At 45.0% G+C, this 72,089-nt stretch overlaps 1 protein-coding gene and 1 non-coding gene across 2 annotated transcripts; both read right to left on the bottom strand.

Annotated features, from left to right (window-relative positions):
- Nucleotides 1–22,237: 22,237 nt before the first annotated feature.
- Nucleotides 22,238–67,039, bottom strand: LOC128643241 (uncharacterized). The gene is made up of 2 exons (XM_053696227.1): nucleotides 66,888–67,039; nucleotides 22,238–25,814 (listed from the first exon to the last, which is right to left on the bottom strand). Exon 2 carries the CDS (start codon nucleotides 24,097–24,099, stop codon nucleotides 22,801–22,803), a length of 1,299 nt encoding a protein of 432 aa, XP_053552202.1. The 5' UTR covers nucleotides 24,100–25,814; nucleotides 66,888–67,039; the 3' UTR covers nucleotides 22,238–22,800.
- On the bottom strand, nucleotides 27,387–27,468 carry TRNAI-UAU (transfer RNA isoleucine (anticodon UAU)). The gene has a single exon. It is a non-coding gene; the product is annotated as a tRNA-Ile (tRNA).
- Nucleotides 67,040–72,089: the final 5,050 nt, after the last annotated feature.

The following is a 72,089-nucleotide window of genomic DNA, read 5'->3' as shown; positions in this document are numbered from 1 at the left end:
CCCCTCTAGTTTCTTTCACCTGCTGGGTCCCCTTTTGGTCACTGTATCACCTGCAGGGTCCCCTCTAGTCTGTGTATCATCTGCAGGGTCCTCTCTACTCTTTGTATCATCTGCAGGGTCCTCTCTACTCTTTGTATCATCTGCAGGGTCCTCTCTACTCTTTGTATCAACTGCAGGGTCCTCTCTAGTCTGTGTATCATCTGCATGGTCCCCTCTAGTCTGTGTATCACCTGCAGGGTCCTCTCTAGTCTGTGTATCACCTGCAGGGTCCTCTCTAGTCTGTGTATCATCTGCAGGGTCCTCTCTAGTCTGTGTATCATCTGCATGGTCCCCTCTAGTCTGTGTATCACCTGCAGGGTCCTCTCTAGTCTGTGTATCACCTGCAGGGTCCTCTCTATTCTGTGTATCACCTGCAGGTTCCCCTCTAGTTTCTTTCACCTGCTGGGTCCCCTTTTGGTCACTGTATCACCTGCAGGGTCCTCTCTAGTCTGTGTATCACCTGCAGGGTCCCCTCTAGTCTGTGTATCACCTGCAGGGTCCTCTCTAGTCTGTGTATCACCTGCAGGGTCCCCTCTAGTCTGTGTTTCACCTGCAGGGTCCTCTCTAGTCTGTGCATCACCTGCAGGGTCCCCTCTAGTCTGTGTATCACCTGCAGGGTCCCCTCTAGTCTTTGTATCACCTGCAGGGTCCCCTCTAGTCTGTGTATCACCTGCAGGGTCCTCTCTAGTCTTTGTATCATCTGCAGGGTCCTCTCTAGTCTTTGTATCACCTGCAGGGTCCCCTCTAGTCTGTGTATCATCTGCAGGGTCCCCTCTAGTCTGTGTATCACCTGCAGGGTCCCCTCTAGTCATGCGCATGTCGAGATTTGCTACCTCGACATGCGCATGCTCACAATTACGTAAAGAGAGGGGGGAGAGAGAGAAAGAGAGAGGGAGAGAGCAAAAGAGGGGAAAGAGAGCAAAAGAGAGGGGGAGAGAAAGCAAAAGAGAGGGGGAGAGAGAGCAAAAGAGAGGGGGGAGAGAGAAAAAGAGAGGGGAGAGAGAGAGCACAAAAGAGAGGGGGAGCGAGAGAGAGCAAAAGAGAGGGGGAGAGAGAGAGAGCAAAAGAGAGGGGAGAGAGAGCAAAAGAAAGGGGGAGAGAGCAAAAGAGAGGGGTAGAGAGAAAAAGAGAGGGGGAGAGAGAAAAAGAGAGGGGGAGAGAGAAAAAGAGAGGGGGAAGAGAGAAAAAGAGAGGGGGAGAGAGAGAGCGCAAAAGAAAAGGGGGAGAGAGAGCAAAAGAGAGGGGGGAGAGAGAGCAAAAGAGAGGGGGGAGAGAGCACAAAAGAGAGGGGGAGAGAGAGGGCGGGAGAGAGAGGAAAAGAGAGGGGGAGAGAGAGCAAAAGAGAGGGGGAGAGAGAGCAAAATAGAGGGGGAGATATATGGCAAAAGAGGGGGGGGGGAGAGAGAGCAAAAGAGGGGGAGGGAGAGAGCAAAAGAGAGGGGAGAGAGAGCGAAAGAGAGGGGGGAGAGAGAGCAAAAGGGGGGAGAGAGCGCAAAAGAGAGAGGGGGAGAGAGGGAGCGCAAAAGAGAGGGGGAGAGAGAGCACAAAATAGAGGGGGGAAAGAGCTTAAAAGAGAGGGGGAGAGAGAGAGAGCAAAAGAGAGGGGGAGTTATAAAAAGAGAGGGGGAGAGAGAAAAAGAGAGGGGGGAGAGAGAGCAAAAGAGAGAGGGGAGAGAGAGCGCAAAAGAGAGGGGGGAGAGAGAGCAAAATAGAGGGGGGAAAGAACACAAAAGAGAGAGAGGGGGGAGAGAGCGCAAAAGAGAGAGAGGGGGAGAGAGAGCAAAAGAGAGGGGGAGAGAGAGCAAAAGAGAGGGGGGAGAGAGAGAGCAAAAGAGAGGGGGAGAGAGAGCAAAAGAGAGGGGGAGAGAGAGAGAGCAAAAGAGAGGGGGAGAGAGAGAGCAAAAGAGAGAGCAAAAAAGAGGGGGAGAGGGGGAGAGAGAGAGCAAAAGAGAGGGCGGAGAGAGAGAGAGCAAAAGAGAGGGGGGAGAGAGAGAGAGCAAAAGAGGGGGGGAGAGAGCGCAAAAGAGAGAGGGAGAGAGAGAGCGCAAAAGAGAGGGGGAGAGAGCACAAGAGAGAGGGGGGATAGAGCTCAAAAGAGAGGGGGAGAGAGAGCAAAAGAGAGGTGGAGCGAGAGAGAGCGCAAAAGAGAGGGGAGAGAGAGCAAACAAGAGGGGGAGAGAGAGAGCTATGAGCTTACGATTATATTGAATCAAACATCAATTAGAATTTTAAAATCATTGTCTAAAATATTACACTGTGTGTCCTAATGTCAGCATCAATGTTTATATTTAATACTAATTTCACATATACATACTTTCAAAGTATAATACACAATGTAACAAATGACACTTACAAGTTCTGATGAGTGATCAATGACACAAGTATCGAGCAATTTTATTAGTTAGTGATAGTTTAAAATGTATATTTGAATAAGATTGGCTGATGTCATAAAACATGTGATTATGCATTTTCCAATCAAAAGTGGTTGAAAAATTCACTAGTGAGTGGGTTGTTTAGGGGTTTGCGTCATAATTGGTGCGAAAAGTGTTGCGTCAAATTTGGTGCGAAGTGGAGAGTGGGACTTGCATTACATGGCTTAAACATGTTGCAAATAGATTTTTCAAAAAAAATAAAAAGTAAGTTAGCTATATTATGTTGTGTTTTAATTAAATTTTTATCTTTATATCTATTAGTGCAACAAGTTTGGGGCAAAACTTTGCAACAAATTTGGAGAAATAATATTGTCCCCTTGCTTTGTAATGAGAGACAAAGTTGTAACATAATCCATAAGTAGTAATGTAGTTTTCCCTTGCATTCCTATATCTACTAGTGCACCAAATGTGGAGCAATAATATTGTTTGATTTAGAAAGCGTATACAATTTTAATAAAGTTTCTAATTTACTTTTATTATGTAATATACTTCATTCTCTTGCATCGAACATAAGCGTTCAGCGTTTTCAGACTCCCATTGATTTCCATGGCATCTGTGGCCTCAAGGGTGGCGGATTGAAAACTAGGTACGCTGCGTTGAAATAGACACGAGCGTACCTGTTAAATGTTTGATAAATTGGGAAAAGGGTCAAATAGAATTCTAATGGATTGAAGTTTGTGTGTTTCTGCTCTAGCACCTGGAATTGGAAGAGCTTGCATCACATACAAAGCTTTTGGCAGTAGTGTCATTTTGGAGGCTGCTATTCTCCCTAACCAAGAAATGTTCTTAGGAAGCCATGAAGACGTTAAAGCAATAAACTCATCTTGTAAACCTCCATAATTCATTTTACGTACATTAGAAGTTAAAAATATCCCTAAATATTTTAAAGCTTGCTTCTGAATTTTGAAGGGGAACTGTTGCTTGAGTATAGTGAGATCATTATCCGTTAAGTTCATGGGGTATAGCTTAGATTTTGAGGTGTTAATCAGAAAATTGGATACAGCGCTGTATGTGTCCAATTTAGATTGGACTGCTGTGAGGGAGTTTAATGGGGATGTCAGTAACATGAGAATATCGTCTGCGAACATTGCCAATTTATAAACCTGGTCTTGAATATTTATTCCTGTAATTTTTGGATTCATGCGCAATGTTATTGCTAGTGGTTCTAAAGACAATACAAATAAAAGAGGGGACAATGGACATCCCTGGCGTGTACCATTTCGGATTTCAAAATTTTCGGAGTGTATACCATTAACACTAACTTGTGCAGATGGGTTAGAGTACAGTGCTAGGATTTGGTGAATACATTTTATGGGGAAACCAAATTTTAAGAGGGTAGCTTGTAGAAAGGTCCAATCTAATCTATCAAATGCTTTTTCAGCATCAGTTGACAGATAGATTGAGGGAATTTCGGACTTTTTTACGTATTCTAGAAGATTTAGTACTTTACAAATGTTATCCTTGGCTTCTCTCTGTGGTACGAAACCAACTTGATCATGATAAATTAAATTTGGTAAACATTGGTTTATTCTGTTTGCTAAGATTCGTGCGTATAATTTCAAATCAACATTTAATAGATATATAGGTCTAAAATTTGCCGGGACTTCTGGAGGTTTGCCAGGTTTGGGCAGCACTGAAATATGTGCTTGTAGCATGGTATCAGGGAAAATATTTGTATCCGAAATGTGGTTTAACAGTGTTAGGAGGTGTGCGGTAAGTTGGGTAGCAAAGGTTTTGTATTATCGGTTAGAAAAGCTATCTGGGCCTGGTGCTTTGTCTGGTTTTATCTCTGTAATGGCTTCTAAAATGTATTTGCTTGTAATGAGGGATTCCACTATCTTAATATCATTTGGATTTAATTTGGGTAGGGACATGTTGTCCAAATATGTTTCACAGTACGTTCTATGTAAATCTATCGATCTATTTGGGAAGAGGTTGTACAGTTTGTGATAGAATGATTTGAAGGACTTGCCAATATTCTTTGTGACCTCTACTTTGGTTCCCTGACTTGTGTTAAGAGAATGGATATAACATCTTTTTTTAAGGCTCTAGCTAACATTTTGCCTGTTTTGTTTCCTTCCCCATAATATCTTGTTTTAAGAATAATAACAAATGCATATAATAAATGCATATTTGTGTAGCTGATAGAACCCTTATGACTCAAAGGATTTTTATAATATTTAGTCTCATGCCAGCCAACTGCCCTTCACCCATTACATCAAAGCATTTGATCGCATATACATGTGAGCACAGGGGGAAAAAAAGCTTATTCCCTTGTCCAGACTCCGGACAGCTAGCCCTGTACATGTGTAACTCTTTGAAACCTTCCAGGACAGATGGAGGGGGAGGGGGGTAAGGTGTCCCTGAGAGAGTTGCTAATTAGACAGTTGGAGGCCGAATTATCAAAGGTTTTGCAGACCTGATCCAACAGTGCGGATCAGGTCCGCAAGACCTCGCTGAATGCGGAGAGAAATACGCTCTCAGTATTCAGCATTGCACCAGCAGCTCACAAGAGCTGCTGGTGCAACGCCGCCCCCTGCAGACTCGCGGCCAATTGGCCGCCAGCAGGGGGTATCAATCAACCCGATCGTACTCAATCATCATCATAGCAGACGGACAGGGTTATTGAGCAGCGGTCTTTAGACCGCTGCTTCATAACTGCTGTTTCTGGCGATGCACCAGAAACACAGGCCCACAAGCTCCATACGGAGCTTGATAAATGGGCCTCTTGGTCTAAAGCAGGTCACAATTAAGTTATGCAGGGAGAGAAGAATTTCCACTATAATATGATTTGTAGTTGTTGTAGAACTGTTTAACCTATTAGTGACACTAATAGGTTAAAACAGTTCTACAACTACAAATCTTATTGTAGCGGAAATTCTTCTCTCCCTGCATAACTTCATTTATGTACGATCATGTGACATCTGCTGCAGAGGGAAGGGTGCGGGAGAGAAGGGTAAGCCGGCTTCTGTGTGTTTTTTTTCCCATCCTGTCAGCCAGTAAAATATGCTTTTTCCAGCGACTCTGGACTTTGCACTTATAGTGTCATGAGATCAGATTTACACACATTTAGCTGTACATGACAATGTAATAAAGAGGGTGCACGTTAAGTTCCAGCATATAGTTGGTCAAACAATAAATCTACTTTAACTTCTCTGATAACTCTTGCCCACTGTCAGAGATGTGGATCTAACACTGTAGTAATTTACTTATTGTGCCATAACCTGCATAGTAATAAAAAAAAAAATCTCTGTGTATTGTTTGAAACTTATGCAGTTACGTTTTGTTTGTTTTTTACTTTCAATGTAATTTTTATTTTACAATATATGAAACTGAGGATTATAAGAAGCTATATGTCAGGAGCTGGCCTTCTGTTAAAATAAAACAACAAGTATTGGCGCACATCCAAACACTTAATTGTTGTTTTGTTATTTTGGTCACTTTGGCAGCACTCCCACAATATGTGTGCTAATATATAAAAGGTCTTTCTTTCATGTAATTGGCAAGAGTCCATGAGCTAGTGACGTATGGGATATACATTCCTACCAGGAGGGGCAAAGTTTCCCAAACCTCAAAATGCCCACAAATACACCCCTCACCACACCCACAATTCATTTCTTTTAGAATTCCTAGAATTTTAAAGTTTCTTCAGGATAGTTTGGATAAGGGTTTGTCTGCAAGTTCCTTGAAAGGACAAATCTCTGCTCTTTCTGTTCTGTTTCACAGAAAAATTGCTAATCTTCCTGATATTCATTGTTTTGTACAGGCTTTGGTTCGTATCAAGCCTGTCATTAAGTCAATCTCTCCTCCTTGGAGTCTTAATTTGGTTTTGAGGGCTTTGCAGGCTCCTCCGTTTGAGCCTATGCATTCTCTGGACATTAAATTACTTTCTTGGAAAGTCTTGTTCCTTTTGGCCATCTCTTCTACTAGAAGAGTTTCTGAGTTATCTGCTCTTTCTTGTGAGTCTCCTTTTCTGATTTTTCATCAGGATAAGGCGGTTTTGCGGACTTCATTTACATTTTTACCTAAAGTTGTGAATTCTAACATCATTAGTAGAGAAATTGTTGTCCCTTCGTTGTGTCCTAATCCTAAGAATTCTCTGGAGAGATCTTTACATTCTTTGGATGTAGTAAGAGCTTTGAAATATTATGTTGAAGCTACTAAAGATTTAAGAAAGACTTCTAGTCTATTTGTTATCTTTTCTGGTTCTAGGAAAGGTCAGAAGGCTTCTGCCATTTCTTTGGCGTCTTGGTTAAAGCTTTTGATTCATCATGCTTATGTGGAGTCGGGTAAATCCCCTTCTCAAAGGATTACGGCTCATTCTACTAGGTCAGTTTCTACTTCCTGGGCTTTTAAGAATGAAGCTTCTGTTGATCAGATTTGCAAAGCAGCAACTTGGTTTTCTTTGCATACTTTTACTAAATTCTACCATTTTGATGTTTTTTTCTTCCTCAGAAGCAGTTTTTGGTAGAAATGTACTTCAGGCAGCTGTTTCAGTTTGATTCTTCTGCTTATAATTTCAGTTTTTTCATTATAAAGATTAAAACTTTTTGATTTGGGTTGTGGATTGTTTTTTCAGCGGAATTGGCTGTCTTTATTTTATCCCTCCCTCTCTAGTGACTCTTGCGTGGAAGTTCCACATCTTGGATATCTGCTATCCCATACGTCACTAGCTCATGGACTCTTGCCAATTACATGAAAGAAAACATAATTCATGTAAGAACTTACCTGATAAATTAATTTCTTTCATATTGGCAAGAGTCCATGAGGCCCACCCTTTTTTGTGGTGGTTATGATTTTTTTGTATAAAGCACAATTATTCCAATTCCTTGTTTGATGCTTTCGCTCCTTTCTTATCACCCCACTTCTTGGCTATTCATTAAACTGAATTGTGGGTGTGGTGAGGGGTGTATTTGTGGGCATTTTGAGGTTTGGGAAACTCTGCCCCTCCTGGTAGGAATGTATATCCCATACGTCACTAGCTCATGGACTCTTGCCAATATGAAAGAAATGAATTTATCAGGTAAGGTTTTTTTTTATCAGGTGTGCTTAACCAAACCCCTCCTCTGTTGTTGTATTTCTTAAATAGGGAGCTGACCAAATCCCTTTGGTTAAAGCACACCACCCAGCCCAGGTGTGTTCCAGATAATGTGATTGTGGTATATATGTATAAAGCTAGGGATTTTCATTCTTTGCAGACATGGTTTGAGACATAGTACTGCAATGTTGGAATTCTGTATTTGAATATTAGAATTGAATGACTCAGCCCAGCAAAGCTAAACTGATTAGTGTTAGGACCAGTCTATTTTTTGACACCTTGTAAGTGGTGACTGGCTTAGCAGAATATGGCCATATTGTGTGACTAAGATCCCATTTTTATTTAAAAGCATATTTAACAGGCAAAACTTTTTGCAGCATAAATATATGTTAATAATATTGTGAGACAATGATCCCAATTTTATTTTAACAATTTAAAGAATATTTAGCAGAAAAATATATATTTTTTAAGTATATCTAAATATGTTATAAATATGTGGACTTAAGTGTTTGGATGTGCGCCAATACTTGTTGTTGTGTTGTTTTGTTATTTTGGTCACTTTGGCAGCACTCCCACAATATGTGTGCTAATATATATATTTGCAAGGGTTAAACACGTAGAGGTACAGGTCACTAGTCTTAATACTGCATGCTGTACAGAAAAACAGTATGTAGTTTTTCAACTATAATGTCCCTTTAATTTCTAAATACGGTGATTGAGAAATATATATATATATATGTATATATATATATATATATATATATATATATATATATATATATGTGTGTGTGTCTGTTTCTTGGGGGTATCACAGACAGTGCCTCACCAGCATCTGAGCTCACCGCACGTCACTGCTTGGCAAAGCTACCCTGTCGCATATGCCAATGTAATTTCACTATATTGCGCAATGAACATCACTAACAATGTTTTAGCATCGCTCTCTCTATGATTTTGATTCTGTTTTTTCTTGCATAAGGGTCACTCTTTCTCTTTCACTTTTTTCCGTGTATCTTCAATGATCTCATTGTTATAGCCAAGGTCAATTAATTTGCTTTTTAGGATTAATGATTAAGGTTTCATAATCCTCATCAGAATTATAATTCTTCCTCATTCTTAAAAACTGGCCCTTAGGAATATTTCCAATTGAAATGGTGGCAACTTGTATTATGAATACAAAACATTGCTCATCCTATTAAAGGTATAGTTCCTTAACCCTGTGCCACCTTTGGTTCAACTTGTATTATGATTGTAATTATTTGTGTCAACTGGTTTAAAGTATATCGTAGTCCTAAATATATTGTTTAGAATACTAATGTCTAAATCTAGAACATTAATTTTCTGTTCACTTGCTTCAAATGTGAATTTCAGATTTCAGTTTTTTTAATTAATTTCCTTAAAAAAATCTTCCGCACTATTATGAGAGCTATCCCAGATTATAAGAATGTCATCTATATAATGTTTATCGGTAACCAGGTTCCATAGTCACCCTGTGAGAGAACATTATTCTCCCAATAACCCATAAACTGGTCAGCATAACTTGTAGCAAAACTGGTCCCCATAGTCGTTCCACAAAGCTAATGGAAAAATTCACCCAGAAAGTGGAAATAATTGTGGGTCAGATAAGCCTCAGGGATTCACCCTTGCCTTTCCTGTTTCTGTATCTTTCTTTCACTTTTCAGATCTTTTACTTCGCCCCTCCTCAGTGGAAACCTTGGACTCTCATCACAGCCATAAAATCAGGAGAGCACCTTAAGTCCTCAAACCCAGACATAATGAGAGAGATTTACTACATACTACAAATTACTATACAGTAGACAGCAGATTAGTGAATAAGACAAGCATTTATTATTTATTAGCGCAACAGCCTAAATGACACAATACATACACAAGAAGTCCTTAGAGCCATCCAAACCTCCAAACTAGGTAAATCAGCAGGTCCAGACTCTCTACTTAAAGAGTACAACAAGATTCTCTGCACAGTAATCGCACCAGTCCTAGCTAACACTTACACTAATTACCTGACAGGGCAATCAACCCCAGATGCAAAATTCACAGATGCACTCATCTGCATTATCCCAATTCTGATAGAGACCCCACTTTAACCTCATCATACAGACCCATTTCACTCCTTAATAGTGGCTATAAAATATTAGCTAAAATATTAGCAGACAGATTGGCAAGGGTCCTTACCAGATCTGATACATCCTGATCAGACCGGTTTCATTAAACAATGCTCCTCAGTGGTCAGTTTTTGTAAACCACTAGTGGTCATCTCACACTATAACTACTTACACCAACATAAACTCCCTAACAGACGCATGCCTACTCTCAATAGACGACAAGAAAGCTTTCGATCACTTAGAATGGGATCACCTCTACACCTCCATGGCCAATTTTGGCATATCCGGGGCACTTCCTAACAATAATACAACAACTATACCAATCACCAGCAGCCACCCTAATCATTAACGGACATATTTCCTCCCCATTCCCCCTCGAAAGAGGCACCAGACAGGGATGTCCCCTGTTCCCCCTATTATTCATATTGGCAATAGAACCTCTGGCTTCCCTCATCAGACAACACAGCGAAGGTTTACAGATAAAAAACCATCATATTCACCTCTCCCTATACGTGAAAGGCCTCCTACTATACGTCTCCAATCCCACTACTAACATCCCTAAGCTACTAGACTTTATGAATCAATTCAATATTATCTCTGGCAATAAAATAAACACGGACAAATCCGAACTGACATGGCTGCACAACGCTAAAAAATTCTCTACCTCGAATCACAGACCTAAAAACCACTATGAAGACCTTTAAATACCTAGGAATTCACATACATACTGACACAGACCAACTATACCACTTAAATATCAGCAAATCCATTAGCACAATTTTAAGTATTATGCAGGGATGGAGAAACCTGCCCTTACAGGAAAAATTCAACTAATAAAAATAATTGCTCTCCCAAAACTCCTGTACCCATTGCAAATGCTACCCCTAATTCTAACAAAGAGAGACCTAAACAACCTTTCTACCTTATTTGACACATTCATCTGGCAACAGAAAAAAACGAGAATTAGCAAATTATGCCTGGCAATGTCAATCAAATCATGGTACAACTGGGCCTCTCTCACAAAACTAGTAATAGGCTGGCTAACACAATCGGAATATTTCTGTCCCCCCATAGAACGCAAACTGCTAAACCCAATACACCCTGCATTCTTACTTCATGCAACACTTTCCTCCCTCCCACCTCAGGTCAGACAAAACTTCCTATTTAAAGACCCACTGAGAGCCTGGACAAAAGTATGTAGACTATGAAAGACACAATTCACACTAAGCAAATACCTCTCCATCCAGGGCAACCCCAATTTCATACCAGATTACACCACCAACACCTTCAAACAATGGAAACATAGGGGACTCTCTTCGGTAGCCCAAACACTTAAAGGTACAGTCTAGGCCAAAATAAACTTTCATGATTCAGATAGAGAATGTAATTTTAAACAATTTTCCAATTTACTTTTATCACCAATTTTGCTTTGTTCTCTTGGTATTCTTAGTTGAAAGCTAAACCTAGGAGGTTCATATGCTAATTTCTAAGCCCTTAAAGGATCTCTCTTCTCTCAAGGCATTTTGACAGTTTTTCACCACTAGAAGGTCTTAGTTCATGTGTGTTATATAGATAACACTGTGCTCACGCACGTGGAGGTCAGGTGAGCCAGCTCTGATTGGCTAAAATGGATGTCTGTCAAAAGAACTAAAATAAGGGGGCAGTTTGCAGTGGCTTAGATACAAGGTAATCACAGAGGTAAAAAGTGTATTTATATAACTGTGTTGGTTGTGCAAAACTAGGGAATGGGTAATAAAGGGATTATCTATCTTTTTAAACAATAACAAGTCTGGTGTAGACAGTTCCTTTAATCCCATATCCCAACAAATACTTTCTTTCTCAGACCTTCAAACACATTACATGCTCCAAAATACCTATAGATTCTATTACTTCCAATACAGCCATTATGTACAATCCCTCCTATCAACTGGTCTTATGTTGCAGAATAGCGCAAACATAAACACACTGCAACCTAGCTAAACAAGGCTCTCACTCAATCTCGCACATATATAAATTGATAGCAGCACAATATGAGCCACAAGCTTTACAACACATGTTGTCGAAATGGCAGGGTCTAAGACTCACAAACATAACGCAAGACCACATCACACAAAGCATTACAGCAGCTAAGAATGCAACTCTCTCAGCTAACCTGCGTGAATCCCACATGAAATTCCTGCATCACATATACATCACACCCAAAATACCATAAGCCCAAAATATCTGTCCCAAATGCTCAATCACTGCACCAGACTTGGTTCACCTAGTGTGTGACTGTCCCAAACTAGAGAGATTTTGGAGCAGATTGATGTTCTGGCTCTCAAAGAAACTCAAAATCCAAATAAAACTGACAGCAACCTACATCTTCTTCCTACTTGACGATAATGACAAACCCAGACACCACAGATTCCTTAATATGATAATGCCCTCCCCCCTTTTATTTAAAACCATACTTAGTCGTATAAAGTGTTATTTAATTGGTTGGTTAGAAAACAGGTCCAACTACAGCTTGAGCTTTATACATTATCTACAATCATAACCATGGACTTATAAGAATCTGACCAATGGACGAACATGTGTAGCATAACATTTTACTGCATAGATTGTACCCATGAATGTAACTGTCAACTACAAATTCAAGCAATGAAACTCGAGCACCTCTTTTTTATGTTTAGTTGATGTTAAGTTATGTTAAATTGGAAAAGACCAAAAAGTTGGGAGCTTGAACCTCACAATTCTGCTACAACCACAACTGTGAACATACAAGACGCTGACAAAAATTCCAACCACTTGTAATAATTCTTTTCCTGCATTGATTGTATTCATGACTGCATTATTCAGCACCTTTTTGTGATGTAATTCAAGCACATTTCAAAAATAAAGTTTAAACCCCCCCAAAAAAACCAATAACAATAACAGAATAACTCTCAGCCGTATTATTGGGACTTTAACCATTTTTAAGAGATTTGTTATGGACTTTTATGCGTATATGAATTGTATATGTGATTGTTTTTTTACTTTTGTTACTTGTTTAGTATTCTATGAAATTAAACATTGTGTATAACAAGAGATTCTTCATATTCAGTCAGATACTATACAAATTAAGCTGCCGTATTTGCCTCACAACTGTCGTGATTTTTTTCTTTATTGAATTGAATTTATTTTTTACAGAAGCTATTTGTATGCAGAGAGGACCTACTATTTACAGTTGTTTTGTGTATTTTTAGTGTAAGATCCTTTGCTCTTGTTTAGTCCCTGTATCACCTGCAGGATCCGCTGTAGTCCTTGTGCCATGTGTAGGATCCCCTGTGCCACATGCAGGATGCCCTCTAGTCCCTGTGCCACATGCAGGATGCCCTCTAGTCCCTGTGCCATGTGTAGGATCCCCTGTATCACCTGCAGGATCCCCTCTAGACCCTGTGCCACATGCAGGATCCCCTCTAGTCCCTGTGCCATGTGTAGGATCCCCTGTATCACCTGCAGGATCCCCTCTAGTCCCTGTGCCATGTGTAGGATCCCCTGTAGTCCCTGTATCACCTGCAGGATCCCCTCTAGTCCCTGTGCCACATGCAGGATCCTCTCTAGTCCCTGTGCCATGTGTAGGATCCCCTGTAGTCCCTGTATCACTTGCAGAATCCCCTATAGTCCCTGTGCCATGTGTAGGATCCCCTGTATCACCTGCAGGATCCCCTCTAGTCCCTGTGCCATGTGTAGGATCCCCTGTAGTCCCTGTATCACCTGCAGGATCCCCTGTAGTCCCTGTGCCACATGCAGGATCCCCTCTAGTCCCTGTGCCATGTGTAGGATCCCCTGTAGTCCCTGTATCACCTGCAGGATCCCCTCTAGTCCCTGTGCCACATGCAGGATCCCCTCTAGTCCCTGTGCCATGTGTAGGATCCTTTGTAGTCTCTGTATCACCTGCAGGATCCCCTCTAGTCCCTGTGCCATGTGTAGGATCCCTTGTAGTCTCTGTATCACCTGCAGGATCCCCTCTAGTCCCTGTGCCACATGCAGGATCCCCTCTAGTCCCTGTGCCACATGCAGGATGCCCTCTAGTCCTTGTTCCATGTTAAGAATTCCCTGTATCACCTGCAGGGTCCCCTCTAGTCCCTGTGCCATGTGTAGGATCCCTTGTAGTCTCTGTATCACCTGCAGGATCCCCTCTAATCCCTGTGCCACATGCAGGATGCCCTCTAGTCCTTGTTCCATGTGAAGAATTCCCTGTATCACCCGCAGGGTCCCCTCTAGTCCCTGTGCCATGTGTAGGATCCCATGTAACACCTGCAGGGTCACATCTAGCCCCTGTGCCATGTGTAGGATCCCATGTAACACCTGCAGGGTCACATTTAGCCCCTGTGCCATGTGTAGGATCCCATGTAACACCTGCAGGGTCACATCTAGTCCCTGTGCCATGTGTAGGATCCCATGTAACACCTGCAGGGTCACATCTAGTCCCTGTGTCATGTGTAGGATCTCCTGTAGTCCCTGTATCACCTGCAGCATCCCCTCTAGTCCCTGTGCCATATGCAGGATCCTCTGTAGTCCCTGTGCCATGTGTAGGATCCCCTAGTCCCTGTATCACCTGCAGAATCCCCTCTAGTCCCTGTGCCACATGCAGGATCCCCTCTAGTCCCTGTGCCATGTGTAGGATCCCCTGTAGTCCCTGTATCACCTGCAGGGTCCCCTCTAGTCCCTGTGCCACATGCAGGATCCCCTCTAGTCCCTGTAACATGTGTAGGATCCCCTGTAGTCCCTGTATCACCTGCAGGATCCCTTCTAGTCCCTGTGCCATGTGTAGGATCCCAGATCGTCCCTGTATAAGATGCAGCATCCCCTCTTATCTCTGTGCCACATGCAGGATCCCCTCTAGTCCCTGTGCCATGTGTAGGATCCCCTGTAGTCCCTGTATCACCTGCAGGATCCCCTCTAGTCCCTGTGCCACATGCAGGATCCCCTCTAGTCCCTGTGCCATGTGTAGGATCCCTTGTAGTCTCTGTATCACCTGCAGGATCCCCTCTAGTCCCTGTGCCATGTGTAGGATCCCTTGTAGTCTCTGTATCACCTGCAGGATCCCCTCTAGTCCCTGTGCCACATGCAGGATCCCCTCTAGTCCCTGTGCCACATGCAGGATGCCCTCTAGTCCTTGTTCCATGTTAAGAATTCCCTGTATCACCTGCAGGGTCCCCTCTAGTCCCTGTGCCATGTGTAGGATCCCTTGTAGTCTCTGTATCACCTGCAGGATCCCCTCTAATCCCTGTGCCACATGCAGGATGCCCTCTAGTCCTTGTTCCATGTGAAGAATTCCCTGTATCACCCGCAGGGTCCCCTCTAGTCCCTGTGTCATGTGTAGGATCCCATGTAACACCTGCACGGTCACATCTAGCCCCTGTGCCATGTGTAGGATCCCATGTAACACCTGCAGGGTCACATTTAGCCCCTGTGCCATGTGTAGGATCCCATGTAACACCTGCAGGGTCACATCTAGTCCCTGTGCCATGTGTAGGATCCCATGTAACACCTGCAGGGTCACATCTAGTCCCTGTGTCATGTGTAGGATCTCCTGTAGTCCCTGTATCACCTGCAGCATCCCCTCTAGTCCCTGTGCCATATGCAGGATCCTCTGTAGTCCCTGTGCCATGTGTAGGATCCCCTAGTCCCTGTATCACCTGCAGAATCCCCTCTAGTCCCTGTGCCACATGCAGGATCCCCTCTAGTCCCTGTGCCATGTGTAGGATCCCCTGTAGTCCCTGTATCACCTGCAGGGTCCCCTCTAGTCCCTGTGCCACATGCAGGATCCCCTCTAGTCCCTGTAACATGTGTAGGATCCCCTGTAGTCCCTGTATCACCTGCAGGATCCCTTCTAGTCCCTGTGCCATGTGTAGGATCCCAGATCGTCCCTGTATAAGATGCAGCATCCCCTCTTATCTCTGTGCCACATGTAGGATCCCCTCTAGTCCTTGTATCACCTTCAGGACCCTCTCTAATACCTGTATCACCTGCAGGATCCTCTCTAGTCCCTGTATCACCTTCAGGTCTTATCTAGTAACTTTATCACCATCATGGTCTCTTTCAGTCACAATATAACCTTCCGAATATCCTCTAGTCCAGTGGTTCTCAACCAAAGTGACCTCAAGGCCCGGTAAATTTTAGCTAGACATGTCCGGGGCCCAGTAGTTTATTTATATATAGTGAGCAGCAGGGGCGGGACGATCAGCCAGGCAAATAGGACCTAGGCCGAGGGACCAGCAAGTAGGGGGGCCCACAAATGGTATCTCCACGGATCTTGGTGCATTCCTTAAGCTGGAGTTTTCAGTTGCCCTATCAGTAACTAAGCAAATAAGTGTGGGTTTAGGGGGGCCCTGGCAGGGGTCTGTCGCTTTGAGGGCCATGGAGTGTGGGGTCTGGCCCTGGAGGTTGGGTGCCCTTTCTATGGCCCTTAATGTTGGGGATCCTGGCTCTGGAGGATGAGGGGCCTGTTGGGGGCAGGGCAGGAAGGCTACCATGTTCATTTGCATACAATTTAATACATTTTGGTCAGTGTGAGACAGTGTTCCTGGGGCCTTGATTGGTCTCAGTCTGCACCTGGTTTGCAGTGGGGTAAGAGTGAGCAGTGGGGGCATGACAGGTCAGGGCCCACCAGCAGGGCTATCACAGCCCGGTACTGGGCCACGGCCCGGCTGTTGAGAAACCAGGCTCTAGTCCATGTGTCACCTGCAGAGTTTCCTCTAATCCTCTAGTTTTATGCAGGATCTCCCCAGTCTCTAGGTTACCTGCAGGGTCCCATCTATTGCCTGTATCACCTGCAGGGTCATCTCTAGTCCATGTATCACCTACATAATCCCCTCTAGCCCCTGGATCACCTGCAGAGTCCCTTGTAGTCTCTGTATCACTTATAGGGTTCCCTCTATGTAATCCATGTATCACCTGCAGGGTCCCTTGTAGTCTCTGTATCACTTATATGGTTCCCTCTATCTAATCCATGTATCACCTGCAGGGTCCCTTGTAGTCTCTGTATCACTTATATGGTTCCCTCTATCTAATCCATGTATCACCTGCAGAATCCCTTGTAGTCTCTGTATCACTTATAGGGTTCCCTCTATCTAATCCATGTATCACCTGCAGGGTCAGTTGTAGTCTCAGTATCACTTATAAGGTTCCCTCTATCTAATCCATGTATCACCTGCAGGGTCCCTTGTAGTCTCTGTATCACGTATAGGGTTCCCTCTATCTAATCCATGTATCACCTGCAGGGTCCCTTGTAGTCTCTGTATCACTTATAGGGTTCCCTCTATCTAATACATGTATCACCTGCAGGGTCACTTGTAGTCTCTTTATCACTTATAGGGTTCCCTCTATCTAATCCATGTATCACCTGCAGGGTCCCTTGTAGTCTCTGCATCACTTATAGGGTTCCCTCTATCTAATCCATGTATCACCTGCAGGGTCCCTTGTAGTCTCTGTATCACGTATAGGGTTCCCTCTATCTAATCCATGTATCACCTGCAGGGTCCCTTGTAGTCTCTGCATCACTTATAGGGTTCCCTCTATCTAATCCATGTATCACCTGCAGGGTCCCTTGTAGTCTCTGTATCACGTATAGGGTTCCCTCTATCTAATCCATTTATCACCTGCAGGGTCCCTTGTAGTCTCTGTATCACTTATAGGGTTCCCTCTATCTAATCCATGTATCACCTGCAGGGTCCCTTGTAGTCTTCTGTATCACTTATAGGGTTCCCTCTATCTAATCCATGTATCACCTGCAGGGTCCCTTGTAGTCTCTGTATCACGTATAGGGTTCCCTCTATCTAATCCATATATCACCTACAGGGTCCCTTGTAGTCTCTGTATCACGTATAGGGTTCCCTCTATCTAATCCATGTATCACCTGCAGGGTCCCTTGTAGTCTCTGTATCACTTATAGGGTTCCCTCTATCTAATCCATGTATCACCTGCAGTGTCCCCTGTAGTCTTCTGTATCACTTATAGGGTTCCCTCTATCTAATCCATGTATCACCTGCAGGGTCCCTTGTAGTCTCTGTATCACTTATAAGGTTCCCTCTATCTAATCCATGTATCACCTGCAGGGTCCCTTGTAGTCTTCTGTATCACTTATAGGGTTCCCTCTATCTAATCCATGTATCACCTACAGGGTCCCTTGTAGTCTCTGTATCACTTATAGGGTTCCCTCTATCTAATCCATGTATCACCTGCAGGGTCCCTTGTAGTCTTCTGTATCACTTATAGGGTTCCCTCTATCTAATCCATGTATCACCTGCAGGGTCCCTTATAGTCTCTGTATCATGTATAGGGTTCCCTCTATCTAATCCATGTATCACCTACAGGGTCCCTTATAGTCTCTGTATCACATATAGGATTCCCTCTATCTAATCCATGTATCACCTACAGGGTCCCTTATAGTCTCTGTATCATGTATAGGGTTCCCTCTATCTAATCCATGTATCACCTACAGGGTCCCTTATAGTCTCTGTATCATGTATAGGGTTCCCTCTATCTAATCCATGTATCACCTACAGGGTCCCTTATAGTCTCTGTATCACGTATAGGGTTCCCTCTATCTAATTCTTGTATCACCTGCAGGGTCCCCTCCGTTCCTTGTACCATCTCTAGGATCCCCTCTAGTTCCTGTGGTCCCCGTATATGTGACATGTAAACTAAATCTTTACAAATACACTGCCTTGGCAACTCACTCCTGTTTTATTTATAATCATAAAGTAGTGACTGTTGCTATGTGTTGCACCCACACCGTACAGCTCTTTTATGAGCACACAAACAGCTCAGCATAATAAGGGAAAATTATCCAGAATTATAAATTAACCAAAATGTTTATGAGGGAACCAAAGTACATTTGGGTTGGTGGAATAACAAGTTTCTGGCATGTGACTTGTGAGTGTTGAAGGACAGGTGTGAGGCTGGGTGGTTCCCTTTTTATGACAAAAGGGAATGACATTTGTGTATTATTCCTTTAGTGAATCTTATGGTCTCCCAGAAGGACAGTGACAGATTTGGAGCCCATCTGTGTTTGGTATATGCCTACCCCAACCAGATTCAATCATATACACAACAAATTCTAATCGTCATACACCCTGTACCTGCACTAAACAAATGTTACAAAGGCACAATACACATAATGATACGCACACAAGTAAACTAGTGGCCCCTGCCCCATGCTGCCATCTACAGTGGCCCGCACCTTTACACAGTTCTACCACTAACATCCCTACACAAGTGTTAGTGGACACAAAGATGAGGAAGCAGAGGAGTAAACACAGAGAAAATTGTCCAGTTGCAGCCTTAGAAATGGCCCATAAAGTGTCTCCAGTCTGGGAGAAACCAAGAGACGTCTTATGCCAGCAACTATGCATAGGCAACCTAAAGCCATTTGCTAGCGTACCGCCTGCTCTTTGCATATTTACGAGCCGTTCTGTACAGTGTATTAATGTCTCAATAAGTCAGGCTCTATCTGGGTTGCAGTTCATTACATACAAACACAACTGTATTATTGTTAGAGATGGTGGAATATTAGGCACCAGATGAAAACATGTCTTGTGTTTGATCCTGTATTTGACCCATGCGCCATCAGTAAACATGTCTTGTTTTAGCTGTTATATAAAGTCCTTGCGCCATCAGTAAACATGTCTTGTTTTAGCTCCTATATAAAGTCCTTGCGCCATCAGTAAACATGTCTTGTTTTAGCTCCTATATAAAGTCCATGTGCCATATGCAAGCATGTTTTTGGCTCTCAAATAAAGTATATGTGCCATATGTAAACATATCTTGTTTTAGCTGCTATATAAAGTCCAGGTGCCATATGCAAGCTTGTCTTGTTATGGCTCTCAAATAAAGTATATATGCCATTTGTAAACATGACTTGTTTTAGCTCATATATAACATATATGTGCCATATGTAATCATGTCTTGTTTTGACTTCTGTATAAAGTCAATGTGCCATATGTAAACAAGTCTTGCTTTGACTTCTGTATAAAGTCAATGTGCCATATGTAAACAAGTCTTGCTTTGACATCTGTATAAAGTCCATGTGCCATATGTAAACAAGTCTTGCTTTGACTTCTGTATAAAGTCCATGTGCCATATGTAAACAAGTATTGCTTTGACTCCTGTATAAAGTCCATGTGCCATATGAAAACAAAGTCTTGTTTTGACTCCTTTATAAAGTCCATGTGCCATATGTAAATAAGTCTTGCTTTGACTCCTGTATAAAGTCCATGTGCCATATGTAAATAAGTCTTGCTTTGACTCCTGTATAAAGTCCATGTGCTATATGTAATCATGTCTTGCTTTGACTCCTGTATAAAGTCCATGTGCTTAAGGGATAAACCTCCTATTACGTCTTCCTTGTACCCACATGACTTAAAAGGAATACCATACTTAACAATAAGTTAGATGAAATAAAAACACTTGACAACCAGTTAAATGGGCAAAAGACCGGTCACGGTCACATTTATTAACACATAAGCCTTTAAAACTAGGCCTATGTAAATATGCCAACTAGGCAACTAAAGACTTCGAATAGGAGAACTGTAACAGTTCTTCGCTGGTGGCGGCAATGAACTAGCTAAAATGAACCCCTACTAGCAGACGGTCAGAGCCCTACACGGTGTGTGCAGTGTGGCACGATAGCCACACCCAATTGGCAAGGAGAGAGAGCTGTAAGCTGAGAGAGGTATTTGCCTAAGATTCGTAGGGGGGAGGAACCCCTAGGTCGGCACCTAGTGAGTGTCACCTCCCCCATCCCATGACATCACTCATCTCTCTCCCCGCCCGCTCTCTGGGCCCTGACCGACCGCCAGCTAGGGCACATACGACTAGCCCAGTAAGGCGACCCCCCAGGTACGAGTCGTAAAACACGCTCCCGGAGGGTGGAAGACTAACTTACCCCCTGGTCTTACTGAGCTAGTTCAATTAAACCTACCCACGCCAGGGTGAGCCCTCAACAACCCTAAGCCGCCACGTCTTCATCCAGGGTCGGGTGGGCGGGAAAAATTCTTCCTTGAAGTCTGGAACCAGGAACAAAAGAGGGCTGGATTCACTGCAGTCAGGACCTATAAAGGTAAGCAGAAACACCCGCCCCCCCTCTTGCAACAATGTAACATCTAGTACCTTCCAGACTTCAACTCAGTTATCCCTTAATTTTGTTACATGCCCATTAGAGGGCCCTCCACTTCCAATATGTAATCATGTCTTGCTTTGACTCCTGTATAAAGTCCATGTGACATATGTAATCATGTCTTGCTTTGACTCCTTTATAAAGTCCATGTGACATATGTAATCATGTCTTGCTTTGACTCCTGTATAAAGTCCATGTGACATATGTAATCATGTCTTACTTTGACTCCTGTATAAAGTCCATGTGACATATGTAATCATGTCTTGCTTTGACTCCTGTATAAAGTCCATGTGCTATATGTAATCATGTCTTGCTTTGACTCCTGTATAAAGTCCATGTGACATATGTAATCATGTCTTGCTTTGACTCCTGTATAAAGTCCATGTGACATATGTAATCATGTCCTGCTTTGACTCCTGTATGAAGTCCATGTGCCATATGTAAACAAGTCTTGTTTTGACTTCTGTATAAAGTACATGTGCCATATGTAAATAAGTATTGCTTTGACTCCTGTATAAAGTCCATGTGCTATATGTAATCATGTCTTGCTTTGACTCCTGTATAAAGTCCATGTGCCATATGTAATCATGTCTTGCTTTGACTCCTGTATAAAGTCCATGTGCCATATGTAATCATGTCTTGCTTTGACTCCTGTATAAAGTCCATGTGCCATATGTAGTCATGTCTTGCTTTGACTCCTGTATAAAGTCCATGTGCCATATGTAATCATGTCTTGCTTTGACTCCTGTATAAAGTCCATGTGCCATATGTAATCATGTCTTGCTTTGACTCCTGTATAAAGTCCATGTGCCATATGTAAACAAGTCTTGCTTTGACTCCTGTATAAAGTCCATGTGCCATATGTAATCATGTCTTGCTTTGACTCCTGTATAAAGTCCATGTGCCATATGTAAACATACAGTCCCAAAAAGAAAAAGGAGAGCGTTAGCAAAAATAAATAAATAAAACATAGCTTTTATTAGGCTTCCGTCATAAAAACAGGTGGTCAAATGACTAAGAGAGGCAAGGACACCTCTGGGCTGGCAGGCTTACGCGTTTCGGCTTAACGCCGTAATCATAGCATAGGGGAGCCAGTACAGGTGTTCAATATATACACAATTGTAGTAACATCATTGGCTAAAACCAAAGGAACTTTAAAATAAAGTCACGCCCAAAAGAGTTAACCCTTACACTACTGAAGTGAAACAGATCCAAGCATGTAAGAACATAAGTTAGAAACCAGCACTAATCATTTCATAAAGATACAGAGGTACAAATACATAATGGTCAAATATGCATATGTGGATTATAGAAGATATATACACATATACAGAAAGATAATAAAAGAGTGTATGAATACAAAAACACCCTATACTTATAACTATACATAAATATAATATACATGCATACATATACATTATACATCTAGTTAAATTTAAGTCTAAAGATAGATCTGGAATCTTAGCAAATAATAAACGGGTAATATGTATTTAAGCCCACATAAAAAGACCAGGATGAAATAATTTGCACTAAGTGAAGAAAGGGCACAATAGAAGTAACAATTATATAGAACTAAATTCTAATCATCCAGTTAAAGGTGCAAAAGATACATCATAAAGGATGCAAAAGAATTTATTCTATTATGATGTATTATATTATATTTAGGGAATGTATATATGTATCTCCCAAGTTTGCAAAGGACCAACAATAGTCATCAAAACAGGTAAGACTGCATATTTAAAAAAATATATCAAATAAACCATATAGATCTAATAGAGGTGTTCTACAATATCAGTGCTTAGAGTTATATACACATACACCCAACACAGGCCATAAAAAGAGGGACATGCTGTGGAAAATTACTCCCAATAATTAATAAAGTCGTATTCAGAATTTAGACCTTTGGGAACCCTAGTTTCTAGTTTAAAAATCCACAGCATCTCCCTCTTCCGCAAGATAACTGTCCTATCCCCCCCTCTTCTGGGTGAGGGATCATATCAATGGGTTGCCACAAGAAGCAGATCTTTATTGTGTGTTTGTGCAAAATGATACACAAAGGGGGGTGGTAGCCTTTCCAACTCGAATAGTTGACAGATGCTCTCTCACCCTAGTCCTGATGTCCCTTCTGGTGAGCCCAACATACTGTTTCCCACATTTAGTGCATGTTATACAATATATAACATACACTGAGGTACAGTTTAAACAGAAATTTACTTCATATGTTTTACCTGTCACTGTGGAGTTAAAGTGATCAGACACAATCAGATAATCACAAGCTCCACATCTAGAGCTGCCACACTTGAAGGATCCCTTGCTAGTGAGCCAATCACTAGCCTGAGATGTAGGCTTTTTTAGTACCGTGGGAGATAACAAATTGCCTAGTGTACGATTCCTCCAATAGGAGCATCTGATTCCCTCCTGGACACAGTCTATAAGTCTGTCATCTGCAATAAGCATACTAAAATGATGCTTAACAATTTTACATACCTCTTCGTATTGGGAACTATAGTCCGTAACGAAGGTTACACCTTTATGCATCTCTTTGGTCTTAGATTTATCTCTCAGTAAATCAGATCTATGTGATCCCACAACCTCTCTGTGTGCTTTCTTGACAATCTTCTGGGGGTATCCTCTTTGGACCAAACGTCTACTGACATCCCCCATCTGGATATGGCAATCTTTAATATCCGAGCAATTTCTTTTTGCTCTTATAAATTGCCCTTTTGCAATTGCATACAGCACATGTTTGGGGTGGCAGCTCCTAGCATGCAACAAAGAGTTGCCGGATATGGGTTTCCTATATAAATTTGTTTTTACTTTACCCTCTAGGGTGCCACTAAGTGTCACATCAAGAAAATTAATTTCATTCAGCTGTGTCTCAAAGGTAAATTTGAGTCCCATTTTATTTTGGTTAATACCCTCCACAAACTCTAAATCAGCTTCACTGCCATCCCAAATGAGGATCAAGTCATCGATAAATTGACAATAGAAGCTGATGTCCTTTTTGTGGGGATTACTATCTCCAAAGATGAGGGACAGCTCCCACCAACCCATAAAAAGGTTGGCGTAATAGGGGGCAAATTTAGCCCCCATAGCCGTCCCATATCTCTGGAGGTAGAAGGTACCCTCAAATTCAAAAAAGTTATGGGTCAGAAGGAAAAGGGACACCAGAAGAATAAATGTTTGGAACTCTGCAGAGAATTCTGACCATTCTCGAAAGAAAAAAGCAAGTGCTTCCATTCCCTTCTCATGGGGAATGGATGAGTATAGGGCTGTGACGTAAACATTTTGTGCTTTGACTCCTGTATTTAGTCCATGTGTCATATGTAAACATTTTGTGCTTTGACTCCTGTACAAAGTTTATGTGCCATATGTAAACATGTCTTGCTTTGACTCCTGTATAAAGTCCATGTGCCGAATGTAAACATGTCTTGTTTTGACTCCTGTATTTAGTCCATGTGTCATATGTAAACATTTTGTGCTTTGACTCCTGTATTTAGTCCATGTGTCATATGTAAACATTTTGTGCTTTGACTCCTGTACAAAATTTATGTGCCATATGTAAACATGTCTTGCTTTGACTCTGGTATAAAGTCCATGTGCTGAATGTAAACATGTCTTGTTTTGACTCCCGTATTTAGTCCATGTGTCATATGTAAACATTTCGTGCTTTGACTCCTGTACAAAGTTTATATGCCATATGTAAACATGTCTTGCTTTGACTCCTGTATAAAGTCCACCTGCCTTAAGTAAAGATGTCTTCTTTGACTGTATAAAGTCCATGTGCCATACAAAATTATACCTTATTTTTTCCTTCTGTATATAGTCCACAAGCCATATGTAAATTTTGTCTGGTTTTGACTTATAAAGTCCATGAATGTGCCATAGATAAACATGTTTTGTTTTGACTCCTGTATAAATTCCATGTGCCATATACAGTATAAACATGTCTTGTTTTGACTTGTGTATAAAGTCCATGTTCAATATATAAACATGTCTTGTTTTGACTCCTGTATAAAGTCCATGTGCCATACATAAACATGTCTTGTTTTGACTCCTGTATAAATTCCATGTGCCATATATAAACTTGTCTTGTTTTGACTCCTGTATAAAGTCAATGTGCCATACATAAACATGTCTTGTTTTGACTCCTGTATAAACTCCATGTGCCATATATAAATATGTCTTGTTTTGACTCCTGTATAAAGTCCATGTGCCGAATGTAACGTGTCTTGTATAAAGTCTATGTGCCACACATAAACATGTCTTGTTTTTTTTTTCTTTGCCACGTGCCATACACGTCCATGTGCCATATGTAAATATTATCTTGTTTTGACTCCTGTATAAAGTCCATGTGCCATACATAAATGTGTCTCGTTTTGGTTCCCATATTAAGTCCATGTGCCATAGGTGAACATGAATTGTTTAAGCTTGCGTATAAAGTCCATGTGCAATACATAAGCATGCCTTGTTTTGGCTCCCAAATCAGGTCCATATGCCATATGTAAACATATCATATAAATGTAAAAATTCCATGTGCCAAGTATAAATATGTGTGTCTTGTTTTTTTCTCCTGTCTATTGTGCATGTGCTATATTAAATAAAGTCCATGTGCTATATGGAAACATGCCTTGTTTTGGCTCTGATATAAAGCCCATGTGTCATATATAAACATGTCTTGTTTTTCTCCTGTATATTGTCCATGTTGCATAAGAAATATAACTTGTTTTTGCTCCTATAGAAAGTCCATGCACTATATGGAAACATGACTTGTTTTGGCTTTCATATAAAATCCATATGCCAGAGGTGAACATGCCTTGTTTTGGCTTTCATATAAAATCCACATGCCAGAGGTGAACATGCCTTGTTTTGGCTCCTGTATAAAGTCTATGTGCCATACATATAAATGGCTTCTTTTGGGTATTTTATCCAGGGTTGGTGGCATTGTTCCTTCTTGAGATCAACACTGGAATGCTGGGAAAGTCTCCACTTCTCGCACCCACATGAGTCACCTCAATTCCAAATCACCTCAGGAAACACTGAGACAAAAGAAAATGTATGCTTACCTGATAAATTTGTGTCTTTTTAGACACAATGAGTCCACGGATTTCATCCTTACTTGTGGGATTACGCCTCCTGGTCAGCAGGAGGAGGCAAAGAGCACCACAGCAGAGCTGTATATATAGCTCCTCCCTTCCCTCCCACTCCAGTCATTCGACTGAAGTTAGGAAAAGAAAGGAAAAGCCAAGGTGCAGAAGTTTACAAAAATTAATAACCTGTCTCATAGAACAGGGTGGGCGTGGACTCATCGTGTCTAAAAAGAAACAAATTTATCAGGTAAGCATACATTTTCTTTTCTTTTTAAAGACACAATGAGCCACAGATTTCATCCTTACTTGTGGGATACAATACCAAAGCTATAGTACATGGATGAAAAGGGAGGGACAAGACAGGGAACCTAAACTGAAGGCACCACTGCTTGAAGAACCTTTCTCCCAAAAACAGCCTCAGCCGAAGCAAAAATATCAAATTCGTAAAAGTTAGAAAAAGTGTGAAGAGAGGACCAAGTTGCAGTCTTGCAAATCTGGTCAACAGAAGCATAATTTTTGAATGCCCATGAGGAAGCAACAGCCCTAGTGGAATGAGCCGTAACTCTTACAGGAGGCTGCTGTCCAGCAGTCTCATATGCAAAACGTATGATACTCTTCAGCCAAAAAGAAAGGGAGATAGCCGTAGCTTTCTGACCCTTACAGTGTCCAGAAAAAGGACAAATAAAGAAAACGATAGACAAAAGTCCTCAAGTCGCTTGAAAGTAAGATTTTAAAGCACAGACCACGTCCAAATTGTGCAAAAGAAGTTCCTTCTGGAAGAAGGAGTAGGACACAAGAAAGGAACAACAATCTCCCGATCAATGTTCTTGTTTGAAACAACCTTAGGAAGACAATCCAAGTTTAGTACGAAAAACCACCTGATCCAAATGAAAAATAAGGGAAGGCGAATTATATTGTAATGCCTAAAGTTCATACACTCTTCGAACAGAAGAAAAGGTAACAAGAAATACATTTTTTCCACAATAACAACTTAAAATCTATGGAATGCATAGGCTCAAACTGAACCCCTTAAAGAACTTTAAGAACTAAATCCAAACTCCATGGAGGAGCAATTGGTTAAAAAACAGGCCTGATTCTAATCAAAGCCTGACAAAAAGAGTGAATATATGGAACATCTGCCAGACATTTGTGAAACAAAAAAGATAAGGCAGATATCTGACCCTTTAGGGAACTTGCTGATAAACCCTTCTCCAATCCTTCTTGAAGAAAAGACAAAATCCTAGAAATCCTAACTCTACTGCCTGAGTAGCCCTTGAATTCACACCAAGAAAGATATTGACGCCATATCTTATGGCAAAGCTTCCTAGCGACAGGACGCCATATCTTATGGCAAATCTTCCTAGCGACAGGCTTACATGCCTGAATTTAAGGTATCTATGATCGAATCAGAGGAACCTCGCTTGTCTGGGATCAACCGTTCAATCTCCAAGCATTCAGCTTCAGAGAATCAAGATTTAAATGATAGAAGGGTCCCAGAACCAGAAGGTCCTGTGATGATTATAGCAGCAGTGGGATCTGAACCCACGCCTCCGAAGAGACTGGAGCATAAATCCAGTGCCTTAGACCGCTCGGCCACGCTACCTATCACTCCAAGGGGGTAGAAACGACATCTCTATCAGATCTGTATACCAGATCCTCTGAAGACAGGCTGGAGCTATGAGAATCACTGAAACCCTTTCCCGTCTGATCTGTACAATCGCTCGAGGAAGGAGAGCAAATGGAGGAAAAAACTATGTCAGATCACAGGACCAAGAGGCCGCCAGAGCCTCTATCAGAGCCGCCTGAGGAACTCTGGATCTCAACCCGTACTATGGAAGTTTGGCATTCTGAGCTGTATGCTTCGAGATCCAACTCCGGCTGACCCTATTTAAGGACCAGACTGGAGAACACATCCGGATGAGAAAACAAATTGTCAACAGACAACAATAACTGATCTCCAACCACCAAATCATTCTGGAGACTACTGTCATCGCCAAGGAACTCCTTGTTCCACCCTGATGATTGATGTAGGTAAATGACATTATGGTGTCTGACTGGAACCTGGTAAACTGAACGAAGTCAACTGAGGCCAGTCCAGGCAAGCATTGTAGATCTCATGGAGATCCAGAATGTTTAAGAACAACAAAACTCTGTCTGAGAACATATCCCCCGAGCCCTCAGGGAGTCCCAAACTGCTCAGTAAAGGCACCGGGAGTGACAGTATAACCTTTGTGCGAATAAAAGCTGTTCAGCCTGCTTATATTGTTCACTCAACGGCTAAGACATGTCTGTCACGTAGTGAAGCCCATAGTTAAACATGCCTTCCCTTTCAGTGCCTGTTTCAAAAAACACTCGGTTAAGGCCCATTACTATAATAAAGTCGCCATGTGAGGAGTCCCCTACTGTGAATGAGACTTAGTCCCCATACAAGCGTGGCCCAGTCTGCTAAATGCTGTCAGGGAAAAAAGCTCTTCACTGACAGAGCCCCTGATTCCCATAAATGTGCAGAAAATCCTCACTGAGGTAAATATGTCCCTGAGGAATTTTCCTGTAGAGAAATAAAGGCTGCACTTACCTCTTATGCTGTCCGACAGCAGGACAGCCTCAACAGGGTTCAGAGGTCCATTGGGTCCCTCCTATAGTCCTGTAGAAAAGATAAAGCCTGAGTAAGATCCAACTTAGGCCATCACAGAAAGGGCAGCACAGTATGGGAGGCGCAGTGAGAATTATGTCCCACCAGTTCCCATTGCTTTAAAGCCACCAGTAGCTCTACTCTAGAGGCTGACAAGGAATACGGCTACACCCTATAATAAAATAGCACTCACTGGTACAATTTTAAAAATAATAAACTCTTGACTGAAGAATCTAAGCTAACACCTCACTTTAGCTCTTCCTATCACTAACACAGGCAAAGAGAATGACTGGAGTGGGAGGGAAGGGAGGAGCTATATATACAGCTCTGCTGTGGTGCTCTATGCCTCCTCCTGCTGACCAGGAGGCGTAATCCCACAAGTAAGGATGAAATCCGTGGACTCATTGTGTCTTTAAAAAGAAATGTAGTTTAATATTGTAACATTTAAGGCAACCCTAAATGGAATTTGCTCACAATGTGAAGGGGAAAAAACTGCTTTTATTATCCAAATCACAGCCGTGATATGCCAGCGTTACACAGCCATTTAAAACTTGTTAAATGCTCTACGTGTTTCAGCGGTTATACCACCTTTATCAAGAGCACAATTTAAAATCACTTGGAAGAGCTATTATCACTAAAACTCTGAAACACATTTATATAGAGACTCTTACCCTTACCCAACAATCTACAATCACATCTATTGACAGGTTAACTTCATAGTTCATTGTCGGAAAACTTTAATTCCATCTTAAAATCAAATAAAAGAAAACTAACACAGTCAATGTGTTTTATGTACACATATCCTGTTGTGACTCCTGCTTATACAATCAGTGTGTTGTATCTACACATATCCTATTGTGACTCCTGCTTACAGTCAGTATGTTGTATCTACACATATCCTATTGTGACCCCTGCTTACAGTCAGTGTGTTGTATCTACACATATCCTATTGTGACTCCTGCTTACAGACAGTACGTTGTATCTACACATATCCTGTTGTGACTCCTGCTTACAGACAATACGTTATATCTACACATATCCTGTTGTGACTCCTGCTTACAGTCAGTACGTTGTGTCTACACATATCCTGTTGTGACTCCTGCTTACAGACAATACGTTATATCTACACATATCCTGTTGTGACTCCTGCTTACAGTCAGTATGTTGTATCTACCCATATCCTGCTGTGACTCCTGCTTAGTCAGTGTGTTGTATCTACACATATCCTGCTGTGACTCCTGCTTACAGTCAGTGTGTTGTATCTACACATATCCTATTGTGACTCCTGCTTAAAGACAGTACGTTGTATCTACACATATCCTGTTGTGACTCCTGCTTACAGTGTGTTGTATCTACCCATATCCTGTTGTGACTCCTGCTTACAGTCAGTACGTTGTATCTTCACATATCCTATTGTGACTCCTGCTTACAGTCAGTGTGTTGTATCTACACATATCCTATTGTGACTCCTGCTTACAGTCAGTACGTTGTATCTACACATATCCTGCTGTGACTCCTGCTTACAGTCAGTACGTTGTATCTACACATATCCTGTTGTGACTCCTGCTTATACAGTCAGTGTGTTGTATCTACACATATCCTATTGGGACTCCTGCTTACAGTCAGTGTGTTGTATCTACACATATCCTGTTGTGACTCCTGCTTACAGACAATACGTTATATCTACACATATCCTGTTGTGACTCCTGCTTACAGTCAGTGTGTTGTATCTACACATATCCTATTGTGACTCCTGCTTACAGTCAGTACGTTGTATCTACACATATCCTGCTGTGACTCCTGCTTACAGTCAGTACGTTGTGTCTACACATATCCTGTTGTGACTCCTGCTTACAGACAGTACGTTGTATCTACACATATCCTGTTGTGACTCCTGCTTACAGTCAGTGTGTTGTATCTACACATATCCTATTGTGACTCCTGCTTACAGTCAGTACGTTGTATCTACACATATCCTGCTGTGACTCCTGCTTAAAGTCAGTACGTTGTATCTGCACATATCCTGTTGTGACTCCTGCTTACAGACAGTACGTTGTATCTACACATATCCTATTGTCACTCCTGTTTAAAGACAGTGTGTTGTATCTACACGTATCCTGCTGTGACTCCTGCTTACAGTCAGTGTATTGTATCTACACATATCCTATTGTGACTCCTGCTTAAAGACAGTACGTTGTATCTACACATATCCTGTTGTGACTCCTGCTTACAGTGTGTTGTATCTACCCATATCCTGCTGTGACTCCTGCTTACAGTCCGTGTGTTGTATCTACACATATCCTGCTGTGACTCCTGTTTACAGTCAGTACGTTGTATCTACTCATGTCCTGCTGTGACTCCTGTTTACAGTCAGTACGTTGTATCTACTCATGTCCTGCTGTGACTCCTGCTTACAGTCAGTATGTTGTATCTACCCATATCCTGCTGTGACTCCTGCTTAGTCAGTGTGTTGTATCTACACATATCCTGCTGTGACTACTGCTTACAGTCAGTGTGTTGTATCTACACATATCCTATTGTGACTCCTGCTTAAAGACAGTACGTTGTATCTACACATATCCTATTGTGACTCCTGCTTAAAGACAGTACGTTGTATCTACACATATCCTGTTGTGACTCCTGCTTACAGTGTGTTGTATCTACCCATATCCTGCTGTGACTCCTGCTTACAGTCCGTGTGTTGTATCTACACATATCCTGCTGTGACTCCTGTTTACAGTCAGTACGTTGTATCTACTCATGTCCTGCTGTGACTCCTGCTTACAGTCAGTATGTTGTATCTACCCATATCCTGCTGTGACTCCTGCTTACAGTCAGTGTGTTGTATCTACACATATCCTATTGTGACTCCTGCTTAAAGACAGTACGTTGTATCTACACATATCCTATTGTGACTCCTGCTTACAGTGTGTTGTATCTACCCATATCCTGCTGTGACTCCTGTTTACAGTCCGTGTGTTGTATCTACACATATCCTGCTGTGACTCCTGCTTAGTCAGTGTGTTGTATCTACACATATCCTGCTGTGACTCCTGCTTACAGTCCGTGTGTTGTATCTACACATATCCTGCTGTGACTCCTGTTTACAGTCAGTACGTTGTATCTACACATATCCTGCTGTGACTCCTGTTTACAGTCAGTACGTTGTATCTACTCATGTCCTGCTGTGACTCCTGCTTACAGTCAGTATGTTATATCTACCCATATCCTGCTGTGACTCCTGCTTAGTCAGTGTGTTGTATCTACACATATCCTGCTGTGACTACTGCTTACAGTCAATGCGTTGAAGGGTGCTGGATTTATAGGAAGAGGTATTAGCAGCAGGTAAGGTCAGCAGGTGCTGGGTGTATGGGAAGAGGTAATAGCAGCAGGTAAGGTCAATAGGATGCTAGGTGTATAGGAAGAGCAATTTGCAGCAGGCCAGGTCAGTAGGGTACTGGGTGTATAAGAAGAGGAAGAGGTATAAGAAGAAGGTAAAGCCAGTAGGCCGCTGGGTGTATAGGAAGCTGTATCAGCACCAGGTAAGGTCAGTAGGATGCTGGGTGTATAGAAAGAGATATTAGCAGCAGGTAAGGTCAGTAGGTGCTGGGTGTATAGGAAGAGGTATTAGCAGCAGATAAGATCAGTAGGGTGCTGGGTGTATAGGAAGAGGTATTAGAAGCAGGTAAGGTGCAGATAGCTTAGCATGCTAAGGCACTGTGGCTGAGCTCTGTAGCATCCCAAGGGTAGAAGGTTTGATTCCCGGCGAGGTCCACTCAGCCTTTAATCCTTCCGAGGTCGATAAAATGAGCAGCGCCTTGAGACCCTTACGGGTGATTAGCCGTGCTTTACAAGTACCAATACATACATTGGGGGTATAGGGAGAGGTTATAGCAAAAGGCAAGATCTGTAGGGTATATGAAGATGTAAAGAAAAACAAACATTTTCGTATCTCTCTATACCACACCCCCACTTTTGAGAGGTCTTTGTCTAATCAAATCAGCAGCGCTAGTCGATTGACTACGTTTCCGCTCAGGACAAGCAGTGCTCTGTTGACCCTGCACACAGTAGTGCAGAGTCTATAGTCTTAAAATGCCATGCTATAACAAATTAGAGCATGTAATTTTCCAACTATTATGGCCCTTAAATTCTTTGTAAACTTTATTCATTTTTTTCATGTTTAAAATATTCTCTATAAAATTATAATAAAACAGGTCAGACCCCCTAGTTACCAGATTGGAACTAGCAGGTAGGCATAAGTCGGTGCATGTGTCCATAACATGTGCTAGATACAAAATAAGGGCTGCAACCTAAGCTCACGTTGTATGAGGGGCAAAAATAATCCTCATATGATGCAGCTCCCATTACAAGTGGTAAAGGAGGGAACTGAGCTGTGGTGCAAGGGAATTCCCAACAGGTGGCAAAGGGAAGGGTTGTCTGAGAATCATGACATGACTACAACAGCTGACACAGTCCCATACACCCACCCTAATATAATGCAGGGAAGCAGCATGTGACCTAGGCAACATGGGACCCCAAAGCTCCCATCATGTAAACTTTTCTGCTTTACATATTGCCTTTTATGCAAATACATACAACAGAATAACTAGTGACAGCCCATGTGTCTCTGTGCTTGATAGGCTGCTGGTAAAGCATTGTTTCACCTATTTTTTTTTTAGCATTTTCATTAGTGGGCCTTCCGTCCATTAAAATCTATAGTTATGTTAAATGTCCAATAATTGAAATCTCACGCAGCCAACCAGAACCGTTAAGGCTGTGACGCACTGCAAGCGGAGTGGCGCGCAGCGTGTAGATGCGGCTGTACACGCTCAGTGTGTCCTGCCTTTTCATCTCTGAGTACTCTGCTGCGTGAGGTGGCGTAGTTAAACGCTCAGAGATTAAATATGTGAACTTCAGAAGTGATACAATGCGGCGCGAAGCAGCTGCTTCACCTCGCACCGCATCGCTTGCAGTGTGTCACAGCCTTAAGTTTGACGAAAAGACACAGAACTTGGCAAACACGTTTCCAAAATGGGATTCTAAATGTTTGTAACTTGAAAAATATTCACGTCTGTTTTATCAAAGACATCTTGCTGGATAGAATAAAGACCCTCTCAGGGAACAATGTGGTGAAAATGGATCTTCTAGGGCGTGCAAGAGGCGTGGACGGGTTTTTCATTCTAAACCTCATTCTGACAGCATGAGCAAGGAATGTATTGTGTGACGTATTTTGTTTTGTGGTCGTGTCTCACTATTTCAAAGTGGACGAGGTTGTCTTTGGTTATGTCTCTTTAACTGTTTTCTATAGGATGTTGCTTTAGTTTGTTTGTTGTTAACAAGTTTTAGACATTTTTGTGACACTGATATTGCAACACAAATTTCAAGTTATGATGTTGCAGCGAGATTATTCAGCATGATATTAGTTATTATTGAACCTAGATCTGTGTCAGTGTGTCACTGTGTCAATTAATCTGTGTGTCACTGTGTGTACCACTTTGTGTCTGTATCTCAGTGTACCAGTGAGACAGTGGAGGGCAGCATAGCCCAGAACGAACATAAGAATTAAGGCCCTTAGGAGTGAGCTGCTGGAAGTGGCAACAATGTTGCATTTGTGTGGGTGGGTACAGGGCTCACCTTTAAGAAGCCAAGCTACAGGCCCCAAATCCTCTTTCCAGCTTGTCTTCACAGCTTGCAGGATCACAGCATCTTCATTCTCTGGTTAAGCAGTCTGCTGCAGCATGGGCTGTTTTTTCAAAGTCTTCCAGAGCACCTGTGAAGAGTGATGTGTTGGAGGAGTTACTGATCGGAGTCCCACCATCTCCGGTGAGTCGTACCCCGATCTTTCCCCCCTTTTCTCTGTAATTTAATGGGGAAGTCAGGGAGGGATCTGGGTGCACTATTGGTGTTTGACCTGGCACTCTCCAGTTAATAGATTATTTCCCAGGTAGGCCCATCTTCCCCCTCTCTCCCTCCCGGTCAGTTAGTGGTTGGGCCTGGGGGCCGGGTAACCTCTTCCCCCCCCTTAATCATTTCCACATACCCCTGATGCGCGTCTCTAGGGTGGATCGTTGGCTGGAGTGAGTGTGAGCATTCATACTTACCTCCGCCATCGGTTACGGTGTCCACGAAGCCCAGGCCTGCAGCGGTCGCGCTCTTGCAGGGCTTGTGGCGGCGGTCCCCCTTTAGCGGTCGCGACTTCCGGCGGTTCTTCCCCTCCTCCTGGTCGTCGGATGGCTTCGGGCGAGTCTTCGGCCATGCGGGCGGCGGCATCCATCATTGACGGCGTCTCTTCCGGTCTCGGCGCTTCCGGTGACGTCACTTCCGGTGACGTCACTTCCGGAACCGCCATTTGAGATCCGGTAGCCAAGCGGGTGGGATCGTCTCCTCCTCCGGGGTCCCAGGTAAGAGAGGAGTGCCTGGGGGGGGGGACGAGGCCCGCTGGGGGGGGCGCGCAGCGAGGCTCAGTGGCTCTGCGCTCGCTGGCAGATAAATTGCTTGCAATGTCTGGGGAGTATGATGTGGAAAGCATGGGAGAATTTGCAGGCCAGAGGCTGTGGTTTCAGGCGCTGAGAAAGGGCATTTATGAGCAGGCCGCAGGCCTGACTGGGGGTTTCTTTTGTTTATCAACAGATTGTTTAGATAGTCAGCCTTTTCTTTGCAGTCAGTCAGTGGCGCAAGGCCTGTCTGTTAGCGGCCAATTGAGGCCTAGCAGGAATTACGCCGTGTTATGTTGCGGTGCATGAGAGGCCCATCACATAGGGCACGCAGGAGTTCACCTGGGGTACCCCCTCCCCTGTGGGATGCATTTGGGGTAACAATTAACGTTTCGGCCAGGAAGGGCCCAGATGTTTTTCTCTTAGTTTCTGCTCAGCATGGAGATAGCACAGAACAGGGCTTCTCTAGTCAGGTGTAGTGGCGAATGCAGTGTCTGCATCACAAGAGAGTGGCATGTCTGAGTGTATGCAACAGTGTGTGGCGCATTGCGCAATGTTCTGGGCGAGGGGGACTAGATTCTACTGTGGCTGGGGGGGTCCTTGTCCTCTCCCCGTGGTACTCCTCTCTTGCATTTCTCATTTCAGGCCAAGGAGGAGCACAGCCGGGAGTAACCTTCAATCTCCTTGGATCCTTTGCCGTGCAGCGCCCTTGGGAGCTGCAGAGCATGGAATCGCAAGAAGTGGTGTATCTCATGGAGCCACAGAATGCTTGGGTGCCGATGCAGTACAGTCCAGGTGTTCGTGGCAAGGAAGAGTACAGCGCCCCTCTTGGAACTGGTGAGACCATTTTATCTTTCGGGCATAGGGGCTTTAGTTCATCTTCGGATGATTTTGGGTCTGAGTGAGTGATAGGTCCCTGGGGTCGGAGGCTAAAGAGCAGAAGGGAATGTATAAAATTGATGACGTGGGTAGTCAAGGTGCGTAAGGCCATGGGTCCTCCCCCTCTCCCCTTGTTTCTCTCGCTAGAACCCTGTGTTCATTGCAGACACCTCCTGCGCAGCGGGGGGTGGCTGTCCCTGGGGCGACAGATGGGCTTACAACGGCCATGTTTGGGGACGAGCACAAGCAGCCCTCATTAAGCCTTCTCGAGCATCTGAAGTCCAAATTTGTTAGACGCATTCAAGAGGGTAAATATGGCATAGGTTTGAACTTCCGGCCAAGGTCTATCACCGGGAAGAAATGGCGGTGTTACATCGCTAAACTTCCCGATCGGGCTCTGAATATCCTCAAATATCAAGATGCCATCTAAACCGTTTGCGAGCGGTTTCGGGAACGGGCATAGCGGGATTATGGCGTCGCGTTCAGCGATAGATGGTTGGTAATCCCCTCCTGAATTTGGCGACGTAGATTTGTGGTTAGGGGCATAGTTCGGGCCCGAAAAAGCCTTTTTTGCCCGGGCAGGTCTCTGCTGGGTCCCCTGGCAATTGCGCACCTTAGCGCTCTCAGCGGCGTTCCACAGGTATTTCCTGCGCAGTTCTAGAATAAGCTCTGCCCCAAAGGGCCGGCGTGTGTCTTGCCACGTGAGTAAGCACCGCGGGGTGGCCACTCCAGTTGGAGTGTAACAGATCCCACGATGCAGGCCGGTCGCGAGAGCAGCCTAGTTCCAGTTTCAAACCTTTCACTGCCGGAAAGGGTGGCCACCCCACTGAGGGTAGCCGCAATTGGTAGCCGTAATTCGGATAGGAGGGTGGCTGCCTTGCTAGGCGGCGGCCTCCTTCAGGGATTCATTATCCCCTTCAGCTTCGCGGTATAGGGTTTACGAAATCGGCATACTAATTTCCTAGCGTTGCGAGGAAAAGAGGGACAAGGAGATTGCTGTGGGCCGCAGGGCTGGCTCATTTGTGGAGATTACGATTCGAGGATTGGTTCCTCTCTCCTCTTGGCGTTGTTCCTAAGAAGGAGCCGGGTAAGTCCCGGCTCATCCAGCACCTTACCTTCCCTAGAGGGAGGTCGGGCAGCATCGCTATTTCCCCTGAGTCAGTTCGGTTTACTACCAGTCCTTTGATGACGCGTTATCACTGGTATGGAGGGCAAACCTGGTTGTGGTATCAGCATTTCGGATGCTTCCCATTCATCCCTCCTCCTTACACCCTGGGATGTTGGCGTGAGGGCAAGTATTTCGTGGACAAAAGCTTGCCTATGAGCTGTTCTATATCATGTGCTCATTTTGAAGCCTTCAGAGCTTCTTGCACTGGGCCATCTCAGTGATTGCTGTTTTTGATGGCCGGCACATTGCCTGGACGATGTCCAGCTGTTTGGATATGCTGGATACGCTGTGTGTGCTTTCCTGATGAAAGTGATTCGATTTTTGCTGGCCAGAATGGGTGTCCCTCTGGCGGAGGGTTAGACCCAGTGCCTTTGCACGTGCCTTACCTTTTTGGGTATCAAGATTGACTCTTCGTTAATGCAGTGTCCTTTGCTACAAGATATGATTGCCCGTATGGTTGGTAAGGTTCGGGAAATCGGGTCCTTTGTTGGTTCCATGAAGGATCTCCAGACCATGTTGGTTCTTCTGAATTTCGCCGGTAGGATTATTCCTATAAGCAGAAGTTTTATTCGGCGGCTCAGAGGGCGTCGTGCGGCGAGCGGTCACAAGCGAGTGAGTTTTGTGTAATGGCAGAAATGTCGATGACTTGGCAGTATGGGGACAATTCTGGAACCATTTTTTAATGAGATCTGCTCATGGTCGAAGTTTGTTCCTTCCAACATGGTAATTCAGTTGTTACTGATGCGGCAGGGTCTCACGGGTGGGGGGCCTTCTTGTCCGGTCACTGGAGTGCCGTCCCATGGCCTCGGTCATGGGTTCTGAGGGGCTTGTTAAGAAGTTTAGCCTGTTAGAGCTCCCCCCCCCATTATTATTGCCTTTGAGGTTTTGCGTGAGCAGCTAAGGGATCAGGAGGTTGTGTTCTGGATGGATAACAAGAGCGTCATGTTGCTGTTAACATGCTCTCGTGGGGATCTCCCGCGGTAGTGCGGTACCCTCGCATGCTGGTGCTGAAGTGTCTGCACCCGGTGTACAGAATAGAATTGCTGATGCGCTCTTTCGTTTCAATGGAAAGCATTCTATGCGTTGGCTCCTCAGGCGGACATTAACGGAGTAGTTTGTTCCTATTATTTATGGCAGGTAGCGCCGGTGGGTGATCTTTGATTGCCATGATCTGTTCTTCGCTGGCCCTCTCTACTTGGACCGCTTAGGTGAAGCATTGGTCTAAATAGATCACCTTCTGTGATAGGACGAGTCGGCCATCTTGAGGTGTTGTCCAATGGGGTCTTTAGGGACGGATCAACGAGCTTAAAGGTACTGGGGTTTTTCTAGAGGGTAAGTCGGATCTCGGCTGACTGCCGTGTCCTTCTTCTGTAAATTTATGGCCTCTCGGCTCTTCAAGAACCTTCCTGGTCGGGCAGGTGTTGAGGGACTGGGGGGCGTATGGTGCCCAGAGCAAGGGATGTTAGGGAGCCCGTCACCATCAAGAGATTGGTTCCTGTGTTGAACCGTGCCTGTGGTGGGTTCTCATGATGACAAGGGTACCCGTTCTCCGCTGCCTTTGGGCTGGTTTTTTCACGGGGCACTTAGGGTGGTTCAAGCCCGGGGGTCTGTAGGCCTCCTCATGTCAAGAACGACGAGTCATCTGATCTAATTTTCCTCTCCAGATCAAAGACAGACCAAGAAGGGAAAGGAGGTGGACGTCTTAACCCTCCACGTGGGCTCATTTTGTTGCCCAGCCAGGTTGCTTAGGACCTATATGGACGCGATCCGGAGGGTCCATTACAATTTCTGGTTCACGAGGCCGGTTCCCTGTTGACCAGATTTCAATGCACGAGAGGCCTGAGCTGGGCAGCATGGAAAGCGGGCCTTGACCCAAGGGTCATTGCCCCCACTCCTTCAGGGTTGGAGCGTCTACCCCTGCCGCGGGTTTGTGTTGGTCTGCCGACCACATTAGGGCATTGGGGAGATGGAGGTCTACGAGATCCATGTTGTATGTTAGGCCTTTAAAAATATGAATGTTTGTTTTCTCATGTTGCGATGTTCCCAGTTAACTGTTGTTTCTTTACAGGGCCAAGAGATGGTCCACTGAGACTGCTGATCGCGGGTCACTCCTACATTCACTGGGCGGAGCTGAGAGCGGTCGCGAGCCCTGACGGGCAACAACTGGGCCCCCCCCCCCCATTGGGTCACTGTTAGGTGGCTAGGTCGTAGGGGTTTGAGTTGGAAGGATCTGCCTGGGTTGCTGCACGGGGCATTGCACAGGTGGGACAAACCCCAAGTTATGATCATTCACGCACGTGGTAGTGATATGGGGCTCCTGCCGTGCAAACTGCTCAGTGGGGTGATTCAGTCTGATTTGTACACTTTCCAGACATGGGTTCCAATGTTAAGGGGTGGTCCAATAGCATCCCCAGTATTGAGTGGCGCCATGTGCAGCCCACAGGGTGGCCTTTCAGGTCAGAAAGAAACTGAACAGGGAGGTTAGGATTTTGTCCTAGCGCAGTCAGTAGGGTTTGTTGTGGAACATGGGAACATCACAACGGCTGGGAGAAGCCTCTACAGGAGGGATGGGGTGCACCTCCCTCAGAGGGGCATCGACCTGTTCCTGGTTAATTTGAGGCGTGCTATATTATTATACCTATGTGGGTGGCGGCAAGAGCTGTGCCTGTGGGCTATCTCTTGTGGCGGTTTGTACCACGCCCCGGTTTGCCATTAGAGGTAGAGTGACGGCTGGCCCAGGGGGAGGGTAGTCTCTGCAGGCGCGCGCTTGGGGCACCTCCCCCCATTTGATGTTGCCGAGAACTCCCTAAGTCTGTGCGTGCAGCTAAGCTCCGCTTGTGTAGGCATTCACGGGCGTGGTCCAATTTCCTAGCGGGGGGTACTTACTCTCCTAGCTAGATTGCCGCCACCTGGTTTAAGGTTTGCTGAGTTGCTTCCAGCCGGTTCCTATGTTCTATAATAAATGCGGACCCTACGGGTCTTTATACCCACACCCTGTGTTTGTGTCATTATTCAAGTTATGTATTACCAAAGTCATTTATGGTAAAGTTAAGTTATAAGTTAAGTTATGTGTCAGTCAGTTTTATGACTGGTAAATTATTACAGCAAGCCAGGAGGATAGGGCATTTAATTACTTAAGACAGTGGAGGGCAGCATAGCCCAGAACGAACATAAGAATTAAGGCCCTTAGGAGTGAGCTGCTGGAAGTGGCAACAATGTTGCATTTGTGTGGGTGGGTACAGGGCTCACCTTTAAGAAGCCAAGCTACAGGCCCCAAATCCTCTTTCCAGCTTGTCTTCACAGCTTCCCTCCCGCCCTCCCTTTCATTGGTAAGGCGGCAATCACTTAGGCTGGACATCACTAGGGTGTTTTTATCAGCAGGGTGTCTGAGGCAGGACGAGGGCTACGCGGCTCGCTTCTTTAAGCCCAAGGACGTTAATTTTTTTTGACTCCCCAGGTAGTGGCATGTACACGCGCCTAGTCACACCTGGTCCTACTGGTCTGGAGCTTTATAATATCACACCCTGGCTAGGCGGTTTGTACCACGCCCCGGTTTGCCATTAGAGGTAGAGTGACGGCTGGCCCAGGGGGAGGGTAGTCTCTGCAGGCGCGCGCCTGGGGCACCTCCCCCCATTTGATGTTGCCGAGAACTCCCTAAGTCTGTGCGTGCAGCTAAGCTCCGCTTGTGTAGGCATTCACGGGCGTGGTCCAATTTCCTAGCGGGGGGTACTTACTCTCCTAGCTAGATTGCCGCCACCTGGTTTAAGGTTTGCTGAGTTGCTTCCAGCCGGTTCCTATGTTCTATAATAAATGCGGACCCTACGGGTCTTTATACCCACACCCTGTGTTTGTGTCATTATTCAAGTTATGTATTACCAAAGTCATTTATGGTAAAGTTAAGTTATAAGTTAAGTTATGTGTCAGTCAGTTTTATGACTGGTAAATTATTACAGCAAGCCAGGAGGATAGGGCATTTAATTACTTATGTCACTGTGTGTCCCTGTGTGTACCAGTGCATCACTGTGTCTGTGTGTCACTGTGTGTACCACTTTGTGTCTGTATCTCCGTGTACCAGTGTGTCACTGTGTGTCCCTGTGTGTAGTGTACCAGTGCATCACTGTGTCTGTGTGTCACTGTGTGTACCAGTGTGTCACTGTATCAATTAGTCTATGTGTACCAGTGCGTCACTGTGTCTATGTCACTGAGTCTGTGTGTCACTGGGTGTACCAGTGTATTACTGTGTCTTGGTGTATGTGCCAGTGTGTCACTGTATCAATTAGTCTGTGTGTACCAGTGTGTCACTGAGTCTGTGTGTCACTGTGTGTACCAGTGTATTACTGTATCTTGGTGTATGTACCAGTGTGTCACTGTAACAATTAGTCTGTGTGTACCATTGTGTCACTGTGTCTGTGTGTCACTGTGTGTACCAGTGCATCACTGTGTCTGTGTGTCACTGTGTGTACCACTTTGTGTCTGTATCTCAGTGTACCAGTGTGTCACTGCGTGTCCCTGTGTGTACCAGTGCGTCACTGTGTCTGTGTGTCACTGGGTGTACCACTTTGTGTCTGTATCTCAGTGTACCAGTGTGTCACTGCGTGTCCCTGTGTGTACCAGTGCGTCACTGTGTCTGTGTGTCACTGTGTGTACCACTTTGTGTCTGTATCTCAGTGTACCAGTGTGTCCCTGTGTGTACCAGTGTATTACTATTGTATTACTGTGTCTTGGTGTATGTACCAGTGTGTCACTGTGTCTATGTGTACCAGTGTATTACTGTGTCTTGGTGTATGTTCCAGTGTGTCACTGTGTCCGTGTGTACCAGTGTATTACTGTGTCTTGGTGTATGTGCCAGTGTGTCACTGTGTCCGTGTGTACCAGTGTATTACTGTGTCTTGGTGTATGTGCCAGTGCATCACTGTGTCTATGTCACTGAGTCTGTGTGTCACTGTGTGTATCAGTGTTTTACTGTGTCTGTTTGTCACTGGGTGTACCAGTGTATTACTGTGTCTTGGTGTATGTACCAGTGTGTCACTGTGTCAATTAGTCTGTGTGTACCAGTGCGTCACTGTGTCTATGTCACTGAGTCTGTGTGTCACTGGGTGTACCAGTGTATTACTGTGTCTTGGTGTATGTACCAGTGTGTCACTGTGTCAATTAGTCTGTGTGTACCAGTGCGTCACTGTATTAATTAGTCTGTGTGTACCAGTGCATCACTGTGTCTATGTCACTGTGTCTGTGTGTCACAGTGTGTACCAGTGTGTTACTGTGTCTGTTTGTCACTGGGTGTACCAGTGTATTACTGTGTCTTGGTGTATGTACCAGTGTGTCACTGTGTCAATTAGTCTGTGTGTACCAGTGCGTCACTGTGTCTATGTCACTGAGTCTGTGTGTCACTGGGTGTACCAGTGTATTACTGTGTCTTGCTGTATGTGCCAGTGTGTCACTGTATCAATTAGTCTGTGTGTACCAGTGCATCACTGTGTCTATGTCACTGAGTCTGTGTGTTACTGGGTGTACCATTGTATTACTGTGTCTTGGTGTATGTGCCAGTGTGTCACTATCAATTAGTCTGTGTGTACCATTGTGTCACTGTGTCTGTGTGTCACTGTGTGTACCAGTGTGTCACTGTATCAATTAGTCTATGTGTACCAGTGCGTCACTGTGTCTATGTCACTGAGTCTGTGTGTCACTGGGTGTACCAGTGTATTACTGTGTCTTGGTGTATGTACCAGTGTATTACTGTGTCTTGGTGTATGTGCCTGTGTGTCACTGTATCAATTAGTCTGTGTGTACCAGTGTGTCACTGAGTCTGTGTGTCACTGTGTGTACCAGTGTATTACTGTATCTTGGTGTATGTACCAGTTAGTCCCTGTATCAATTAGTCTGTGTGTACCAGTGTGTCACTGTGTCTGTGTGTCACTGGGTGTACCAGTGTATTACTGTGTCTTGGTGTATGTACCAGTGTATTACTGTGTCTTGGTGTATGTGCCTGTGTGTCACTGTATCAATTAGTCTGTGTGTACCAGTGTGTCACTGAGTCTGTGTGTCACTGTGTGTACCAGTGTATTACTGTATCTTGGTGTATGTACCAGTTAGTCCCTGTATCAATTAGTCTGTGTGTACCAGTGTGTCACTGTGTCTGTGTGTCACTGGGTGTACCAGTGTATTACTGTGTCTTGGTGTATGTATCAGTGTGTCACTGTATCAATTAGTCTGTGTGTACAAGTGTGTTTCTGTGTCTGTGTCACTGTGTCTGTGTGTCACTGTGTGTACCAGTGTATTACTGTATTAATTAGTCTGTGTGTACCAGTGTGTTACTGTGTCTGTGTCACTGAGTCTGTGTGTCACTGTGTGTACCAGTGTGTCACTATATCAATTAGTCTGTGTGTACCAGTGTGTCACTGTGTCTGTGTCACTGTGTGTACCAGTGTGTCATTATATCAATTAGTCTGTGTGTACCAGTGTGTTACTGTGTCTGTGTCTCTGTGTGTACCAGTGTGTCACTGGGTCTTGGTTTATGTACCAGTGTGTCACTGAGTCTGTATGTCACTGTGTGTACCAGTGTATTACTGTGTCTTGGTGTATGTACCAGTGTGTCACTGTGTCAATTAGTCTGTGTGTACCATTGTGTCACTGTGTCTGTGTCACTGAGTCTGTGTGTACCAGTGTGTTACTGTGTCTGTGTCACTGAGTCTGTGTGTCACTGTATCAATTAGTCTGCGTGTACCGTGTGTCACTGTGTGTGTGTGTCACTGTGTGTACCAGTGTATTACTGTGTCTTGGTGTATGTATCAGTGTGTCACTGTATTAATTAGTCTGTGTGTACCAGTGTGTCACTGGGTGTACCAGTGTATTACTGTGTCTTGGTGTATGTACCAGTGTGTCACTGTATTGATTAGTCTGTGTGTACCAGTGTGCCACTGTATTACTTAGTCTGTGTGTACCAGTGTGTCACTGGGTGTACCAGTGTATTACTGTGTCTTGGTGTATGTACCAGTGTGTCACTGTATTAATTAGTCTGTGTGTACCAGTGTGTCACTGTATTAAGTAGTCGTGTGTACCAGTGTGTCACTGTATTAATTAGTCTGTGTGTACCAGTGTGTCACTATGTCTGTGTCACTGTGTGTACCAGTGTGTCACTATATCAATTAGTCTGTGTGTACCAGTGTGTTACTGTGTCTGTGTCTCTGTGTGTACCAGTGCGTCACTGGGTCTTGGTTTATGCACCAGTGTGTCACTGAGTCTGTATGTCACTGTGTGTACCAGTGTATTACTGTGTCTTGGTGTATGTACCAGTGTTTCACTGTGTCAATTAATCTGTGTGTACCAGTGTGTCACTCTGTCTGTGTCACTGAGTCTGTGTGTCACTGTGTGTACCAGTGTATTACTGTGTCTTGGTGTATGTACCAGTGTATTACTGTGTCTTGGTGTATGTACCAGTGTGTCACTGTATCAATTAGTCTGTGTGTACCAGTGTGTTACTGTGTCTGTGTGTCACAGTGTGTACCAGTATGTTACTGTGTCTGTGTGTCACTGTGTGTACCAGTGTGTCACTGTATTAATTAGTCTGTGTGTACAAGTGTGTTACTGTGTCTGTGTCACTGAGTCTGTGTGTCACTGTGTGTACTAGTGTATTACTGTATTAATTAGTCTGTGTGTACTGTGTACCAGTGTGTTACTTTATCTGTGTCACTGAGTCTGTGTGTCACTGTGTGTACCAGTGTGTCACTATATCAATTAGTCTGTGTGTACCAGTGTATTACTGTATTAATTAGTCTGTGTGTATCAGTGTGTTACTTTGTGTCACTGAGTCTGTGTGTCACTGTGTGTACCAGTGTGTCACTGTATTAATTAGTCTGTGTGTACAAGTGTGTTACTGTGTCTGTGTCACTATGTGTACCAGTGTGTCACTGTATTAATTAGTCTGTGTGTACAAGTGTGTTATTGTGTCTGTGTCACTGAGTCTGTGTGTCACTGTGTGTACCAGTGTATTACTGTATTAATTAGTCTGTGTGTACCAGTGTGTTACTTTGTCTGTGTCACTGAGTCTGTGTGTCACTGTGTGTACCAGTGTGTCACTGTATTAATTAGTCTGTGTGTACCAGTGTGTTACTGTGTCTGTGTGTCACTGTGTGTACCAGTGTGTCACTATATCAATTAGTCTGTGTGTACCAATGTGTTACTTTGTCTGTGTCACTGAGTCTGTGTGTTACTGTGTGTACCAGTGTGTCACTATATCAATTAGTCTGTGTGTACCAGTGTGTTACTGTGTCTGTGTCACTGAGTCTATGTGTCACTGTGTGTACCAGTGTGTCACTATATCAATTAGTCTGTGTGTACCAGTGTATTACTGTATTAATAAGTCTGTGTGTACCAGTGTGTTACTTTGTGTCACTGAGTCTGTGTGTCACTGAGTGTACCAGTGTATTACTGTATTAATTAGTCTGTGTGTACCAGTGTGTTACTGTGTCTGTGTCACTGAGTCTGTGTGTCACTGAGTCTGTGTGTCACTGTGTGTACCAGTGTGTCACTATATCAATTAGTCTGTGTGTACCAGTGTGTTACTGTGTCTGTGTCACTGAGTCTGTGTGTCACTGTGTGTATCAGTGTGTCACTGTATTAATTAGTCTGTGTGTACCAGTGTGTTACTGTGTCTGTGTCACTGAGTCTGTGTGTCACTGAGTCTGTGTGTCACTGTGCGTACCAGTGTGTCACTATATCAATTAGTCTGTGTGTACCAGTGTGTTACTGTGTCTGTGTCACTGAGTCTGTGTGTCACTGTGTGTATCAGTGTGTCACTATATCAATTAGTCTGTGTGTACCAGTGTGTTACTGTGTCAAGGAGTCTGTGTGTCACTGTGTGTACCAGTGTGTTACTGTGTCTGCGTCTCAGTGTGTGCAGCAATGTGTCACCGTCTGTACTGGTGGGTCCCTGCATCTGTGTGTCGCTGTGTGTGTACCAATCTGTCACTGTGTATATGGGTGTGTAACCGCTATTAAAGACTCATGGGAACTTCCTGCAAATGGGTAAAACTAACCTCTGAACGCTGCGTTAGTGGAATCATGATGCAGTGAATAAAAATGTGTCAGATTGTTTTCCTCCATATGTGGCTAATAAACATTTCAAGTGCAATCACTTTTTTGCATTTGGTACCAGTATGTTGCTGTGTATGTGTGTCAGTGTGTACCAGTATGTTGCTGTGTGTGTGCGTGTCAGTATGTATCTGTGCATCACTGTATCTGTGTGTGTACCAGTATGTTGCTGTGTGTGTGTGTCAGTGTGTACTAGTATGTTGCTGTGTGTGTGCTTGTCAGTATGTATCTGTACATCACTGTATCTGTGCATGTACCAGTATGTTGCTGTGTGTGCGTGTCAGTATGTACCTGTGTGTCACTGTATCTGTGTGTGTACCAGTATGTTGCTGTGTGTCCGTGTCAGTATGTACCTGTGTGTCACTGTATCTGTGTGTGTACCAGTATGTTGCTGTCTGTGCGTGTCAGTATGTATCTGTGTGTCACTGTATCTGTGTGTGTACCAGTATGTTGCTGTGTGTGTGTGTCAGTGTGTACTAGTATGTTGCTGTGTGTGTGCTTGTCAGTATGTATCTGTACATCACTGTATCTGTGCATGTACCAGTATGTTGCTGTGTGTGCGTGTCAGTATGTACCTGTGTGTCACTGTATCTGTGTGTGTACCAGTATGTTGCTGTGTGTCCGTGTCAGTATGTACCTGTGTGTCACTGTATCTGTGTGTGTACCAGTATGTTGCTGTCTGTGCGTGTCAGTATGTATCTGTGTGTCACTGTATCTGTGTGTGTACCAGTATGTTGCTGTGTGTGTGTGTCAGTGTGTACTAGTATGTTGCTGTGTGTGTGCTTGTCAGTATGTATCTGTACATCACTGTATCTGTGCGTGTACCAGTATGTTGCTGTGTGTGCGTGTCAGTATGTATCTGTGTGTCACTGTATCTGTGTGTGTACCAGTATGTTGCTGTGTGTCCGTGTCAGTATGTACCTGTGTGTCACTGTATCTGTGTGTGTACCAGTATGTTGCTGTGTGTGCGTGTCAGTATGTACCTGTGTGTCACTGTGTGAGTACCAGTATGTTGCTTTGTGTGCGTGTCAGTATGTATTTGTACATCACTGTATCTGTGTATGTACCAGTATGTTGCTGTGTGTGCGTGTCAGTATGTATCTGTGCATCACTGTATCTGTGTGTGTACCAGTATGTTGCTGTGTGTGCGTGTCAGTATGTACCTGTGTGTCACTGTGTGTGTACCAGTATGTTGCTGTGTGTGCGTGTCAGTATGTATCTGTGCATCACTGTATCTGTGTGTGTACCAGTATGTTGCTGTGTGTGTGCGTGTCAGTATGTATCTGTACATCACTGTATCTGTGTGTGTACCAGTATGTTGCTGTGTGTGTGTGTCAGTATGTATCTGTGTGTGTACCAGTATGTTGCTGTGTGTGCGTGTCAGTATGTATCTGTGCATCACTGTATCTGTGTGTGTACCAGTATGTTGCTGTGTGTGCATGTCAGTGTGTACCTGTGTGTCACTGTATCTGTGTGTGTAACACCGCAGGGCCGCCATCAGGGGGTGACAGGGGTGACTCCTGTCAGGGGCCCAATGGGACCCAATGGGAACTAAAAAAAAAAAAAATAATAATTTTGGCAGCCACCAGTGTGTTCTACAGCAGAGTGCTAATTGAGCATGGGAAATGTTATTACAGGGAGTAAAGTATTAGCATTTGAGAGGATTTATGACTTGGCACTTTGTTTGTACGGTGTGTGCCTGAGTCAGACGGCAGATCCCTTTCATTTGCAGAGGTAGGACTTACTTAGCAAATGTTTTTTATTTCTTTGTGCAATTTTGGATTGTAACTTCAGTGTGGCAGTAATTGTATGGTGGGGCCAGGGGTCCATAAAAACAATTTTTTTAGCAGCAGTGTATTTATGATTATTTGACAAACAATGCTGTAGAAATTCTATATTTAAAACCATGCAGAAATGTTTCATCCTCAATACACAAATGGTAGGTGCCCTTTTGGCAGATATGCATTTTTATATACATATATATATATATATATATATATATATATATATATTTATATATATATATATATATATATATATATATATATTACATTCCAGTTTTACTGCCCCTTTATGCAAGGACTTTCCAGATGCAAGGAGGCATTTTATCTAAGATTTTTACATCTGCATAACATGTTATACTCTCAGACTAAGATTGCTCAGTGTTTGAAATGAGACTGGTTAACGTAAAACTGTTCAGTTTACACTACAGCTGACTTAATTTTGAAATACATACCAACAAACCTAAATCCTGCATTTAACCAAGACCATATAGAGTACAGCATTTTCACAATCCATAAGTACAGCTCTTGGTTGGGGAAAATGGGGAAAAATCAAACAAACATATGTCAACCTTTTAAAAGTACTTTTCTTCATCTAGCCATCTACCAAGATCATTAATGTACAATTTTGAATTCACAGAATTATTTTTGTTTGCCATTTACAAATATGATTCTTTAAAAAGTGACCTCTTAAGTAATTAAATGCCCTATCCTCCTGGCTTGCTGTAATAACTTACCAGTCATAAAACTGACTGACACATAACTTAACTTATAACTTAACTTTACCATAAATGACTTTGGTAATACATAACTTGAATAATGACACAAACACAGGGTGCGGGTATAAAGACCCGTAGGGTCCGCATTTATTATAGAACATAGGAACCGGCTGGAAGCAACTCAGCAAACCTTAAACCAGGTGGCGGCAATCTAGCTAGGAGAGTAAGTACCCCCCGCTAGGAAATTGGACCACGCCCGTGAATGCCTACACAAGCGGAGCTTAGCTGCACGCACAGACTTAGGGAGTTCTCGGCAACATAAAATGGGGGGAGGTGCCCCAGGCACGCGCCTGCAGAGACTACCCTCCCCCTGGGCCAGCCGTCACTCTACCTCTAATGGCAAACCGGGGCGTGGTACAAACCGCCACAAGAGATAGCCCACAGGCACAGCTCTTGCCGCCACCCACATAGGTGTAATAATATAGCACGCCTCAAATTATCCAGGAACAGGTCGATGCCCCTCTCAGGGAGGTGCACCCCATCCCTCCTGTGGCTTCTCCCAGCCGTTGTGATGTTCCCATGTTCCACAACAAACCCTACTGACTGCGCTAGGACAAAATCCTAACCTCCCTGTTCAGTTTCTTTCTGACCTGAAAGGCCAGCCTGTGGGCTGCACATGGCGCCACTCAATTCTGGGGATGCTATTGGACCACCCTATCTTAACATTGGGATCCATGTCTGGAAAGTGTACAAATCAGACTGAATCACCCCACTGAGCAGTTTGCACGGCAGGAGCCCCATATCACTACCTCGTGCGTGAATGATCATAACTTGGGGTTTGTCCCACCTGTGCAATGCCCCGTTCAGCAACCCAGGCAGATCCTGCCAACTCAAACCCCTACGACCTAGCCACCTAACAGTGACCCAATGGGGGGGGAGGGACCCAGTTGTTGCCCGTCAGGGCTCGCGACCGCTCTCAGCTCCGCCCAGTGAATGTAGGTGTGACCTGCGATCAGCAGTCTCAGTGGACCATCTCTTGGCCCTGTAAAGAAACAACAGTTAACTGGGAACATCGCAACATGAGAAAACAAACATTCATATTGTTAATGGCCTAACATACAACATGTATCTCTTAGACCTCCATCTCCCCAACGCCCTAATGTGGTCGGCAGACCAACACAAACCCGCGGCAGCGGTAGACGCTCCAACCCTGAAGGAGTGGGGGCAATGACCCTTGGGTCAAGGCCCGCTTTCCATGCTCAGGCCTTTCCTGCATTGAAATCTGGTCAACGGGGAACCGTCCTCGTGAACCAGGAATTATAATGGACCCTCCGGATCGCGTCCATATAGGTCCTAAGCAACCTGGCTTGACAACAAACTGAGCCCACGTGGCGGGTTAAGACGTCCACCTCCTTTCCCTTCTTGGTCTGTCTTTGATCTGGAGAGAAAATTAGATCAGATGACTCGTCGTTCTTGACATGAGAAGGCCAACAGACCCCCGGGCTTGTACCACCCTAAGTGCCCCATGAAAAACCCAGCCCAAAGGCAGCGGAGAACGGGTACCCTTGTCGGCATGAGAACCCACCACAGGCACAGTTCGACACAGGAACCAATCTCCTGATGGTAACGGGCTCCCTAGCATCCCTTGTTCTGGGCACCATACGCCCCCAGCCCCTCAACACCTGCCCGACCAGGAAGGTTCTTGAAGAGCTGAGAGGCCATAAATTTACAGAAGAAGGACACGGCAGTCAGCCGAGATCCGACTGACCCTTTAGAAAAACCCCATTACCTTTAAAGCTCGTTGATCCGTCCCTAAAGACCCCATTGGACAACACCTCAAGATGGCCGGCTCGTCCTATCACAGAAGGTGATCTATTTAGACCAATGCTTCACCTAAGCGGTCCAAATAGGGAGGGCCAGCGAAGAACGGATCATGGCAATCAAAGATCACCCACCGGCGCTACCTGCCATAAATAATAGGAACAAACGACTCCGTTAATGTCCGCCTGAGGAGCCAACGCATAGAATGCTTTCCATTGAAACGAAAGAGAGCATCAGCAATTCTATTCAAGACACCGGGTGCAGACACTTCAGCACCAGCATGCGAGGGTACCGCACTACCGCGGGAGATCCCCACAAGAGCATGTTAACAGCAACATGACGCTCTTGTTATCCATCCAGAACATGACCTCCTGATCCCTTAGCTGCTCACGCTAGACCTCAAAGGCAATAATAATGGGGGGGGGAGCTCTAACAGGCTAAACTTCTTAACAAGCCCCTCAGAACCCATGACCGAGGCCATGGGACGGCACTCCAGTGACCGGACAAGAAGGGCCCCCCACCCGTGAGACCCTGCCGCATCAGTAAACAACTGAATTACCATGTTGGAAGGAACAGACTTCGACCATGAGCAGATCTCATTAAAAATGGTTCCAGAATTGTCCCCATACTGCCAAGTCATCGAACATTTCTGCCATTACACAAAACTCACTCGCTTGTGACCGCTCGCCGCACGACGCCCTTCGAGCCGCCGAAGAAAATTTCTGCTTATAGGAATAATCCTACCGGCGAAATTCAGAAGAACCAACATGGTCTGGAGATCCTTCATGGAACCAACAAAGGACCCGATTTCCCGAACTGTACCAACCATACGGGCAATCGTATCTTGTAGCAAATGACACTGCATTAACGAAGAGTCAATCTTGATACCCAAAAAGGTAAGGCACGTGCAAAGGCACTGGGCCTTACCCTCCGCCAGAGGGACACCTATTCTGGCCAGCAAAAATCGAATCACTTTCATCAGGAAAGCACACACAGCGTATCCAGCATATCCAAACAGCAGGACATCGTCAAACAGCAATCACTGAGATGGCCCAGTGCAAGAAGCTCCGAAGGCTTCAAAATGAGCACATGATATAGAACGGCTCATAGGCAAGCTTTTGTCCACAAAATACTTGCCCTCATGCCAACATCCCCTGGGTGTAAGGAGGAGGGATGAATGGGAAGCATCCGAAATGCTGATACCACATCCAGGTTTGCCCTCCATACCAGTGATAACGCGTCATCAAAGGACTGGTAGTAAACCGAACTGGCTCAGGGGAAATAGCGTTGCTACCCGACCTCCCTCTAGGGAAGGTAAGGTGCTGGATGAGCCGGGACTTACCCGGCTCCTTCTTAGGAACAACCCCAAGAGGAGAGAGGAACCAATCCTCGAATCGTAATCTCCACAAATGAGCCAGCCCTGCGGCCCAAAGCAATCTCCTTGTCCCTCTTTTTCCTCGCAACGCTAGGAAATTTGTATGCCGATTTCGTAAACCCTATACTGCGAAGCTGAAGGGGATAATGAATCCCTGACGGAGGCCGCCGCCTAGCAAGGCAGCCACCCTCCTATCCGAATTACGGCTACCAATTGCGGCTACCCTCAGTGGGGTGGCCACCCTTTCCGGCAGTGAAAGGTTTGAAACTGGAACTAGGCTGCTCTTGCGACCGGCCTGCATCGTGGGATCTGTTACACTCCAACCGGAGTGGCCACCCCGCGGTGCTTACTCACGTGGCAAAACACACGCCGGCCCTTTGGGGCAGAGCTTATTCTGGAACTGCGCAGCAAATACCTGTGGAACGCCGCTGAGAGCGCTAAGGTGTGCAATTGCCCGGGGACCCAACAGAGACCTGCCTGGGCAAAAAAGGCTTTTTCGGGCCCGGACTATACCCCTAACCACAAATCTACGTCGCCAAATTCAGGAGGGGATAACCAACAACCATCTATCGCTGAACGCGACGTCATAATCCCGCCATGCCCGTTCCCGAAACTGCTCGCAAGCGGTTTAGATGGCATCTTGATATTTGAGGATATTCAGAGCACGATCATGAAGTTTAGCGATGTACCACCGCCATTTCTTCCTGGTGATAGACCTTGGCCGAAAGTTCAAACCTATGCGCATATTTACCCTTTTGAATGCGTCTAACAAATTTGGACTTCAGATGCTCGAGAAGGCTTAATGAGGGCTGCTTGTGCTTGTCCCCATACATGGCCGTTGTACGCCCATCTGTCGCCCCAGGGACAGCCACCCCCCGCTGGCGCGGGAGGTGTCTGCAATGAACACAGGGCTCTAGCGAGAGAAACCAGGGGAGAGGGGGAGGACCCATGGCCTTACGCACCTTGACTACCCACGTCATCAATTTTATACATTCCCTTCTGCTCTTAGCCTCCGACCCCAGGGACCTATCACTCACTCAGACCCAAAATCATCCGAAGATGAACTAAAGCCCCCATGCCCGAAAGATAAAATGGTCTCACCAGTTCCAAGAGGGGCGCTGTACTCTTCCTTGCCACGGACACCTGGACTGTACTGCATCGGCACCCAAGCATTCTGTGGCTCCATGAGATACACCACTTCTTGCGATTCCATGCTCTCCAGCTCCCAGGGGCGCTGCACGGCAAAGGATCCAAGGAGATTGAAGGTTACCCCCGGCTGTGCTCCTCCTTGGCCTGAAATGAGAAATGCAAGAGAGGAGTACCACGGGGAGAGGACAAGGACCCCCCAGCGACAGTAGAATCTAGTCCCCCCCGACCAAGAACATGTGCCACACACTGTTCCATACACTCAGACATGCCACTCTCTTGTGATGCAGGCACTGCATTCGCCACTACACCTGACTAGAGAAGCCCTGTTCTGTGCTATCTCCATGCTGAGCAGAAACTAAGGCCTAGATTTGGAGTTCGGCGGTAAAAGGGCTGTTAACGCTCCGCGGGCTTTTTTCTGGCCGCACCATAAATTTAACTCTGGTATCGAGAGTTCAAACAAATGCTGCGTTAGGCTCCAAAAAAGGAGCGTAGAGCATTTTTACCGCAAATGCAACTCTCGATACCAGAGTTGCTTACGGACGCGGCCGGCCTCAAAAACGTGCTCGTGCACGATTCCCCCATAGGAAACAATGGGGCTGTTTGAGCTGAAAAAAAACCTAACACCTGCAAAAAAGCAGCGTTCAGCTCCTAACGCAGCCCCATTGTTTCCTATGGGGAAACACTTCCTACGTCTGCACCTAACACTCTAACATGTACCCCGAGTCTAAACACCCCTAACCTTACACTTATTAACCCCTAATCTGCTGCCCCCGCTATCGCTGACCCCTGCATATTTTTTTAAACCCCTAATCTGCCGCTCCGTAAACCGCCGCAACCTACGTTATCCCTATGTACCCCTAATCTGCTGCCCTAACATCGCCGACCCCTATATTATATTTATTAACCCCTAATCTGCCCCCCTCAACGTCGCCGACACCTGCCTACACTTATTAACCCCTAATCTGCCGAGCGGACCGCACCGCTACTATAATAAAGTTATTAACCCCTAATCCGCCTCACTAACCCTATCATAAATAGTATTAACCCCTAATCTGCCCTCCCTAACATCGCCGACACCTACCTTCAATTATTAACCCCTAATCTTCCGATCGGAGCTCACCGCTATTCTAATAAATGGATTAACCCCTAAAGCTAAGTCTAACCCTAACACTAACACCCCCCTAAGTTAAATATAATTTTTATCTAACGAAATAAATTAACTCTTATTAAATAAATGATTCCTATTTAAAGCTAAATACTTACCTGTAAAATAAATCCTAATATAGCTACAATATAAATTATAATTATATTAAAGCTATTTTAGGATTAATATTTATTTTACAGGCAACTTTGTAATTATTTTAACCAGGTACAATAGCTATTAAATAGTTAAGAACTATTTAATAGTTACCTAGTTAAAATAATAACAAATTTACCTGTAAAATAAATCCTAACCTAAGATATAATTAAACCTAACACTACCCTATCAATAAAATAATTAAATAAACTACCTACAATTAACCTAACACTACACTATCAATAAATTAATTAAACACAATTCCTACAAATAAATACAATTAAATAAACTAGCTAAAGTACAAAAAATAAAAAAGAACTAAGTTACAGAAAATAAAAAAATATTTACAAACATAAGAAAAATATTACAACAATTTTAAACTAATTACACCTACTCTAAGCCCCCTAATAAAATAACAAAGCCCCCCAAAATAAAAAATTCCCTACCCTATTCTAAATTAAAAAAGTTACAAGCTCTTTTACCTTACCAGCCCTGAACAGGGCCCTTTGCGGGGCATGCCCCAAGAAGTTCAGCTCTTTTGCCTGTAAAAAAAAACATACAATACCCCCCCCCAACATTACAACCCACCACCCACATACCCCTAATCTAACCCAAACCCCCCTTAAATAAACCTAACACTAATCCCCTGAAGATCTTCCTACCTTGTCTTCACCATCCAGGTATCACCGATCCGTCCTGGCTCCAAGATCTTCATCCAACCCAAGCGGGGGTTGGCGATCCATAATCCGGTGCTGAAGAGGTCCAGAAGAGGCTCCAAAGTCTTCCTCCTATCCGGCAAGAAGAGGACATCCGGACCGGCAAACATCTTCTCCAAGCGGCATCTTCGATCTTCTTCCATCCGGAGCGAAGTGGCAGGATCCTGAAGACCTCCAGCGCGGAACATCCATCCGGACCGACGACTGAACGACGAATGACTGTTCCTTTAAGGGACGTCATCCAAGATGGCGTCCCTCGAATTCCGATTGGCTGATAGGATTCTATCAGCCAATCGGAATTAAGGTAGGAATTTTCTGATTGGCTGATGGAATCAGCCAATCAGAATCAAGTTCAATCCGATTGGCTGATCCAATCAGCCAATCAGATTGAGCTTGCATTCTATTGGCTGTTTTAATCGAGTGGCGGCGATGTGGGGGGACCTCAGTTTAGGGGTACATAGGTAGTTTATGGGTGTTAGTGTACTTTAGGGTACAGTAGTTAAGAGCTTTATAAACCGGCGTTAGCCAGAAAGCTCTTAACTCCTGCTATTTTCAGGCGGCTGGAATCTTGTCGTTAGAGCTCTAACGCTCACTTCAGAAACGACTCTAAATACCAGCGTTAGAAAGATCCCATTGAAAATATAGGCTACGCAAATGGCGTAGGGGGATCTGCGGTATGGAAAAGTCGCGGCTGAAAAGTGAGCGTTAGACCCTTTAATCACTGACTCCAAATACCAGCGGGCGCCCAAAACCAGCGTTAGGAGCCTCTAACGCTGGTTTTGACGGCTACCGCCGAACTCCAAATCTAGGCCTAAGAGAGAAACCTGGGCCCTTCCTGGCCGAAAACGTTAATTGCTACCCCAAATGCATCACACAGGGGGGTACCCCAGGTGAACGCCTGCGTGCCCTATGTGATGGGCCTCTCATGCACCGCAACATGACACAGCGTAATTCCTGCTAGGCCTCAATTGGCCGCTAACAGTCAGGCCTTGCGCCACTGACTGACTGCAAAGAAAAGGCTGACTATCTAAATCAATCTGTTAATAAACAAAAGAAACCCCCAGTTAGGCCTGCGGCCTGCTCATAAATGCCCTTTCTCATCACCTGAACCACAGCCTCTGGCCTGCAAATTCTCCCATGCTTTCCACATCATACTCCCCAGGCATTGCAAGCAATTCATCTGCCAGCGAGCGCAGAGCCCCTGAGCCTCGCTGCGTGCCCCCCCCCAGCGGGCCTCGTCCCCCCCCCCCAGGCACTCCTCTCTTACCTGGGGACCCCGGAGGAGGAGACGATCCCACCCGCTTGGCTACCGGATCTCAAATGGCGGTTCCGGAAGTGACGTCACCGGAAGTGACGTCACTGGAAGCGCCCAGACCGGAAGAGACGCCATCAATGATGGATGCCGCCGCCCGCATGGCCGAAGACTCGCCCGAAGCCATCCGACGACCAGGAGGAGGGGAAGAACCGCCGAAAGTCGCGACCACTAAAGGGGGACCGCCGACACAAGCCCTGCAAGAGCGCGACCGCTGCAGGCCTGGGCTTCGTGGACACCGTAACCGATGGCGGAGGTAAGTATGAATGCTCACACTCACTCCAGCCAACGATCCACCCTAGAGACGCGCATCAGGGGTATGTGAAAATGATTAAGGGGAGGAGAAGAGGGTACCCGGCCCCCAGGCCCAACCACTAACTGACCGGGAGGGAGAGAGGGGGAAGATGGGCCTACCTGGGAAATAATCTATTAACTGGAGAGTGCCAGGTCAAACACCAATAGGGCACACAGATCCCCCCCTGACTTCCCCATTAAATTACAGAGAAAAGGGGGGGGAAAGATCGGGGTACGACTCACCGGAGATGGTGGGACTGCGATCAGTAACTCCTCCAACACATCACTCTTCACAGGTGCTCTGGAATACTTTGAAAAAACAGCCCATGCTGCAGCAGACTGCTTAACAAGAGAATGAAGATGCTGTGATCCTGCAAGCTGTGAAGACAAGCTGGAAAGAGGATTTGGGGCCTGTAGCTTGGCTTCTTAAAGGTGAGCCCTGTACCCACCCACAAAAATGCAACATTGTTGCCACTTCACAGCAGCTCACTCCTAAGGGCCTTAATTCTTATGTTCGTTCTGGGCTATGCTGCCCTCCACTGTCTTAATTTCTGCAATTTTTTTTATCATGCATGTCACACACTGTTGATTTAGGGGATGCAAGGTGCATAAATGTTTCCTCCTGTGAGTGTTTCTGTGGGTGTCTGTTTATTTCTTTGTGTCTCTATGAGTGTGTATTTTTTTTCTGTGGGTCTCTCTATGAGTGTCAGGGCTAGCCCTTTAAGCAGACCCCTCCTACAAAGTCTTCATAAGCCTTGCGCACCTGCACTCAGGTGCTTAGTATTTTGTTTGCTACCTAACAGACAGTTATACCTAAAACTGAGCTCCAACTTTGTCTTCAGACACGCTTTTGCAGTTTTCCTAAATCCTCATACTTAGTGAAGATTGCTTTCTCAGGATAACCACTCTGAACAACTTAGAGGATTATTTCCAACTTCAGCCTGTTCGTTTCCATACACACGCTGATCTCACAGCACACAGCGGACTACAACCACGCAGCACCTGTCAGCTCTCATTTCATTACGGAGCGCAACTTCCACGCTGCTCTTACCTTCGGCAGCTCACTCCTGTTACCTCTAAGCATTAGCGTTCTCACACGCTGACAACCTAAGAGACTCCGTTATCACTTGGCTTCTCATAAGCCCCAAATTCCACTAAAGTCTGCTCCGAACTGGATTTAGATCTCTGCGGAACGAAGTCCTGTCACGCCCACTCTTGTGACGTCACGCTGTGTTCCGAACACAGCCAGCTGCAGACCGCTTAGCATCCTAGTAGCACCATATTAACTGTACATAAATTGGAAGAACTTTTACACTCAAGCTGTGCATTAACCACTCTGTGCTCTGACTCTATTGGGATTCACCCTTACCCCAGCTGAGTACGGTTTAGTATAGCTGATAGCTGTACTGAAACTTACTATCTACTATTTCAACCTCTATCAACTCACAAGGGTAACACTGTTGCCATTCCACAATATTGGTAACAATATCCTGAGTGATACAAAACATCTCTAGACTTTTAAGAAAACAATTAATTCCGCAACTGAGACCAAAAGAGACTTCAGACCAAAGGGTTTTTTGCAACCCTCACATAATACTAAGCCCAAAATAATGGATCCAGCGGAATTACCGCAGATTGTTTACAATCTTTCACAGAAGGTAGACCAGCTCTCCCAGGGACTACGAGAGCTCCAGCTAGAGAACCAAACTCTCCGTGGTATACTTAAAGACACCATCAGTCATAGGGCTTCTTTTTCTGAGATATCCCCTGAACCCCAGGTTTCCCTACCAGAAACATTTGCTGGTAATAGGAAGCAGTACAGACAATTTAAAAATGTTTGCAATTTGCTCTTTGCCCTCAAACCCAAGACTTATAGTACAGACAGAATTAGAGTTCTCTATAGTCTCTTTTCTCAGGGGTGAACCTCGTGTCTGGGCAGACACTTGTTACGAAAATAACGACCCCATCCTATCTTCACTACAATCCTTTTTCAATAGTATGGATGAGTTATATCAGGACACGGATGTCCAACTCACCGCTGAGGCTAAGATGAGGGCTCTCAAGCAAGGCCGCAGGGCCGTAGAAGATTATGTCACCGAATTCAAACAATACAGTTCGGATTCACAGTGGAACGCTGTTTCGCTACGAAACCAATTTAGGCTTGGGCTATCCGATCAAATCAAGGATGAGCTTGCGAGAATGGAGATGCCTGATAGTCTCGAGTCCATGATCAAACTTGTCATACAAATAGACAGGAGGTTGAGGGAAAGGAAACTTGAACGTTCCTATGCTACTTCGCAGACAACAGCAGCCACCTCCCACCCTCACTCTACTCCTCCACATAAAACTACTGTAGAACCCATGGACCTAGGTATCATCAGAGGCCCGATTTCTTCACAAGAAAGAATACGGAGAAGAAATCTGCAGCTTTGTATGTACTGTGCTAGCCCAACCCATTCCGTTAAGGACTGTCCTGTACTTATCAAGTCTAAGAAAAGTAAGTCACTTGTATGTACTATACATTCAACAATCACCTATAACCCTATTTACTGTCGTGTTCCTTTGTCTCTACAGTGGCAGCAGCAGAAAATCAACATTGAAGCAATTGTTGACTCCGGTGCCAGTGGTTGTTATATTGATTTAAACATTGTTAAAATTAATAAAATTCCTTTTGAGTGCAAGCAAAAACCTGTCTGCATTAGAGTTATTGATGGAACGCCAATTAAAACTGGTCCGATTCTTCACCACACTAAACCTCTTATGGTACAGACTCCAACAGGTCATACAGAATATTTAGTATTTGATATACTGCCTTCTCCTCTCTTTCCAGTAGTATTAGGACTGTCTTGGTTGCAGTTGCATCAACCCACCATAGATTGGAAGGATTTACAGGTTTCTCTCAATTCCGACTATTGCCTATCATCCTGCTATTCTCACATTTCACTTGTTCAACAATCGACCGACTTAAACGTCCTGCCTGCTGCCTATTCCGACTATTCTGATGTTTTCAGTAAGAAACATGCAGAGACGCTTCCTCCTCACAGACAGTACGACTGTCCTATTGAATTACAACCAGGAGCAACAATTCCCTTCGGACGCTTGTATCCTCTCAGCAAACCTGAACTTGATCATCTAAAGGACTACATCGATGAGAACCTTAAGAAGGGCTTCATACGTCCCTCTACATCACCAGCTGGGGCAGGGATTTTTTTTGTCCGCAACAAGGATAAGTCTCTCAGACCTATCATTGATTACCGCGAGTTAAACAAGAAAACCATCAAGAATCGCTACCCGCTACCCCTCATTCCAGAGCTGATTGAGAGAGTCCATCAAGCAACCATCTTCACAAAACTTGACCTCCGTGGGGCATATAATCTGGTACGGATTAGAAAGGGTGATGAGTGGTTAACCGCATTCAGAACCAGATACGGGCATTTTGAGTATTTGGTTATGCCTTTCGGGCTGTGCAACGCCCCAGGAACTTTCCAGCACTTCGTGAATGACATTTTCAGGGATTTGTTGGACACTTGTATGATAATATATCTGGATGATATTCTCATATATTCCAACCATCCACAAGATCATATTCAACATGTCCGTCTCGTTCTGGACAGACTCAGGAAACACCATCTTTATGCGAAACTCGAAAAGTGTATTTTCCACACCACTGAATTGTCTTTCCTCGGATATCACATCAGTCCGCAGGGGATCAAGATGGAAGATACAAAGGTAACCGCAGTAACTGAGTGGAAACAACCTCAAAATAGGAAACAACTCCAACAATTCCTAGGTTTCTCTAACTATTATAGGAAGTTCATAAAGAACTTCTCTCAAATAGTCAAACCTCTGACTCGTCTAACTGGAACTAATAACCCATTCGTTTGGAATAAAGATGCCAGCACAGCTTTTGAACTTTTAAAGAAACGCTTCACAACAGCGCCCATTCTACACTATCCTGACCCCAACTTACCCTATATCCTAGAAGTCGATTCCTCCGACTATGGGATCGGTGCTGTTCTCTCTCAACGTCTCACAGATTCTTCTCCCATACATCCAATAGCTTTTTATTCCAAGGCACTCTCTCCTGCAGAGACCCACTATCCAATCGGAGAGAAGGAACTATTGGCGATAAGAAGATCGCTCGAGCATTGGAGACATCTCCTAGAGGGTACCATAATACCCATCCAGATCATAACGGACCACAAAAACTTAGAATACTTACAAGAAAGTAAAACTCTTTCATCTCGTCAAGCTCGCTGGTGCCTATACTTCACCCGATTTAATTTCACCATCACTTATAGACCAGCAAGACTGAATGGCAAAGCTGATGCTCTTTCTCGTAAAGACACTGATTACAGAACTCCGACTGAAGTTTAACACATTATTCCTCCAGAAAGATTCATAGGTCTCTCAAGCACCTTTTCCTGCAAGTTAAAATCAAACAGGATTGTGTATCAAAACATAAGTTACAGAAATGCCAGGACGGTCTATACTATCGTGATACAAAATTATATGTTCCTCCATCACTACAGCAGGAAATTTTACATCATAACCATGACATTCCAACTGCTGGACATCAGGGCATACGTCGCACTCTCGAAAAGGTCTCTAGGCACTACTGGTGGCCACATATGAAGAAGACTATAACAGAATATATCCAAAGTTGTGCTGTTTGTGCCTCATCCAAGTCTCAGACCACTTCACCATATGGTCTCCTCATGCCTATTCAGGTCCCACAGAGACCCTGGCAACATGTAGGCCTAGACTTCATCGTCGAGCTCCCAAGATCTAACAATAACAACACAATCCTTGTCGCAGTAGACCTTTTCAGTAAGATGGCACATTTCATACCTTTCTCAAAATTACCTTCTTCTGCAGAGACCGCCCAGCTATTCATTCAACATGTCATTAGACTACATGGTATTCCTCCAATTCTCACCTCAGACCAAGGAACTCAGTTCACCTCCAGGTTCTGGAGACAACTCTGTGATCAATTACACATCACCCATCGATATAGCACTTCCTTCCACCCGCAAACGAATGGACAGACTGAACGGGTTAATCAATGGCTAGAACAATACATCCGCTGTTTCTGCACCCAACATCAGGACAACTGGTCAGACCTCCTTCCCTTAGCAGAATATTCTTATAATGATTCACTCAATTCCAGCACTAATATGACCCCATTCTACGCTAACTATGGGTTCCACCCATCATTCACTTTTTCTACACAATCAGTTTCTCCTTCACCACTAGTTGACGAGTACACTAACAACTTAAAGGAGACGTTTTAGACTCTTCATCGAAACATCAAACATGCTCAAGATACCCAAAGCCGTTACTACAATCTCAGACGCCGTCCAACCCCTGATTACAAGGTTGGCGACCTTGTCTGGCTCTCTACAAAGAACCTCCGCCTACAAGTTCCTTCTAGGAAATTGGGTAAACTTTTCATCGGTCCTTTCCCAATCCTGAAGGTCATCAACCCAAATGCCATGACCCTTGATCTTCCACGATCCCTACGAGTTCATCCCAGCTTCCATGTCTCCCTGTTAAAACCAGCTGGATCTTTAAGAGACACTACTCCAGTCCTACCACCAGTTTCTATTCAAACATTGTCGGATGAATTTGAAGTACAGAAACTACTTGACTCACGAGTCCGTAATGGCCAGCTTGAATATCTGGTACGTTGGAAGGGTTACACAGAAGAGGATGATTCGTGGGAACCCTCCACCAACCTCCATGCACCCAGACTAGTGAACCTTTTTCATAGACGTTACCCAAATAGGCCACGACCTCAAGTGCAGGGACCACTTGCTTGAAGAGGGGGTGATGTCAGGGCTAGCCCTTTAAGCAGACCCCTCCTACAAAGTCTTCATAAGCCTTGCGCACCTGCACTCAGGTGCTTAGTATTTTGTTTGCTACCTAACAGACAGTTATACCTAAAACTGAGCTCCAACTTTGTCTTCAGACACGCTTTTGCAGTTTTCCTAAATCCTCATACTTAGTGAAGATTGCTTTCTCAGGATAACCACTCTGAACAACTTAGAGGATTATTTCCAACTTCAGCCTGTTCGTTTCCATACACACGCTGATCTCACAGCACACAGCGGACTACAACCACGCAGCACCTGTCAGCTCTCATTTCATTACGGAGCGCAACTTCCACGCTGCTCTTACCTTCGGCAGCTCACTCCTGTTACCTCTAAGCATTAGCGTTCTCACACGCTGACAACCTAAGAGACTCCGTTATCACTTGGCTTCTCATAAGCCCCAAATTCCACTAAAGTCTGCTCCGAACTGGATTTAGATCTCCGCGGAACGAAGTCCTGTCACGCCCACTCTTGTGACGTCACGCTGTGTTCCGAACACAGCCAGCTGCAGACCGCTTAGCATCCTAGTAGCACCATATTAACTGTACATAAATTGGAAGAACTTTTACACTCAAGCTGTGCATTAACCACTCTGTGCTCTGACTCTATTGGGATTCACCCGTACCCCAGCTGAGTACGGTTTAGTATATCTGATAGCTGTACTGAAACTTACTATCTACTATTTCAACCTCTATCAACTCACAAGGGCAACACTGTTGCCATTCCACAATATTGGTAACAATATCCTGAGTGATACAAAACATCTCTAGACTTTTAAGAAAACAATTAATTCCGCAACTGAGACCAAAAGAGACTTCAGACCAAAGGGTTTTTCGCAACCCTCACAATGAGGGTGGGTGTGTATGTATTTGTGCATTTTCTGTGGATGTCTGTGAGGGTGTGTGCATATGTCTTTGAGCTTTTTCTATGGGTGTCTCTGTGAGGGTGTGTGTATGTTTGTCTTTGTGTATTTTCTCTGGATGCCTCTGTGAGGGTGGTTGTGTATGTCTGTGTTTTCTGTGGATGTCTCTGTGAGGGTGTGTGTGTGTATGTATGTCTGTGTTTTCTGTGGATGTCTCTGTGAGGGTGTGTGTTTTCTGTGGGTGTCTCTGTGAGGGTGTGTGTGTATGTCTTTGTGTGTTTTCTGTGGATGTCTCTCTGTGTGTGTATGTCTTTGTTTTCTGTGGGTGTCTCTGTGTGTGTGTATGTCTTTGTGTGTTTTCTGAGGCTGTCTCTGTCAGTGTTTCCTTGGGTGTATGTGCAAGTTTGAGTTCGTGTGTGTGTGTGTGTGTGAGTCCATTGACTGTTCTTTTTAGGACATTTTGCCCTTACTACTGATTATTCACATCTTTCTACAGACTTTGAGACTAATGAGACCTTTCCGGAAATCACCAATCTACCATTTAACCTTTAAATTATTGTTTAGGCAGTTCAGGGCTCTTCCTTTCAGCCACTGCATGCTGATGTCGTCATTTAGTTGGCATCTTCCTTTACAAAAAGATAATCAGAACTCCATATTTTGTTTTCTAAATTTCCATTTTTTACAAAACTGTAGTTTACCTCATTACTTATCAGGTCAATGTAAACAAGTGCTGAGTGTCTGTTTGGGTGTCTGTGTCTGAGTGTGATTCTTTGCGTGTCTGCTAGAGTGTCTATATGTGAATCCTTATGTGTGAGTGTATGTGTGTGTGTGTTTCAGTGTATGAGTGTGCCTGTGTGTTTGTATGTTACTACCTTTACAACATTTCCAAGTTTAAATAGACACTTAAGAATAAAGTGCATATAAGTTTTAGACACATGGTCAAAAATTGCACAAGTCAAAGGAGGGGGGGGGGGGCTGATCAATGGTTAAGTCAGGGGCCCCAAAATTTCTAGTGGCGACCCTGTTACCAGTATGTTGCTGTGTGTGTGCGTCAGTATGTATCTGTACATCACTGTATCTGTGTGTGCACCAGTATGTTGCTGTTTGTGCGTGTCAGTGTGTATCTGTGTGTGTACCAGTATGTCGCTGTGTGTGCGTCAGTATGTATCTGTGCATCACTGTATCTGTGTGTGTACCAGTATGTTGCTGTGTGTGCATGTCAGTATGTATCTGTGTGTCACTGTATCTGTGTGTGTACCAGTATGTTGCTGTGTGTGTGCGTCAGTATGTATCTGTGCATCACTGTATCTGTGTGTGCACCAGTATGTTGCTGTGTGTGCATGTCAGTATGTATCTGTGTGTCACTGTATCTGTGTGTGTACCAGTATGTTGCTGTGTGTGTCAGTATGTATCTGTGCATCACTGTATCTGTGTGTGCACCAGTATGTTGCTGTGTGTGCATGTCAGTATGTATCTGTGTGTCACTGTATCTGTGTGTGTACCAGTATGTTGCTGTGTGTCACTGTCAGAGCCGGATTGCGCCGCCGGGATACCGGGAAAAATCCCGGTGGGCCAGGCCATCAGGGCGGGCCGGTAATAGCTGCACTGAGGCCAGAAGGTTGCAGCAGCAGAGAGGCCAGAAGCTTTTTTTTGGGCTTTGGATATGAAATTGCTTCCCAATTGTGCCTGGATCACAGCGGCAGTCGGCAGAGAGACAGTGCTCAGGAGGACTGACTGAGTGAGTCCAGACCAGGACCGGTCAGGTGCCACTGCCTTCCAGTGTTATAAATTTGCCTCAGGCAGCTCCAAGCGAGCCTTCAACTGGTAGCCAGCACTTCAGCATCCTGCATATTGCATCACCATGAATGATGCTACAATCCCCCAGTTACTGTAACTAGAAGACTGTAGCAACATAAGCAACTTACAGAGTCAGTCAGAGATGGATTGATCACCTCACACCGCCACGGGCCGCAATATAATCACTGCCACTGCTGGGGGAGGGTTACGGGGGCGGGGCATTAGGAAACGTCACGTGAGCACACTCAGGGGCCCATTTATCAAGCTCCAAATGGAGTTTGTTTGCCTGTGTTTCTGGCGAGTCTTCAGACTCGCCAGAAACAGCAGTTATGAAGCAGCGGTCTAAAGACCGCTGCTCCATAACCCTGTCAGCCTGCTCTGATGAGGCGGACAGGAATCGCCGGAAATCAACACGATCGAGTACGATCGGGTTGATTGTCACCTCCCTGATGGCGGCTGATTGGCCGCGAGTCAGCAGGGGGCGGCGTTGCACCAGCAGCTCTTGTGAGCTGCTGGTGCAATGTTAAATGCGGAGAACGTATTGCTCTCTGCATTCAGCGAGGTCTTGCGGACCTGATCCGCACTGTCGGATCAGGTCCGCAAGACCTTTGATAAATAGGCCACAGAGTCTCACGCAACAGCAACATGACTGAGTCCAGGAGGGAGCCGGGTAGGGAGGTCATGTGTGACAGACTCGAGTCAAGAACGCAGCCCCCAGCTTCCTGAGCCATTCAGAGACTCAGTCAGTCAGTGTCACCGACCGGCCTATCAGATAGCTACAGGCCACTGGTCAGGGTCCAGGATCAGATTCAGAGAGATCATCAGACAGGGATCTACTTTGTAGAAAGGTAGGGATGACTACTAAGTTTAAAAATGTATGATATATGAATGAATGAATGTATATTACTGCCCAGTGCCTAGCTGAAGTGAAGAGTGTGTGTGTGACAGTTTTAGAAACATTTTCCCAAATTGTGAAAGATAAAAAAAGAAGGCGCCACCATGGTGCACAATCAGATGATTCAAACACGCCAAATGTACAAGTAAGACCGTACTTACAAGCTATATGACACTTGAGAAGTGTCACAAATGCCTTCTGGACTGTTGGGAGTCGTCCAGCTAACTCACACTGATGGATGTCAGAGCAACTCTGAAGCGTGGGAGCGGCGACAGGCTAACAGCATGCAGTGACTAGCCACAAGCTCAGCGCCAAGCCGGATCGTTCACTGGTGTTAATGGATACACCAGTAAAAGTAGATACACTCTTGGAAACAATGTATCAAAATGAATCCAAATGTTGAATAAAATTGTAGATAGTATGATTGAAAAAGATGATGGTTCGTGGCAAAAGTCTAGTAAAAACAAACAGACTTTATTTGAAGTATAGCAACACAACGTTTCTCGGTCTTTCCTGACCGTTTCCTCAGGTGCAATATACAAAATGATTAAAACCACGAACTTTTATTGCCGAGTTTTCGGCGTCTTCTAAAGTGAACAGCGCATGCGTGGAGGTGTGACCACTACAAGAGCTACCATTGGTTGTCATTGTCCAATGTTAGAGGGAATACTTTACAAGCCTCTATGCGATGTGCACAGCATGAGTAAAAAACTGCCACTCGTATCATATATGCAAAATCGTGCAGGATAAAGTTGCACATGCACTTTTATAAGGGGTATATAAAATACGCATAGAAAGACAGTGGAGGGACCAGCATGGGACTGAAACAAGCTAAGGGTTAATGCTGAAAGGAGTGAGATAGGAGAAGAGGCAGTGTGGGGTTAGTTGCAACAATGTTGCTAGTGTAGGGAGGAGCTCCCCTTCTTACCTTAAAAGTGTGCAACACTGATCACTGGCCCTCTTCTTCCTGGATCCTGAGCAGAGACGTTTTTGCAGTACTTGCTGATTCAAAACTTCTTCATGCAGCGTCCTAGAAGAACCAGACTCCCTCCTCAAAGATTCCATGCACTGACTTTTGCAAGACCTGGAAAGGAAAAGCAGATAAGTGACATGGATAATGGGGAGGATCTAGATGATTTTGTTCCTGAAACACAACCTGATAGCTTAGTTGTTACAGCTCCTAGCCATTTACACACATCAGTTACTACAGACTTTAGCTGCACCGGATCGGCCTATGCTACTGAGGCACTGGTCAGGGCCCCTAGCATAGAGGCCTTAGGTGCAGAGGGTGATGGGGCAGGGGTAGAGCAGGGAGAACAGGTGTTGGCACAAAGGGTAGAATCGCCTGAACTGTTTACTGACAGGCCAGGCGTGTCAACCCCATTACTTAAAAAACAGCCTAATAAGGGTAGAGGTGCTGCAGTAAGTTATTCCCCTTCCCCACGTATAATTAGGGAACCGACCGCCTCTGCTGTCCCCCCTTCCCCCTGTGTGATACATCATCACAATGATGTTGGTCCCCATGTTCAGTCCACCACTACCGCTGCCAATGTTAATCCCCAGCAAGGCCTAGTAGTAGGCCCCAATATGGCGGCGGTGGGTGTGGACTCCAGCATGGTGGCTCTTCAACATCCCCCTATGTCACACAATATGGCGGCTGTGGGTGGAAATACCAATATGGCGGCGGTTGCGGGGGGGCCTTCTTGGGCACTGCCGGGTAACTTACCTGACTCTTCTGTCTCCTCCCTCCTTGCGGCGCTTCCCCCGTCGGCTGCGTCGGCGATGGCGTCCTTACTTGCGTCCCTTGCGTCGGCTATGTCTCCTCCTGTAGCTCCTATCCATGCGGCTGCTCCATCGGCGAATCCGGAAGTGGGCGCGATAAGCCCCGCCCCTTCCGGTGACGTCATTTCCGCCCATACACGGCAAGACACACGCGGAGATGGCGGCAATCGACCGGGTCCTCTCATTTACACCGGAGGTGAGTACCATGAGAGGACACCGGTAGGGGAACGATTGCCAGTCTCCATGAGGGGCAGCACAAGGAGGAAAAATGTTCAGAGAAGGGTTAACTTTGCTGCGGCGTCACGTGGGAGCGGGGCCATAAGAGGTTTCTCAGGGCAAAGGCGAGGTGCCACAACTAGCATAGTGAGGGGAATGAGAGGGTCCAGCCGCTCCAATATGAGAAACAGAGGTTTGGTTAGAGATAGCCGTGTGACACATACCCAGTTATATAAGGGTGCAGACCAAGTTTATCCCCGCGACAGGGGCGAGGCTCACAGCAGCGATGCTGCGCTTCAAGGCTTAACTGACAATGCGATGAGGGGAAACACTATTAACCCAGTGCATGCCACAGGTGTGCGTGATTTGCATGCAGGTGGTAGGGCAGTTCAAGCGAGAGAGATTGCACGGGTTGTGAATGAAAGATCTGATGCTACAGTTAACACTTTCATTGCCAGTGTGAATGCTCATGATAATGTGAATGCCCTTATGAATGCTCATGATAATGTAAATGCCTTAACTAGCAATGATGCGCTTCAAGGGTTAACTAACAATGCTATGAGGGGAAACACTATTAACCCAGTGCATGCCGCAGGTGTGCGTGAATTCCATGCAAGTGGTAGGGCAGTTCAAGCGGAAGTGAATGCGCAGGTTGCGAATGAAAGATCTTCTGTCCCAGTTAACGCTTTCATTGCCAGTGTGAATGCTCATGACAATGTGAATGTCTTAACTAGTGTGCCTAGGGCTAATGTGACGACTGGGCTGAGTGGGAACAGGCCTAATTTGTGTGGTGTTCAAGGGGGCACTGTATTGGGGAATGAGTCTCTGGGGATTGAAACTGTTAATCCTTCCAATGCTGGTGTTCGTTGTGCTCGCCAAATTTTGTCTATTTTGCAGGGTACAGCTCAAACGGAGTCTGTTTTGCCTTCCACATCTGGCACAGCTAGTATTACCCAGGCAGCTAATTCAGCGGCTCCACAGCATGATCTCGCACCACCTGCACCTGCTCAGCAGCCAGCAGTTCCCGACACAAGGAGAGAAGCCCAGCCGGTTGCGACAGCTCAAGCAGCGGCATCCTCTGCAGAGGGTAAGACCGGGGCCTTTATACATGACCGACCTGACATAGATGACTTATCACTTACTGAGTCAGGATCTGACAGTGACACTTCATTGGGGCTGCACACTAAGGGCCAAAAACGTATGTTCTCAATGGTAAAAAAGATGTGGCAGGAATTTCAAGGGGGTACTTTTAGGAAATCAGGTCAGCAGCAGCAGCAACTAGCTTTGACAGAGCATCCCCATGACACATCAGCACAGTTCATTGAGCGCCCTTTACCTACCCCTAGTTCAGAGCGCAAAGTCGCGTTACACGGTGACTCTTTGCCCTCTTATACCCCTTCTTTGCATGGACATTTAAAACCTAAGACGGTTAAAAAAATCCAGCAAGGGAGATACGTTAATGTTTTTGAGCTTTCAGCAGAAGCTTATAGACAAAAAGAGAAGAGTATGGATGGCACTGGTCCTAAACGGTTCAAGCGCCCGGAAACTTTTGATGAATGGCTCATTTGTTTCAGGGTATACTCTTCCTGCTATTTAGAAAAGTACCCCAGCCAGTGTCATGCTATCTTGAAATACACTGATAACATACACTGGATTCAGAGGAGGTATGGAGATTCTGCATGGAGGGACTATGACTCTGAGTTTAGGCAAAAGATGGCAGGGAATCCGGTGCTTACATTTGACACCACCGATACCCACCTTTGGCAACGCCTAGGCTCTCATCCTCCCTCCTCCTCAACCACGGGGGTCGCGAACCAGTCCTTTCGTTCACCGAAAGGTAAGCGAAAGGGTGGTGCCTGTTGGGCGTACCAGGATGGGAAGTGTGATAAAGGTAGCTCCTGCAACTTTCGCCACACATGTAAGTTCTGCGGGGGTTCTCACCCCGGCAGCGAATGTTCCAAAAGAAAAGATTTCCAAGCTAATAGGGCCACCAACAGATTCGCGACTGTTTCAAAGGGCCCCAACCCCGGTGAGGGTTCACGCCCTTGAGCCCTGGCTACGAATGTACCCAGACCGCCACGCCGCCATATTGTTACGTGACGGTTTTTTGTACGGGTTTCATATCCCTTTAATGCGAAGCCCACAAGGGGCTCCTTGTGCTAGAAACTTAAAATCAGCTTATCAGTTTCCGCACGTTGTTAGATCGAAATTGAATAAAGAAATTCAGTTGGGAAGGATAATAGGCCCATTTCCTTCCACCCCCCTTCAAGGTTTGGTGATTTCCCCTCTAGGGGTTGTGCCAAAGAAGGAGGCAGGTAAATTTCGGCTAATTCAACATCTATCTCACCCCAGGGGCACTTCTGTCAATGATGCCATTGACCCAGATATGAGCTCAGTGAAGTATCAATCGTTTGACAGCGCCTTACAGCTGGTTCGGTCGGCAGGGAGAGGGGCCCTACTGGCAAAACTTGATATTGAGGCCGCCTTCCGTTTGCTGCCGCTGAACCCAGCAGCCTTCCCTCTCATGGGAATTAAATTTGAGGGTGGCTACTATGTAGACCGTTGCCTTCCGATGGGCTGTGCCCTTTCCTGTGCCCTTTTTGAGACATTTAGTACGTTTCTACATTGGGCAGTCAGCCAGCGGGTGGGTGGAAATTTCATAGCTCATTACCTAGATGACTTTCTCCTGGTAGGTAGAAAGGATTTGCGGGATTGCCAGTTGCTGATGCAGTCCATGAGAGATCTCATGTCACAATTTGGGGTTCCTCTCGCGGAAGACAAGTCTGAGGGTCCATGCACTTGCCTCACATTCCTAGGTATCCAAATTGACACTGAAAAGCAGCTGTGTAGGTTACCTCCTGAAAAGGTTCAAGCCATGTTACTTACGGTGCAATCGACTTTAACCAGTCGTGATGTTTCCCTTCGCCAACTCCAATCCTTGCTGGGCCTCCTTAATTTTGCGGGCAGAGTAATCCCTATGGGGAGGGTTTTTAACAGAAGGTTGGAAAGTAAGTTAAAAGGGTCTCCCGCACCGTCGAAAAGAATTAGAGTCACTGAAGGCATGAAAGCTGATTTGCAAGTCTGGGAAGACTTCTTAAGGAATTTTAATGGCATCTGTCTTTGGCGCTCTTCCCCTACTTCTAGCCAATCGTTGCATTTGTTTACAGACGCAGCGGGGTCTAAAGGATATGGGGCCTATTTTCAGGGGCAATGGTCCGCAGGCCCCTGGCCTTCAGACTGGAATGCAAAGGGTCTGACGCGAAACCTTACATTGTTAGAACTGTTCCCGATAGTGCTAGCAGTTGAATTATGGGGAACATGCTTTGAAAATCAAGCGGTCATTTTCTGGACGGACAACCTTAGTGTTGTCCACGCAGTCAATAACCTATCAGCAACTTCGGCTGCGGTAGTCTGTTTGCTCAGACGCTTGGTGTTGCGTTGTTTAGAGCTTAATATTCAATTTCAAGCTCAGCATGTCCCCGGTGTTAATAATGTGCTTGCGGATGCTCTATCGAGATTCGATTGGGCGACTTTTAGACGTCTTGCTCCTAATGCTGCTCCAGCAGGTTTACCCTGTCCTGGTTTTCTTTGGCAGCTTCTAAGTCGTGGATATCCCTGCTCCCTTTAGTACGGGCTTCACTAGCCCCGTCTACTTGGCGCTCTTACACGAGCTTGTGGGACGAATGGGAAAGATTCTGCCATCATCAAGATTTGGAAGCTGTGGAGGCATCTCAAGCTACATTGTGTGATTGGCTGGTGAGTCTCAGGCAGGCTGGGGTTCGGCATGGAGGTATTCACTCGCGGCTTGCGGCATTGTCATTTTTCTTTCGCACCATGGGCATGCCTGACCCAACTAGCGCTTTCTTTGTGCGGCAGGTAGTTAAAGGGTGGGGAAGATCGCAGCCCCAGCATAAAGACCCTAGGGAGCCCATTACCCTCGCTCGGCTTGAGCGGCTGGTGGAGGCGTTAGGGCAGGTTTGCGCTACGCCATACGAGTTTTCCCTGTTTCGTGCAGCCTTTGTCCTGGCTTATTCTGCAGCCCTTAGGGTTGGTGAATTAGTATCCCCCTCCAAGACACAACTTGACAGGGGCCTGTTGGCCGAACATTTACGGTTTGCAACAGATTCCCTGT

The sequence above is a fragment of the Bombina bombina genome, chromosome 12 (assembly GCF_027579735.1).
Source record: "Bombina bombina isolate aBomBom1 chromosome 12, aBomBom1.pri, whole genome shotgun sequence".
Classification (NCBI taxonomy): domain Eukaryota; kingdom Metazoa; phylum Chordata; class Amphibia; order Anura; family Bombinatoridae; genus Bombina; species Bombina bombina.
This window is presented reverse-complemented; position numbering and strand designations above follow the sequence as displayed.

Excerpts from the sequence above, each read along its gene's own strand:
- LOC128643241 (XM_053696227.1), bottom strand. The coding sequence starts at position 24,099 with ATGACACATGGACTAAATACAGGAGTCAAAGCACAAAATGTTTACGTC.